At 44.5% G+C, this 64,276-nt stretch overlaps 1 protein-coding gene across 1 annotated transcript; it reads left to right on the plus strand.

Annotated features, from left to right (window-relative positions):
- The first annotated feature begins 23,128 nt into the window (after window positions 1-23,128).
- tshz3a (teashirt zinc finger homeobox 3a) lies at window positions 23,129-40,167 on the plus strand. Its single transcript, XM_047596809.1, has 2 exons — window positions 23,129-23,974; window positions 35,907-40,167. Exons 1-2 carry the CDS (start codon window positions 23,935-23,937, stop codon window positions 39,215-39,217), a joined length of 3,351 nt encoding a protein of 1,116 aa, XP_047452765.1. The 5' UTR covers window positions 23,129-23,934; the 3' UTR covers window positions 39,218-40,167.
- The last annotated feature ends 24,109 nt before the right edge of the window (window positions 40,168-64,276 follow it).

The raw sequence follows: 64,276 nt of genomic DNA on the forward strand, positions 1-64,276 counted from the left end.
TGATCCTGATTCAGAACGGGCGACCTACACAGCGTCTGAAACAGAATCAAACTCCAACACCCAGGTATACGCCACCTGCCCCAGAAGTCGTTTAAATGTCCTCCTGGGCGATCGTAACATCAGGAAAATTCAATCACCCTGTCTGCTGTTGGAAGGGGGACAACGTTCTCTGAGATTACTTGCAAAGAAACTTAATAGCTAAGAGCATTAAATGCTGGTTGTTGCTAGTCCCGCTGCCAATAGCGAATAAATGATTTTGGCAGTGTATACAGACAGGGAAATCAATACCAGAGGGTTTTCTGTGGCGTTGGGCTTCTGTATTCATGTAAACATGGGAAGTGGTTTTCTTCACACCTCAGAGCGAGATTACCTCTCTCCACTGGAGGCCTGCCCGGGTGCAGAGGAAGACGCAGCTCTCAGCTTGAGTCTGCCACTGGCAGGAGGATGATATTTGAACATCGCCCATTCTAATACGACGTATGCAAATATCAGGCTTTTTTTTTTTTTTTTTTTTTTTTTTTCGCCGGGTGCCCACGCTTCGTGTCGACGTAGGAGAAAAAAAATAAAATAAAAATCTCTGCTTTGATGAGTGAGTGTTCAGGCAGAATAACTGTTGCGCATTTAGTGGCAGCTGCCTAGAGGGCTTGAAATTGCGTGATCAGTGACGAGCCGAAGCTATATTTCATGAAGTGTCTCTGTCTGTTTTGCTCTTTTGCCGTCCCATCCCCTGTTGTGACCCCTCTCTCCGTGTCTCCATCCAGGCTTCAGTGAGAGGGCGAATGGAGGGACGGAGGGAGACAAGAGGCTGGGAGGAGGAAGAGGAGGAGGAGGAGGAGGTGGTGGTGGTGGTGTGAGGGGGGCTACTGCTCAGCCATAGTGACCGGGTGAAAAGGCAGTGCAGATGTAATTTGTCCTCAATGGCTGTTTGGGAAGAGTAATTGTGGTGACATTGGCGGGTCGATAGTATGGATTTTTTGTTTGGAGTGCCCTGTGTGTGTGGTGCTAAGGGGAGGCCAGGAAATATAACACTGCTGCTCAAATACAATAAAAATGGATCGAGGGTGTGGTGGTTGTTTGCAGAGCTGGTAGCCATCGTTTGGCTGTGGATGTCATACTGTAGCCGCTGTGGTTATCAAATATACCCCGCCGTTCTGCCCTATTAACACCAAATGTTCAAGGCTTCAAACGGGTCTTTCGAGCAGGTTTAAATGCTGGAACAAAACCATCACTTAGGAGGTGTTTCGCCGGAGCAAATATGTCTGAAAATGAACTGTACAAAGGAGTGGTAGCGAGCTGAGACTGATGTGTGGGGGGCCTTTTTCTTTTTCTTTTTTTTTTTTTTTAATGCTTATGCTAGAAAATGGTGACGTGCTGCTCACGATACGTAGCATGTAAACAGTCTGCTGCGGGATGTTGGTATTTTACGACAAAATGTCGAGCGTCTGGGAAAGTCGAATGGTTGGTTTGGCTGACCCTTGTTCCAGTGACTGTACAGTAACAGCAGGGGGAGGTTAGGAAGCCTCAGGGGAGGCTAGTGGACATGAGCTCTGGTGTTCCAGTCAACTCTAACATGATCAGGCAATGGTGTGTGACCACAATGTCTTTTGTCCACCCTAAGAAATGTAATGAGGGAGAAGGAAAGGGGTAATGACACAGTGAAGAGGCATATACTGTCCGTGTAGCATAACACGCACCCTCTTCGGCCCTTGCAAGGTCAGCACATGCAGTACGCCGCTCACATGAACTTGGAGATATCTTTTTAATGAATCTCCATTTGTACAGTTCCAAGTCTGTGTCTCTCTGGCTCACAAGGGATCTCTGGCTAGGGAGCACGTATGAATCCTCCCATGACCGGGCGGGGTTAGCGTGTGATCGTTCTGCTGTGTCTAAAATGACTCTCTGGAGCTCACTGTTGCCTCCTCAGTAACCTCGGCTACTCTCAAGGTGTCAAAAACACATAGGCACTTGTAGAGAAACATTATTTCCTTGGCATTCTTCCTGGAATCTGCTCTTCACCACGCCGCTAATGAACAGTGTGTTGTGTCTTAATAAGACGCCTCTCAACACGCCGGGGCCACCTCGTCGAACACAGCCATGCCAGCCATGTCTGTGTCACCCCTGTCATCTCACATCAGATCCCGTTTCACTCTGAAGCTGTGCTCTTTGGGTAAAACCATTAACAGAGTCAACAGACACATGCAGGACCGCATTTTGACACTCAGCCGCCGCCCTGACGTAACCGAGCGCGACACCTGACGTGGGGAAAAGGTCACACGACTCGTCAAAGAGACAGGGGTGCCTCAGATGGAAGACGCGAGGACTCAAAAATGGAGGCCTCCCAACGGTGATGATGGACACATGGCTGAAGCATGGCCTTCTGGGAGCGGTGGGAGGAGTGGACGTCCCGCCGGGAACTGTCCCTTCCGGTTCCTCCGGCCCGCTGACGAGTGGTGTCCTCGCTGATTTCCCATGATGAGGCTCGCACTAAGTAAGCAAATCAAACACGGTTAAGTGTGGACAGTTTCACAAGTAATCAGGGCAGCACATGCTTTATGTAAAATGTTAGATGACAACCAAAAAAAAAAAAATTATATAAACACTGTAGTTGCTTCTGCAAACTCCTTGGAGGACTTTAGCTATTTAGCATCAGGGATTTTGTATTTTTAAGATTATTTCTTTTGATTTCATTCAGATTCAGCACAATGAAGACACAGAACTATGAGAAAGAAGGCAGGGTAATAAAAGTAAAGCTGGCCGGTGGTTGAAACAGGCACTTTTTCAGTGCTAAAGTCAGTGGTGGCTTCCATTTTGTGTCTAAAGATCCTGAGCAGGAGTTGAACCCTGATGTCCTATGTGGTATCTAGTGTCACTAACCCCTGCACTATACGCTTGAAATCCTGAATCAGCATTTTCATAACATGGATAGTTTAACGCTGTTTCCGATGTGACTCCGTATGTGCCCGACAATTGTTTCAAATCCACGTTTATTTGTTGGGTCCTTGTATCTCCTCCAAAAAGCATTCACGTAAAACAGAAAAGATTTCTTGGCTACACTTGCCGTTAGCCAGTCCTTGACACAAGACGTACAATTTTGTCGTTTGTCCCTTTGAGTTATTTGAACATCGTTTGGCCGATGTGAGCCCGCTTCCAATGTTTTCCTCCAAAAATATTTAGGAAAATTTATTAGAAATCAAGTAATCCACCTTGTTTCATGCTGTCGCCGCCATATCTGAACTTTTCCCTCTTCCCACTCTGGAACCAGCAGCTTTTCAGTTTGTTGTCCCTAGCTAAGTGACATTTTAGTGCTCTAACCACTGGCTTTCATGTCATCATGTCAACCTTCTTCAATATTTTTTTGAAATTTCAAATACCTTTCACTTTATCAAAAACTAACACGTAGAAGGAATTATAGGACTGATATGTTTGCAACTGATCTCCCGTTTCTGTAAAGCTGTAATCCAACATGTAATCATCATTACACATTAAGGGGCAAAGGCAAATCTTTTCCTGTGTAAAGTTTCCATATGTTAAGCTAAGGGGTTGCTAATTATTTTTGTCTTCCACCAAATGTCACGCCGTACCTTTAAAACCTTTACTTTAAACTCGTGGCTGATGCGTTTGAGCGTACTTGACGGTCTTGATCTTTGCTTTGCATCGTGGGTCCGCGCCCTTTTCAATTTACACATGTTAACGGGGGCATCGCAACGTGTAACAGGAGCAGAACGCCAGTGGCACACAAAAATAGAGACCGGCTTTAGAGAGCTAGTGAGGCAGGGAGAGGGTGAAAGAGAGAGATAGAGATTCCCCGGGGCCCCATTAGAGGCAGTTCTGAGGGCCTGTGACATCTGACTGGATCAGTGTTCTTCAGTCCTCTTATCCACTCCTCTAGTGGAGTCAATAAACACATCACCTACGCACAAACACATACACACACACACACGCACGGCAACTGAGCCTCTAGGGTGAACACCAGATTAGTTCATTTAGAGCAGGCTTGATTCTTTCTCCTTGAAGGTACACACTGCTCACTAAAGACTTAATGAGAATGTCAGCGCTGTTGCATATATGTACCGCAGTTGGAATTGGACATCTTAAAGGCATGGTAGTTTTGGAAATACTTGCAATTTCCTGGCTTTTAATACAAATTTGTTTGTGTGAACTTTTATGTGCATGGAAAAAAAAACAAAAAAACAAAGGAGGCAGTTAGCAAAGACGCGCCGCTAACTTGACAGAAAAACCAAGTGACGAGCCGTAAACACTTTTCTCCCCGCGCTGACAGTGCGGTGGCACCAAGCAGGGTGAAACTTTGAAAGTCAAGCGGTCCTTTATCCATCCCTGCTCTGACCTTTCTGCTAGGCTGCCCTGTATTCACTGGCTGTCAGTGTGAGTTTGTCAGGAGCCATCCGTCTCTGTCCACCTCCACCCCCCTCCCCAAATCCCTGCCGACCCATTAGCCGATAGGATCCGGGGGAGCGGCGGCGTGGCCAGCCTATGGGGGCCTCTCCTCTTCCAACCCCCCCCCATCCCTCCTCCCCCTGCTCAGCCCTGGTATCCACGTAGCACACAGCTCATCCAGGTACCCCAGAGAGGCAGAGCTAGCCAGCTATATATATATATATATATATATATATACAGTATGTAGCAAAAGCATCAACACAGCACTACTGTCTGACATGAGGCCCCTGGGAGCTGCAGTGAGGCTGATAGCTGCTGGGACAGAGGGAGAGCTGGTGGCATCACTGCAGGGGTTGGGTAATGCTGCTGCTCCACACTGATCTGTAGTTTCTCAACTATAACAGTGTGCATGTTTATGGGCCAGCAGCAGGGATGCACCCGGGGTCTTCTAAGTTTAAGCTCACGGCCCATGACTTGGCATATAAGGAAAGGGGCCTTCAACATTTTTCAAACCAAGGACCCCCAAACTGATTAAGTAGAGACCCCCCTACCTATCATATGTGTTCTATAGTTAACTCGGTCTAGTCCCAAAAAATATACATTATTATCATTTTGCTAGTGAGTTATCCCTTGTCCCTTAGATAAAATGCATTGGATTCATGTTAATGTGTATTTTAACAAATCTGTGGGGGAAAATTAAGAAAAAAATATATAAAAAATGTCTAATCAACCAAAGACTTTGCGAACCAACTGGAGTGCCTCGGCGGTCCTCCTAGGGGTCGCGAAACCCCTGTTGAAGACCTATGATATAAAGCTTTCGATAAAGGGAAACACAAAGAATGCACATAATCTCACATTAAAAACAACAGCTATCACCAAAACACAAATAGCCACAAGGTGTAGGTGTCTGGTTGCACAAAGCTAACATAAACATTGTTGAAATGTTTCATCGCCAAAGAAGTTCAGTTTTAACCCTGAGATAAATTATATTTTCTGATATCAACACATCGGCTGTTTAACCCTCTGGAGTCCACAGTTTTTGATTATGTTTTACCTTTATATTTTATCTTAAAAATGGTTTACATTGCCTTGTTCGGTGTCATTCTTTTCAGCACAGCCTCACATGTGTCATTTCACAGTTAGTTTTCCATTCTGATAAACTGTATTAACACATTGGACCTGAAACTACACTAAAATTATCAAATCCGAGTAGGAAAAAGTTAGATTTTTCTCTGCAAAAACCATGTCCAACATGTTTAACAAACCATTTTTATAACTTAGAATGCAACGTGTAAGTGTAAATTTCAAAAGTTTATGTACAAATTTAGCAAACAACAAAGCTATTTAGAAATATTTCCATTATGTGTAGTGCAGGAAATGCGTCATGCATTTTTGTACAACCTTTTACAACCAATTACAAAATTATCAATGACACATAATTTCCTGATTGTTTGATGGGATGCATTTTTTTTTCTCACAGTTTTGCTCCAGATGCGCAAAAACATTATTTATAATAAGTCCAGTTTTACTTGGCCCATCAACACTATTAAAAAACTGGGCTATAGTTTGAAGTCTGTCCTTTCTATAAAAGTTGAAACGGAGATTCAGTGACGCTGCGTCCGGCTGCTACGTCGCGTTAAACTGGTCTTGTGATTAGGACTCCAGAGGGTTAATATATTCCCAGAACCCCTTAACCTAACGTTTTGCAACGTGTTTCTGATGCACTGTGAATTTTGCATATCTGCTCTCACCTGGACGGAGCTTCAACTATTGTGTACAATGTTCAACACATTTTCAAGTCTGCATGGAGCCTTGAGATTAGGGAGTCGATGGCGCACCAGAGACAGAACTTCCTGTAATGAATTGAGAGTTAATGTAAAGACGAGGGAAGTAAGCGAGGGTCCAGAAATAGTGATGCAGCTGTGAACGACGGAGGGATGGATGGATGGAAGAGGAGCAGAAAGGTGGAGGGAGGAGAAATAGACGGTGAAAGAGGGAGGGAGGAGGCAGTAACATGTGATTAATGGACGGGTGGTTGTGGGGAGGTTGAGGCAGAGTGGGAGAGAGCAGAGTGACAGTAATAAAGTGAACCTGCCTCCCATTCATCTCCCTCAACCCATCTCCCGTCTGACTGGTAGGGCTTTACACACTCTGACTAATGCCACGCTCCACATGCGGGCACAGACGGGAGTGCCACACGCCGCCTTTTTGGCTGCCCGAACACCGCCACATAAATGAACGCGCGCCTTCACCCGGCCTCCCGTCGCCGAGCCTCAATCATTCATCAGCGGTGATAGCTGTCTGAGACGTCAACACTACCTCATCGCTTTTTATGGCATCTAAATCACACTGTGTATCAGACTCATCCGGCGTAAAACAATCGCCGCCGCCGCTTTAACTGCGGGTCAAACACGGCGGTCGTGTTCGCCGCGTGACTCCCTCATGACCCTCGTGAGCTTCGGGCCTTTTTTTTTTGTGCGTGAGTCATGGCACGTTGCTGATGATGATGATGATGATGATGGTGGTGATGCTGGTGGTGGTGGTGCGTTGGTGCGTGGTTCTACTCTGAAGCGGCAGGCTAAGGTAAACACTGATGTTTTCGTGACCTTCCCTCTGGCTGTCATAATGAGATGCATATCCCAAATGTAGCCTCATTAACCTGTCCTGAGCTGTTTCAGGTCACATGTTTTACATAGATTCTGCACGGGAGGGGAAACATCACCCCTTCCATAATAGGGTTACGTTAGGGTTGTTACCTCGGCTCATAACACGCCGCCTTCACTTTAGACTTTCTGTAATTATAATAAATTAAACATGGCTCACAGTGGTGAAGATGAACCTAAATATTCATCCTTCCGGGACTGTGCATAGCATTTAAAATGAACCTGTCCTGACCTTGCTAGCGAGGAGTCAAAAGCCTCATCCACGTCCCCCTGCTCTCCCGAATGAATGCATTATTAGAGTAGCATATGCGCAGGTGAATGCGATGCTGAAATAACTTCGCAGCCGAGCTCTCATTTATCTTTCAGTCAGAAAAGTGGCTAAATCACCGCGCTTGAAACCCCGCTAAGCCTCCAGCAAAAATAAAATGTATGACCAAATTGGCTTAAATTACTTTGGCACTGACTTGATAAAAGACTCTCCGTGTTATTTCAATCATTAGCGCTTTTAATTGCTCCAAGGTATAATGAACACATTACTAATTGATAAGGAAACCGGTAACAGTAAAAATCCCTCTTCAACGGGCCCCACCTGCATGGGGTAAATCTGTCTTCATATCAGCCACATGACTTTTGCCCGGGCAGACAATAGATTAAACAATGAATGAATGATTTATTAGCTGTCGTTGTCACGCTATTTAGATGGATGGATGTACACGCGGCATGACCTCACTTCCTTGTTCTGCGCCTTGTATTTGAGGGTATGAGGGGAGGAGGGGGGCGGACGGGGAGAGTGTTGGCAGGGCGGGGCGGGTCAGGCACACCACTGGCCACTGACAGGACCCAGCCACTTGATCAATGATCCCTGGATTGGATATTGTGCTGGGGTGTGAGGCAGCTGCGTCTGAACATCAAATACATATGGAGGGACAAAAGGTGTGTGTCTTTAAACTGTATCTGTCTTTGTGTGTGTGTGTGTGTGTGTGTGTGTGTGTGTGTGTGTGTGTGTGTGTGTGTGTGTGTGTGTGTGTGTGTGTGTACGTGGGATGGAGTGCAGCGCCAGAAAAGTAACTACCTTTACTCTCTCCAACCTCACCTCCCCTCTCTTCCTCTTTCTCCCTCTCTCTCAAATGGGTTATTCTGGCGATGGCCCTGACAGGCCATGGTTTGGATTTTGATTTATGTTCCTGTGAAGCTCAAATCAAAGATTCCATCTACTGCTGCTTTATGGCAGCTGGGATGATGAATGGTGCAGTCTCTCGGTCAAACCAAGCCTCTGTGTCTTTGCCCCACATTTTAATTGCTAAAGTAGCCAGTCATCGCTCAGCCCTCCTACCCTCTCCCTACCTCCCAACCTTCTCCTTTCTCTTGCTTTTCAACCCATTGTCTCTCTCATTCGCGCTCAATAATGTACCTTTATCTCCTCAAAATGTCCGGACTGTCGGAACTTTCCTCGACGAAACTTCAAGCTGGCACCTAAAGTGTAGATGTTGGACTAAAATAAATTACAATCCACCCGCCGGTAAGCAGTGAAGCCGAACAGATATCCCTTAATATTTGGAAACTGAATCTGTCTTTTCAGCTGGCCTACATTATTTTACACATCCAGCATTAGCGCATGATATACAGCAAACAAGTCTGATGAAGGGGAAAATTCATTCCTGCATCAACATAAAAAGCCACTTTATTTGGAGGAAGAATGCGTAGATGTCAAGCTCTGATAGAGTTTATGTTTTCTCACTATTTTTCAAAAGTAAACACATTCTGCGGTACATGACATTACTAAGTAGGTTAAGTATAGCCCCGGGCCGTCATCCATCAGTACAGAATGAAGCGAGCATATTCTGCTCGATGAGAGGTGAAAGTTTTCCACTGTGCCACGATGACATTTAATTTTTCACATCTCCTGCGTGTTCCTGGGATGAATTTTGGCAGACCTGGTGCAATTTAGCTGCTTGGCAGTTTGAAATTGGGCGATGAATCACAACGTGGATTCAATGGGAGCCAGTCAGTGTACAATATTTTCTCTGTGTCAGACTGGAAAGATAGAGAGAGCGAAAAAAGAGGGCGATACAGACAAAAACAGAATGAGAGAGGCAAAGAGAGAGAGAGAGAGAGATGCAGAGGGTTTAGATTGTGTTCTCCAATCATCTTCCTCTCAGCCTATCATCCCCTTCCACCCCCCCTGGAAAAATAAAAAAAATAAAAAAACAAAACAAAGTGCCGGAGGAGTCGAGCGTTGCAGGAGAAGCCGTGTGTGGCTGCAGATGTCGAGCAATGGCGGAGGTCTTTAAGGTCCGCGGTTGGATATTTTGACAAAGAGCAGCGAGGGGAGAAATCAATAAAGTCAGGACTTTCTTTGCCAGTCACCGAGCGGCAGAGCAGCAGAGAATGCAAAGCTCCCCTCCGACCGCTAGACAAACTCAAAACGAGCAACCAATAGACTGACACCGCCTCTGACACAAGCCATTTATTAGCCCGCCAGAAGAATATGGTGGATTGAACAGCTGATGGTCTGTAACTGGGAGGACCACACGTGAGGAGGAGTCGTGCTCTGCAGAGGGCAGAGGATGTGGAGCGGCACCGGGGTTTTAGCTAAACGCTACGTACGTTGAGGGAAATTTCAACGTTATAATCCATGTTACAAGACATAATGCACAATGCACTACAGTCTCACTCAAAGCACCGCGCTCAAGCCCCGTGTTTGCATCATCTGCTCCACCGAGCGCTGAAAAATGATCACCTCCAGTGCTGTGTGTGTGTGTGTGTTGTGTGTGTGTGTGTGTGTGTGTGTGTGTGTGTTAACTCTGCACTTTGACCTCGGGGAGGAAAAGGGCAAGAGAAAGAAAAAAAAAAAGCAGGGGGCTTTTTCTTTACCGGTCACATCTATCTGAGAGCTTTTCTGTGTGAAGGTAGTCGAGTGGAGACAAAAAAAAAAAAACATAATGGTAAGCGAAGAAGTAAGAGAGCGGTGCGTAATTTAAGAAAATGATTTGCACACGTTCACACGAGGCTGAAATGAATGTTTTAATTTGTGACCTTAAATTGCTCAACCTCCGCTATAACAAAGCCCGCGTGAAGACTTTTCTTGTGCGATTCATTGTACTCACACAAGAAAAGGAAAAAAAAATAAACAGTAATACCTTTTACTGCCAGCTGAAGAATAAATACGTCTGCGTAATTTCATTTCTACTAATTATGTTGCTCATTTTGTCCAACATTCTTGTGTTTCTCTATAAACTATACATATAAATGGTATTTGAATTATTAAAATATATCTTTTCGTATTATTATAAGCAGAATTTTTGTGCCACTTTTTAGGTGACAAACTAAACTTTTGTGAAAAGACATAATGTTTATGACATAATGTAAAAAAGAATGATACGTATATTATTGGTCAGCTATTAAAAACATTTATTTTCCTATGGGAAAACTAATATAGAACTATGATGACAGTATTCAGTGTGTTTCACACAGATAAATCCTGTTTGCTGTGCTCCTGTCTGATTAAGTGTTATTCTTTTAGAAAACAACTTTCAGCTAAACCTTGGAAATTTTAACTTGGCTTGTTTCTTATTTATCTGAAAATGTTTTACTAATTAAATATACAGTATACATTTGAGACTAACTTCTCACTTTAAGCTGCAGAAGTTTCTGTGGGACTACAATAAATGTAAACCTCTACATCATACGCTATGTGAGCCAGGGAGCTTGGTTTGCACTGAGGCTGTTTATTGTACTTGCTCATATTCCTTATAAAAGTGTGTTTTGTTTTTTACGATGCTTCTAAAAACGTATTCACCCCCTTTGACATTTTCCTCATTTTGTCACTTTTATGCATTAAACCAGGAGTCTTAAACGTTCTTCAGGCCAACGACCCCCAGACTGATGGAGAGATTAAGTAGGGACCCCCTACCTACTATATATGTTCATTACTAAACTTGACCTACTATTATCATCATTTTGCATTCATTATTATGCTAGTCAAATAATACAGAGGTTCAAATATTCTTTTTTTTTTTTTTTTAACTTTAAATGTGCAACTGCCCAGAAACATAAACATACCTACATAACATAGCTAAACATAGCTAAATCATTTAAACACAGTTAAATGTAGTAGTGACACCAGTCATTTAGGCCTCAGTAGTTGGCTGATGGGAGTTAGCTGCCCCGTTAGCTTCTCTCCTGCTAATATTTCACCTGGGGGCTGAACAGGCTCTCGACCAATTGTGGGAAACCTGACAGAGTCGGCGTGTAATACGCGGCTTCGTGATTGGCTCAGCAGCGATAGGGGCGGGGCCTCCAGTGCACAGGAAGCTTAGATTGACAGGTCTTGGCTAGTGTGGCGCTCTGAGTGAGACAGCTCCTGTATCACTGACTGAAAGGTAACATCTTCTGCTTCCATTTATCCCTTTACTGAAATATGTTGGAGTCATGTTAATGAGTATTTAAAGAAATGTAAATGTGTGGGGGGAAGTGAAATAAATAATGTCTAATCAACCAAAGATTTTGGGACCAACCTCCATAGTACCTGTGCGGACAACAAAGTTAATCAGTGTAAAATAAGTGTTTGCGTTATAATGCCCCCTCCCCTCATGGCCTAATTTACCTAACTGATGCCAACTGTGTCACAATTAGTGAAACGGAGCTCACCTGAGTGCAGCTGATGTCAAGTGACTGTAGTGTGTGTGTGTGTGTGTGTGGGCGGTCACGTCCAGACAGGGAGGGAGACAAAATTATATAAAATCCAAAAAAAAAAAAAAGTATTTGACATAGTAAGATGTGATCTATGACTCAGATGTTTTAAGGAAATGTGCACATTTTAGGAAACAAGGGGGGAATTACATTTTTTTTAGTTTTTTTACACATCTGCAAAAACAGACCCCACTTGTGGAGTGTGTTGGCCTGTGTGTGCAGCTCACTGATCCTCTGGTCCTGGACGTACGAGAGCCTCCACTTCCACTGCGTAAAATCACATTACCCTAAAGGGGAGAAGGCGAATGAAAGGATGGCGCTGTGGAATGGCCATAGACCAGTGAGCTGTCAAAGCCATTTACGTGTGTGTGTGTGTGTGTGTGTGTGTGTGTGTGGGAGGGGGGAGAAAATGGAGAGGGGCGAGTGTGCAGAGTTAGTTTGAAACCACGTAGCAGTTCTCTTCCACCTGCATTCATTCCTCACCTTTCGCTACTTGTATATTGATTGACAAACAACACGTATTCCCTCCCCCCTTTTTACAAAGTGACCCCGTGTCTCCTCCCCACCTCCCGCAGTTACTCACTTTATATGACATCAAGCTGGAAAATGTGAAGTGAAATCTCCCCGTGTGAGCGCGTTTTGGATGTGTTTGCGCGTGTCATTGTGCGTCCGCGCCGTGAGGATGATTCAAAGTGCCATTTGGTTGTGTGAGGACGGCCTTCACAAACACACTCGTCATGCAGAAGATGTTGTCATCCTCCGCCTCATTGTTTGTATAAGTGATGTCTCCAATCACCATCAAACACGCGGAGGTTTCACCCTCCCTCCGTCACTCCTTCTCTGCCTTCTCCTTCGATCGCACAAATTGTCCCGTCGTCCTTCTGCTCCTGCAGCCTCACGTCTGTCGTTCACCACTCGAAAGGTTTTTGCTTTAAAGGGGAACTCGCACATTTCAACATATATACGCAGTTAAGGTCACGGACTGTAGAGTGTAAGGGTTAAAACGGCCCCGGTTTATCTTGCCTCTACTTTTATTGAACATCTGAAATTCCTTCGAGGCCTGTAGCGAATATTTTGAAATGAAAGAATTTTTTAAGACTAGCTTGGCCTTGATGGATGAGTCAAGCTATGAAAGAGAAGAACATTTATACACAGGATGAAGTCCAGCTGACCAAAGACCAGGAGCCAGAATCAGGCCTTCTGTACGTAACACAATAACCACACAGATCAGGCATAACATTATGACCACCTTCCTAATATCGTGTAGGCGTCTCTAGTGTCTCCAAAGCGGTTGTGACTCATCAGAGTGGACATGGGTCTTCTGAGGGCGTCGTGTGGTGTCTCTTAACAAGATGCTGTTAATGGGGGGGCCTCTGGGTCCTATGGGTTGAGGGGAGGGGCCTCATTCCACAGTTTCTCCATCAGTTTTTCGTTTTATATTTCCCCGTCTAATTCAATTTTTCTTTCCTACTCTTCTTCCTCCTAACACTGGTCATTGTACGGAGCTGGAAACAAAATCTTGTTCCATTGTTCATCTTGTGTTCTGCAATGACAATAGACACTTATTCTTATTCTCATCACTTTGTTCTTGTGTAGTGTTTTTCGTTGACTGTTGTGTTTGTCCTATTTAATGTCTTTTGGCCGCCTGCTCTCTGTGTCCTATTTAATTCTTTTTTTTTTTTTTTTGGTCACTGTTGTATTTCTTCTTGACTTGTGCTGCTGCAGTATTTCAATCCCCCCAATGATGATCAATAAAGTATTATCTTATGTCTGAAAATTATTTAGAATTTGTATATATTTGTGTTCTAATCGTTATTTCTAGAGGCTACTATTTGACACCATCTCCTGATTGGAGAATACAGAACAAAGGGCTGGTTCATCAACTATAAAGCATTGGAACGTTTGAAACTTTGCCCTCTTTTTAAAGCTTGGACCAAGGGCCGTGCAGCTACACAAATTATTTTCTGTGTCTCAGTAAATGTTTTATAGATAGCAGGAAACCGTCGTCTTTTTTGAAGAATAAACAAACGCAGATCAGATTCTAACATGATTCATTATACATCTGAGTAGAACAATAGACCACAAAATAACATAATAGCAAAACTTGGTCACTCAGCACATTTTGTATGGTCCTAACGCTGGAGCCGCGTTTGTCCAAATGTGGAAATGTCCAATTTTTCACATTAACCGCATAAAAAAATGGAACCACCACAGATTTTATCCATCAAAATGTTAATGGAAGTACAATCTCCATAAAAGTTCCAGAGGGAGCAGAAAGCCTGATTAACTAGTCAGGGCGATATCACTTGACTCCGCGGAGGTTTGGTCTCGAGACTTGGAAGTAAAAGGATGCAGACCGCTGTAACCCACTCCACACTGCTGCATGAGGCTAGCGGCTAAAAGGAGCGACGTGAAATCATCGTGAATGATGTGGGCAATGCTTTTTGGCAAGAATGACAAATACTCTTTAAGCTTCTTATTTAGAATTTGAGAAAACACACTGAGCAATCCAGGAAATGTCTGAACACTGAAAAGAAGGAGGATCTTCTGCTTCGCTCAAGAAGACTTTCACTTTGGGCGCGACAGGCAAAGTCACATCATTATGATATGTTGGTATATACGGTGTATCAGAGATATTTAGACACATTTTATGTTAATAATAATGCAAATTTGTCTTTCTGTTGTGTATGAAAACCCAGATTTTTCACAATGCTTGGATACGTTGTTGTTATGTAACTTCAGACATTTGATTTCCGTGTGATTTGGTAAAGGTTTCAGCTCACGAGAGCGGATTTAAACACGCTTGTGGCATCTTAATGCGGTCTGCGAAATTCTGAGCGTGGAAAGAAAACTATCAACGCCTTCATAATGTATCTGTGCCGGTGAGGGTGTGGCGTTTGATGATAAGAGATAGGACTTTGCTGAATTGGCACCGCACATACAAAACATTCCACGCTGCTGATTTCACTGTATTTGTTTGGTATCTGTGTACACTTGAGCACTATATTAGCGCTGTCTCTCGCCGTTATAATGGAGCCGGTGAAGGCTTTTGGCAGCCCCATTACAGCGCCCTTCTTACCCCCGACCCACCCCCACAAATATCTCTTCTCATTACCTGATCGACCTGTTAACATTCGTTACCAAAAGCCGTAGCCGCTCCCCGCAGAGTGCTTCAGATAGATTTCCCATTTTAGATCTGAGGCGAAGCCGAGTCGGCTTCGATTGGAGCCGACATCGGAGGAGTTCTTCAGGGCAAACCAGCTGTGACTGGGCTGATGTGTAGCTGTCACTGTGTCGTGACATGATATAATATGAAATGATATTGAACAACGTCGGTTTGGCACTAAATTGTTAGCAGGGCTTCAGGTCTGACAGCAGCCAGTTTATGGCTTTAATCCCAAGGTCCTTTAAACCTTGTTTGACATAAATTGAGTTTGGCTTCTTGACAGGGGAAAAAGAGCAATGACAGAGAAAACACTTTCCGTTCTTCTGTCTTGTTTGGTTCAAATGGAAAGTTTTTCAGTCTGCGAGTTTCATTTACTCTCGAGCCGCAGTAAAAGTAGATGTTAATGTCAGTGGTGGCGCTGCAGGGAATTCACCCTCCATTCACCCTCCCTCCCTGTGTGTACGTTTTTACATATGCCTCACATTAAACTGGCACCTCCTCGTAGGTCACACGCCTGCCGTTTATCCACATTCTCCATCAACCAGATCTTAAATTCCAACACTGAAGCCGAGCAGCTTTTGACGGTCATTTCATCTCCTTGTCGGGACGTCGACATCAGCCCCTGATCTGTGATAAATCTGCTATGTAAAGCTCAATGAAAACCCCGAACACAGGTCTGAGGGACCCGTTACCATGACTAATGCCTCGAATGACAGCGAAAGATAAGACTCATCCTTCACCTCAGCCCGGCCCATTCCTCAGCAATAATGTTCGTAATGGACTGCTCCGGTGTCGTTATTGTGTGAATAATTTAAATAGTGATTTAGGTTATTGGGCGCCGAGGTCACGGCTACAGCATGTACAGTACCTAGCATGATCCAGACGAGATAAGGCTGTAAAAAATGTACAAAATATACATCTCTAAGAGGAACTACAGAAGCGAAATGCCTAGAGATGGCCGAGCCGCGGCGGTTTGGTGTGTTGCTTAATTAGATGTTCCAGCGACATCTGTTTTTAAGGGAAAACTGCAACTCTGGCATATTAATTCACTTTGTAATGAATGACTGAATGTCAGCGCAGGCCATGAAATCACCAAGAGAGAAGCATGTGTGTCTGTGTGTGTGCAACACAGTGACGCTTTTCCATCTGTTTGGCAAAAACACTCTCCCTCCAACATTGGCACCGTCGGTGCGCGGTAGCCAGAACGAGGAGGGACTCAAGATGGCCTAAAGCTGATTGGAATTCCTTTTGAATGGGGAAAAATGAAACAAAGATGGAGTGGACATTATGCCGCTGAATCTTAGTTAAGGGCGCTTCACGAGTGTGTGACAGTGTCATTAATCTCTTGGAATTACAGACAGAGAAACCAATACAACAGAATCACAGGCTGCTAACAGATAATAACCGCAGAAGGACTGGCTATTTGGTGTACGGAAATCCTGCAAATATACACAAGCAGAAAAAAGTGCTTATATAACATCACTGGAGACACATGAAATAACAATTGCTAATGTATGTGCAAAGCATTGACTAAAAACCTGTCTTTTAAATGGCTGTAGTGCAATTAAACATGTTTTCGTTTTGGGAAAAAAAAAAAAAAAGGAAATGTGAGGCAGCATTGACTGACTGCAGTCCAAAGAGGCCACTTGGCACCTGGAGTGACAGGCTGCCATCAGCGTGTAAAGATGCTAATATGAATTCTGATCACTCGCTCATATAGGCAGGGGAATTACTGCCCATCACCACCATCTAGTGATTCTCCACACATGGCAAAGTCAAGGGGCACGCTGTAAAACCCAGGCAAATGGAGTTGGCACGACAGTCAAAGCCAGATTCTGCTTGACACTTCCTTCCGAAGTGATAGTGCCACAAGATGTGCTCTATAATGTAATAAATTGGGAGCTCTGCCCTCAAGATTTCAGACTGATGAGAAATTTCTACGACAAATCCATCGCTTAAACTAGCCCTGTCCTTCAGTCTTCACGCCTGCATGAGCCCGTGAGGGTCAAAGGCTAATTACCAAACAGGATAAGAGGCAGAGCAGGAGAGAGACAGAACATTCACATTTTTTAAAAAGGTGTAAATTTATGCAGATTATATCCACGAGTGGAATGCCTTTCAACTCTAATTCACCAGGAAGAATCTCCTCCTGTGCGTCCGCGGACGAGTGAGGTTGAGCAGCGCCTGTTTTTTGGCAGCTACCTTTGGTTTGTCTTGTGCGAGGAATTAATGCAAACACAAAATGTGACCGAAGAGGTGTTAGCGTTTCCAACCACCTGTTTTCAATAATAATCGTAAACATCTTAAAGGCCATAGACAGAAGGAAAACACCTACGGATGGGCATCGAAACCCGGTTCTTTTAACCTCCTGAGACCCTGCGTCCTCATATGGGGACATTAAGTTTAAGGTTTTATTGCAGTTTATTCTGCTTCATTTAAACCCGTTGTCCTCATTGGTGGACACTTTAGTCTGCCATCTAGTGGTACCAAAGGGTCAATACACTAGTCGGTAAAAACATGATAGCGGGCGGATTCGTTCTGCACGCGACCACAGGACAAAAGTGGACGAGGAACAAAACCCCATCAAATTCTACGGTTAAAACTTGTTTATTTTTGGTCATCAATGTTTCTAGTTTGATGTGATGCGCAAATTTAACAAAGTTTTATATTTTGTTACACATTGGTGACTTTATTATCATAGAAATAATGAAAAAATGCCAGTGTCCACAGATAAGGACATAGTTTTTAAAAAACAAACTACTACTTCCTGTTGAAAGATGATGCTTATTTTTTATAGGTCCTACTGATCCCAAATACCTTGGAGAAATTAAAAATACATAGCAAATAAAAGCCTCAGAAGGTTAAAGAAACGGTTCCGTCTGGTTCAAGTCATCGACATCATGAGCATTCATGCTTATCGATTCCAATTATCGATACTTTTCTAGACGAATCTTTACTTCCTGGTCCAGATGGTGGCGGTAATGTGATCTCCGGTCAATGAGTGCCGCTATCGCTATCGTGACCAGTTTCTTACACAAGCTCTTATCTTTTAATTTAGACTCAATAAAATTTCTGTTGTTTACACAAAACCATGAACTTTTTCCAGACCAAAAATTCACTGGAGGAAATGATACAAGAACTGGATCGATAAGTAGATCGATAATAGCATCAGTATCCATAAAATCTTACCGATGCCCATCCCTGGTCGTACCGCTCTAATGTCTAATGCATGTTGCTCTAAATGTAGAAACTAGAGCCCTCCTGAAGTTTTCACTGTAGTCTCAGAAAAACCAAAAGAGAGCGCTACCAATCATTTTATTCTTAGCAGCTGCTTCCAAAAGTGTTTAACTATGGGAAGCGTCAGTATCTATTTCCTCCCTTTTTTTTTACAGCTACAAACAGAGAGAACATGCAAAACTGCCATGCAAACTCCTGTTTCAAGAACAAATGAGCGAGGTAACATCGAATAAGCAAGAACTCGGGGGAGAAAAAAAAAGGCCAACCTGACACAAAATTCAGGCCACAGTTGCAGAGACGACGCCCGCTCTGCACCACTGTCCCTCCACTTCTCTCTTCCCCTTGCGAATTCTTGCTTCACTCCTGAGAGTGATGATACTGTCTACTCCGCTAAGACTCCCCCTGCTTGACACCTCGACACGGGGAGAAGGATGTTCCTGTCTGTCTCGTCACATCACAGACGTCCTGATTCGGATCCCTCCCATCCAACACCCCTGTGATGCTTCTCTTTAAAAAGCTGCCTGTCCATCATAAACATCCTCCCTTTTATGTTCCCCGCCTGAGAAGGAAGAGGAAAGAGAGAAATCAGCCCTCTCTCAAACACAAGCTGACAGCGCTAAGCAGACTGACGTGACATCAGAGGAGCGATGTGCCAGACATAGCTTTGAATTTCCATAACAAGGTAACACCACAATTATTAGTCACTCAGTGAGACCACAGCTCCTAAAACTTATTGAAATATTCTTGAATTTGTGCCGAGTGCTGCACACCAGCGAAAAAAACCCCCAGCAAATCCATATTAGAGTTACAACTGATTCTGTTTTAAACTTTTTTTTTCTTTTTTTTTTTTTTTAGACGAAAATGTTAATCATATACATCATCGTTCCATAATCAGTCTTTTTCTAAAATATTCTGGGCAAGGGTCTTAAATTAAATCCCTCACCTTGACTTCATATAAATGTAATACTGTCAATAAAGGAGATATAAATAGATTGGGGTGTAACCATTCATAATCTACCTGAATATTTTAAAAGGTTCTTTTGGGCAATGAGGCAGAGAAAGAGAAGAGAAGAGGGGAGAGAGACTTGATCAATCGCCTGAATTCTGCCTCTACAATCAGAAGTGTGCTAATTGAAACGGTGTAAATTATGATTTTTTTGCTCTCCCAACCCCCCCAATCCGTAATAATTTACAACAAAACTGCGAAATCTACTTTCGCCTCACACATGCCTCTCCCTTCCCTGTCTGGACAATGATTGAGAAAGATTTGCTTGTTGGCTGTCTGGGGAGACGCGCAGAGAAATGTTAAGGAGACCTTTTCAACGGCCGAGCCATTCAGTTTGTGAATGTTAATGTTTCTTAATGAAGACACGGGCTGAAAACTGAACTACACGGCTTAATAAGAGTGGCGAGGAGAGCGACAGCGGCGAGTGGTCCGTGCTTTAGGGCGCCAGCGGCCCCCGAAGAGAAATATGTCGCGTGTCAGAAGCTTAAAGAAAGATCATGTGTGTGTTTTAAGGTGGTCCGTAGGACGAGTTATATAAAAAAAAGCGCTCACTCTGAGCCTTCATCACGTCCACGTCCACCTTTTCCGTGAGCTTTTCTATTTTCAGTGTGAAGCTAATGAATTGGGATCTGGAAAAGGTTTTTTCTGCAGGCTTACAATGAGAAATGATAAGAGATTATTTTAGAATGAAGATCAATGACAAAGTCCAAACGATATGAGAAGGAGCAGCAGCAGCAGCAGGAGGAGGAGGAGGAGGAACAGGAGAAGCATGTGCTCTAATGTAAGATGAGTGTAATGTGCAACCCAAGGCCAAAGGCAAGATCCTCATCTCACCAATTCTCTTTACAGGAGTGGAAATTACTTGGCGCCGTACATAGCTGATTTATACAAATTAATGACCTGGGTTATTAATAGGCAGAGGTGCATATATTAAACACTATGAGTAAAGGTAGCTTTAATTATGCATCCTTTATAAAACCTGTTTGACTTTGGCTGCGTCGGTGCATTTTCAAAATTAATCAGATTCTTGAGAAATGATTTAATATACCAATTGTGCCTCCTTCTCCCTTTGAATCATCAGTCGCCTGTAATATTTATGTTCCGCACACTTTAGTGACAGTGAAGTAATTAAAACGTGCGCTCCAACAGATAATAGAAAGTTATTTATTCTGACGCCGTAACTTTGCTGCATTGTCAGCCAAAATCTTCGTAATGGTCTCATTTGTAGTGCAGATGTTTTTTGAGATTTGTCACGGACGCAGTGGTTTTTTTTTTTTACACCGGCGTTCGTTTCGGAGGACACTTTGGGGCCACCGCATGAGAGAGAGTTCCTGCCCTGCCCCTTCTGTTGTCCGGGGGGACCGCTGCACTGACAATGGTGTCACCTCTCCCCCGGGGGGACACCTTGGAGTGATTTGTGGTCGGGGAAGACTGATGAACTGCTATTGCCACCCTGTTTCTTTGCAAGATCAATTCTACATGTTGGAGTGTGCTTTATGAATGATGGAGACCTCCTCAAGCCATCCATACAGCTGCCCAAAGACACGGCCCTGGCCCCCATAGCACCTACAAGGCAGGAATAAAGCAATCACTCTTCTCAACAGGGCAATGCATTATGCACCCGCACTCACACATGAACATAGCCACATGAATACACGGATGAGCCAACAAACAAAGCGCATGCACAGACACACGCCGGTATCCGTTTGCAGGGAATGAATTGCGGCCCTATTGGGTGCAGTTTTGTGGCATTAATGTATTATTCAGAAGTATTTTTGAGGATAGCAGCAAAACTTTGCCACATTACAGAAGAGCGGTCTTCAGTGGACAAAGTGTTTGAGAACGAGACTCGGAGCAGAGAGAGGGAGAGACAGAGGCGTCACTTTGCACTCGGGCTTTGATGCCTCTCTGGACAAACCCACAACTGGGCGCAGACCAATAAGAACAATTTAACGGTATTGAGGGATCACTTGCAGCACACATCTGAAGGCTGAATAGCATCATGAATAGGAGCAGCATACATGGATGTCATGAGTCCTGCCTCCCGCAGAGAGCTTGAAAGCAAAAAGTAGAGCGCAATGAATACTTGAGTGTTCTGGAGGCAATGGAATTGAAATGGTCCTCTCTTTTTTTTTCTTTCTTTTTTTTCATGCCACAAGATTTTTAGCAGAAATATGGAAGCGGCTCATGCTTTTTAATCACAACTCTGAGATTGATTGAGCGAACTTGTGTGCGCAAATCAATGCGGGCTTGACAGATGTTCCTCTTTTATGATAATCCTGGTGTCAAGAGCGAGAAGAGAGGAATAAACGCGGCAAGGCTACCTGACCTAAGACACATAGTGAATAGTTTTCAACATACCAACTTCCTGCATGAAAATGCATCATTAAAAAAAAGGAATAATCCATCTGTGAGACTATTTTCTTTCTTAAATAAAGTTCTTCACATTGCATTGCATGCTTTTATCTGCACAACAGTGTAATAAAACACAAACACACATCGAAGATTTGCGTTAATCTAATTTTATGCTGGCTTCCTAGCGACGTGCTAAACATCCAGCCACGCTGCAGTCTCTTGATATCAGGGTTTTAACGGCTGAGATACCTTCCATTTACAGTGCGAGGCTGGGAGAGGCGCAGCGTGGAGGCCCATATACTATTTATGGGTTAATCGATACAGTAGCAGGATGACACCATGTCCCCTCTACTTTCTGTCATGATGATGGCTCACTAATTTTGGAATGGTTCCTTTCTCCTGCTGCCTTCAGCGGGCTGCGAGATGGTTTAATTTGGCTGTAAAAACGCCAATCACCGGGTTACTTCTTCTTCCTGGGGGGAGGTCATGATGGGGGCAAGTCCATAGGAGGAAATATATTCACGTAGTTCTCTTAGAGACACAGCTAACCCCTGACATCCCATTTGGGTTGTAATTTCATGTTGTTAAAGTGACAGGGACCCAGCCTCTGCGCTCTCTTAGAGAGACGGGGAGACGAGTCCTGATCAGAGAGGCCTTTAGTTGTCTGAGTGGGGTGTGCACAAGTATCTGTGTGTGGAGTGGGGGGGGGGGGGGGGGGGGGGGGAGGAGCGGAAAGAGAATATGTGAACGTTACGTGTGCAAAGCAGAAATTGTAAGCGCTGCATTTGTGTGTCTGCAAAAACATGCGTGTGGGCGCTCAATGCCACATGTTTTGGTATTTTGTGTGTGTGTTTTCTTGCTGGCGGAGGTCAGCACACATCAGAGGCACAGGGGCAAGACCCGGATGCCGTTGCACTCTGCAGAGACACTGCTGGCTCGAGAAAAAAGAGAGACAAGTGGTGGAAAAAAAAAATCTAAAAAAACTCATTACCTTGGCACTAAGACTTAACGCCGCTTCCTTGAACTGGCTTTGATCTCTGCCTAATGTGGATATATGGCAGAACTGATTCTTTTACTTTGATGAAAGCTAACATTTAACCGCTCACATTAAATTAGCAGGGAAGCGGTTTGCATTTTGGATGGGGAGGTGGGGGTGGGGGAGTTGCTTGACAAATTTTTGCACCATTTATAAAACTTATTGACTCTGGGAGAAACACGACTTACGCAGAGGCCACTGCCTCAGTATATCTCCCTGTGTGTTCGTATTTCACTGCTTTTAAAACACATTGTCTTTTTTTAACATCATATTTATATGTGATAAGCTATATTCTTAAGTGTTAATAAAAAACATATCACAGCTTTGTATCTGACTTTGCTTTAGATAGATGAATAGAGATAATAGTTTAAGGATCACAATAAAATGAAAAACAAAAAAGGAAGATGTTGAATTTAGTGTACACATGTACATATCATTAGAAACTTTGACAAAGTATACATAAATAAGTGGACGTGTTGAGTGTGTGTTGTGCACATTGGATAAAAAACACATGTCATGTTAAACTGTGTCGCAGTTTTAAGGTGTTTTATTGCGGCAAAACAAATAAAATGCAATTATTAATTATTACATGAACCCATATCAAAGGCAGATTAAATGTAGATGCTGCACAAACAATTAAAATTAAATGAGTCTCTATGACGAGATTTTGAACTGTAAAAAAAAAATAAATAAATAAAAATAGAATAAAATAAAAAAGTCAAAACTTCTGGATGGATTCAAACTAAAATGTGATTACGCGTGTTATTCCTTGACGATGGATTGTTATTCAGACAGTTCGTGGGTTTTATTTATTTATTTATTCATTTATGCGCCTTGGAATAATAATCAGCCTCCCGTGCGCAATAATCAGCTCCTGAGCAGTGATTCAGATGAAAATCAGAGGTAGGAGGACACTCGTGTTTGGTGTCCGCCCCTCTCTGAGAAGTAAAGAGTTAACGGAGCGGTGGGTTTGCCCATTCTCCTGCTGTGAGTGACGCGATCATCTCTCTTATCCCTCAACTTTGCCTGTTGCCAGACCAGGCAGCCGAGGTGGACGCTGGCTATCACCGCTGACATTCTGAACGCGATCACAAAAAAAAAAAAAAAAAAAAAAGCAAAGGGAAGGAAAAAAACAAATCACGTTCATCCCACCTTATTTATTCACTGTCCCGCCGACTTCCCGTTTGCAGGCTGCTAATCCGTAACGATGATTTTTAGTTTTTCTTTCCATCGGACTCCCCGTCTACTATACGAAGGCGTAAATCTTTTTTGAGTAGAGGTGGATCTTCCCGGATACGACGAAGGAGTAGCTACATGAAATAAAAAAAGACAGAGAAGACTTTCGCGGAAATCCTCACAAATAAAAGATTTTTTTTAAAAAAAAATGCCACGGAGGAAACAAGAAGCGCCCAAGCGCGCAGCAGGTACGTGTATCCAACCAGAATGTGCGTAAAATAAGGTTTAGCGTGCCAAAGCTGCGGCTGTTCCATTTGTTTTGTAAAGCTCACATCGCAGCCACTGCATTTCCGTTTCCACTTTGTGTCTTTTGCTCTCCCTGTAACGACGCGCTTTATCACTCTTGGCTACTCTTGCGAGGCCCCATAGAAACTGTCACCTTTTCCCTTTTCTTTAAAAGCGGATGTGCTGGTCGTGTTGTGTGGTTTTCGCTCTCCGCGCCGTGCGGTGCGGCTACTGTAGCGCCGTCGGACGAGTCGGCTACTGTAAACTTTCGCTTCCCATTGTTCCAAACTTGAATCCCGTATAGTTTACCGATCCTAACGCCGCCATAAATCCGATCTGTTGTGCGGGGCGGACCGTGTGAAGGTAGTCTGTGTTTTCTCCTTGATGGTGATTGCCCGAGGCGTGCCATAAGGGGAGCATAAGGGCTTTGTGCGCATTTGATCCGAGCGCATAACTTCTTTGCACAAGCGGAAAAAAGCCCTACCTCTGAGGGTTTTCTTTTCTTGGGATAAGATAAACAATTTGAGTACAGACAATGGGGGGTTCGTGGGCTGGAAGGAGCCATAATCGACAGTTGCCATGTCTGATTTGACGGTTGATTGATTGGCTGTCATGCGGCTTTGATCTGATCCTTCCCGATTTGCATCAGAAAATCACTTCCCACCATGTGCTGCAGGCCCCTGACGTCACGTTTAAACCACTTTGAAAGGCCCTGTGTACTTTTTACTCCCTCTTTCTCTGTCAGTCTCTCCCTCTCCCTCACTCACACACCACACACACACACGAACACTGTTTCTATCATCCCGTTGGTCAAGTGACTCACGAAAGAAAGTGAAAGAAAGGGGGGACAAAGTGGTTTCACAGTGAGACATCATACACACAAACGGACACGCACTTCCAGCAGAGAGCATCACACTCCCATGCTCACTTTTAAGCGCGCGCACACACACGTTCACACACATACAGTGGGTAGAGGAGGCGGGAGGAGTGGGTTAGGGGTTGTAAAAGGAGCCGTGTGCTATGTAATGGAGGGGAGGAATGGGTTTGCTCTGTCAGACCGGGCCGTCACAACGGCTTTGTTTCATGTTTGATTTAATTGTCTCTCCCCTGACAGGCCCATTCATCAATGGCTTTAATGGTCAATCAGAGACAGGCTGAGTGAGTGCTCCCATTCTGTTTAGCCATAAGCTGGCCTGGGCTTTTATTTCATCAAAATGCCCCAGCCTAATGTACATGCTCACTGGCTCTGAGTGGCCGCGGGGAGCACATAAAGAATGACTGAAAGCTTTCTGATTTCGGATCAGTGAGAAGGATGTTTTTTTTTTTTCTCTCCTTTCCTCTTCTTCTTCTTGTTCATCTCCTCCTCCTCCTCTACTCCTCTCCGCTCTCTCCTCCCTGCTACACTGCTGTTTCTCTGTTGACGAAAGGGAATAAAAGGCTGTAATATAGATCGTTTTGTGTTTTTAGAAAACAACTTTTTCTCCCTGAAACCACGCTTCTTTGTTCATTCATTCATCTATTCATTTCTTCATTTTTTTCACGCTCCCCTTCCACCCCTGTCAGTCAGCCCGTGCAGCTGCAAGTTATAAAGTTGTCAACTGTTCAGTGGCACACAAAGGGTGATGATGAATTGATTGCAGCACAGAGCATGGTGATAGAGAGAGCAAAGAAAAGGATGACAGATGATGGGCCTTGATTAGGGACTTAGGGGGAGAGTCAGCCCACTGCAACCTTGAGACTTGCATGAAAAATCTACCCCCCCACCACCACCACCCCACCATACACACACACACACACACACACAAACACGCATATACACACCCACCCACCCTGCTTTGCTCTCTCATTGTCTCTCAACCACACACTCCCTCAGCTTCTCCCTCTCGCTCTTTCCTGTCTGAGAGGGTTTCTCTCTCCGCAGTAGAAAACTTGTTTTGCCTGCTTCATTAGCGTTGGTCCAATTAGCCGTGAGGCTGATGGAGTCCTGACAGGCCCTGTGATTGGAGATGACAAGCTCGGGGTGCCCGGCCCAATGAGGTTTGCCACCACTTTGATGTAATCAACTTGATATTACACAGAGACGCTCGCCTTTGGTTGTGCTGTAACTCAATTTTCTGCTGCAGGTGACAAATGGGCCTGCGTACCTGGGTCAGGTCTGAGTGCTCTTAACAACCGAGGGCAGTTGGCCGCGTAAACAACCGAGCAAACAGGGAGAGTTTTTTCACCCGGCCTCCTCCCTTTCGTGGCCGGAGATTAGCTTCGCCGCGGGCACGAGGCCCCGGAGCTGTTGAAATGGCTTCAGGAAGTCGAAAAGACTCCATCGAGTTTAGCAGGAAGTCGACGCAGACTTTGCGACGTGCGCGCAAAGATGCGCAGCGCTTGCAGAATGGACGCAGTGTGTCCGCTGCGTCCGGAGAGCTGTAAATGTCAGCGAACTCTACTTTTTTCCTCCCTTATAACTTTCCCTTTGTTCGCTTGTGTGAGATGGGCTTTGAGGGTGAGCCCAGTGCAGACGTAGAGGGGCGGAGGAGTGGGTCCGGTTTGGACGGCGCTCTACAGCAACAGTTTCTTCTTTCTGCAGGGTCAGGATTACAGCTGCCAGACTGGCACCCATCACTCACGTCCATCTGCGTGTGCGCTCAAATCCGTGGGCATGCGCTTTCCGATTTGTTGGCTTTGAATGTGTGTGTGTGCGTGCGGTTTGGCTTGTGATACTAATGAAAGGAATGGTAACCGTAGAGCACCTGCTGGAGCCGGGCCATAATTCTCTGCACCCCGTAGGCCTAAGGTTTCTTCTTCCCCTTCCTTCAGCCTCTGAGCACGTGCATTCACCAATCTAGAGACTCAACACGCAGATATTCGGAGTGTTTACTCTAGTAAACGTACGATTGTTTACGGCACACGTTGCAGACACGCGCGCGCGCGTTGTGGCTGGCTTGTAAACGCGGCCAGTGAAGTAAGCTGCTTTTTTATCTGTCTGTCTTCCTGTTGTTTATGTGTGAAGAGCGTGCCCTTACGGAAGCAGCAGGGGAGCTCGAGTTAAGACTTAATTGTTCGGCCGACATACGCGCTCTGACAGCACTAGCGAGCTTTAACAACAATACGCCTCCGCTGGCGTTGTTTGCAGGTGTGAGCGAGGCAAATGTTTTGGCCTTGCAGGCCCCGTTGCTAATGAAAGTCCTGTGGCTGGATTCCGGCGAGGTTGAGTCACGTCTGTGATCTATGTGTCTGATAAGTGCATACCTAATGAGGCTGTGAGCACCAGTGGAAGCAGCAGCAGGAGGAGGAGGAGGAGGAGGAGGAGGCGGCGGAGGAAGGCTGACAGAGTGTTTCCCACAGGTATTGACAGACGCCTTTTTGTTTTTGCCATAGGCCTTTACTCCATAAATCCTGCCTGTGTAATGATAACAGTACCACCCTGCCAGCAAGTGACTGAAAGAGAGAGCATAAGAGAAGAGAGAAAGAGGGCAGAGGAGGAGGAGGAGGAGGAGGTGCCAGTGGTGGGGATGATGAGGAGAAGAAGAAGAGCGGGGGCGTTGAAATGGGCCTTGTCTCCTTTTTAACACACACTTGGCAGATGTCAAGCCATAGGGCTGGGCTTTGGGAGAGAAAAAGAAGTGGAAGTGCTGTAGTAGTGTCACAAATAGAAAACCTTTAGCCATCCGCTCTTCCTTTCAGCTTTCAGTGTGCTTTCAGCCGAGGTTTTCAGCCGAGACTGCTGTCTGGGCACTGAGTCTTAGGCTTTGTAAAAATAGTCCCACCGCTGTTGTGATAGATGCAGCTGCACTGTGGCGACAATTGGGACAGGCTGGATGCCTCCAACCCCACCACCCACCCACCCACCCATCCACCCAGCCTTCCCACCCAGCCTTCCCACCCACCCTCTCTCCGTCTCCCTCCCTCTCTCCCCGTCTCCCACCCCTCCCGGAGGTGGCGAGCAGCGTCAGAGCCTGGTGGGATGTGTGCTCTTTTTCGGGGAAACTGAGCTGCGCCGGTCTTCAGGGGTCCTGAAACCCAATCCAGAAGGAGAATAGCCCGGCCATGCCAGAGAGCCGATTTCCTTTTCAACAGAGTCATTTATCACTGACCCACCCTTCGCTTCTGACACGGTGACGTGTGTCATTTATCAAACAGGCTTTACCAGACACAGAGAAGGGAGGTGGATAGGGGCAGAGAGGAGGAGAAAGAGAGAGTGAGAGAGGGGAAAACAAGACAGAAAGTGGACTGAGAGAAACAAAGAGAAGGAGAATGAGGTGCAGAGACACACAAACGCCAGTTTTTTTTTGTGTGCGTGTCTGTGTGCGTGTCTGTGTGAGACAGAGTTTTTCCAGAGAAGAGTGAGTTTTCCTGAAACCCTTGAGGAGAAGCGCTTGGGAGGGGAGATTTTTTCGAGATGACAGGGAGGATTGAGTTACACTGAGTTGTGTTTTGATGAGTGACAGAATGTTCTTCCATGACACGTCCGTAGATGTCTGAATGAAGGGGAGAAATATGCTTTGAGTATACAAGTCCGACAAGTGTGTTGGTGTTGTTTACTCATCATAATATATGCAGAGCGAGTGCGGCGTAGAGGCGCTGTAGGGGTAGGGGCGCGCGTGTGCGTCTGTCTGTCTGTCTGTGTGGGTGTGTGCGCGCGCACGCACACACGCACACACGCACACGCGGCCATATGGCGTCAATGTTTAATGCCGGGTGTGTGCGTGCTGCTCCCTGATGAACGGAGCTGACAGGTATCACTCATGCAGCAGCCTGGCCTTTAAATGAACCCGAGCCGCTCTGCTCTCCCGTGGCCCTAACAGGCTCTCTCCAAGATGGATGCTTCTTTAAAAATCAGATTAATGATGGATACCAGGCTTATAGTGCCATTTATCATGAAGAATATTATTTAGGCCGGCCGTGTATGGCTGTAACTGGAGAGCCAGGACGAGAAGAAGCAGGGTGGAAAGCCTTAGACAGACACTCACTGTGTGATGGATGGCTGAGCGCTCTCTCTGAGTGTTACTAGACACCAGTGCCGCAGCAGTAAGCCATAATCAGATAGCCCAGGGATGTTTATCCCGCAACTACACTACCCAGATTGCCTTGCCTGGAGGGTTGCTTTATGAAAGGTATAGTCTGTCATTATTATCATCTTTAAAAAGTTAGTGGAATCACACACACACACACACACACAACTCTGTAAACACTGAAGGGCATATAGGAGCCTCTGAGCAGTTTATTGTTATCATACATTTCAAAATGACCTATTGGATCCAACTTAACAGACTGTGGCGATTACCCAGGAGTTTCCATTTTGCTTTTCCCAGAAGAGTCCCCAGACCCGAGCCGTCCCCCCAAAATCCATGAGTTAAAACTACAGTGAAAGGTCAAGGCAAGGCTGCTCCTACTATTGAAAAGTGGACAAAATGTTATTTGTTTTTTTTTTGTTTTTTTTTGTCCTCTCCTCGTTCCCTTCTATCTGTCTCCTGCCTCCTCCTCCTCCTCCTCCTCCTACACACCGCCGTGATTTATGGTAGCCATCCATCTTCAGGGTGCGTCCATCACCTCCTCGTTGCTAGGTGATCATGGCAGCAGCTGTGTGTTTTGTGAGTGGGGTTCAGTTGTGTGACTCCCCAGCCCCGATTTTATTTTTTAAAGTTTTTATTTTTTTAACTTTAAACACGCCCTTTGTTTTAGTTCCACCAATAAAGTGAAACCTTAAACCCAGAATTGATCCCTTACAGTCTAAACTTTAACCCCACAGTTCTTACTCTTTATTCCTATAGTAGCACCAAAGTCATGAATCTGTGTTAACCCTTAACTCGAACAACCGACCTTTTCAGTCGTCTGTTTTCTGTCCTACGTCCCATTTTGTGATGTTCGCCGCTTGTAGTTTAGGAAGGACGCAGTGACCAAAAGAATTATATAAGTGCATGTGCTGCTGTGAGATCCTCATGATATCACTTTCAGATTTTAAGCGGCTTCAGTTTAATCCAGTTGCGGAGCAAAACGTCGAGGGTGAAAACGTGCAAATTACCAACAGAGCTGGCTGTTGCAAATTGGTACCACTTTGATCTGCTGTTCTAACCATAGCTTGGTTGCATTCACTCTCATAATGAGATATGTAACGGAAAGTTCAGGGGCACTATGCTGAATCGCTGAATTTCCAAATAGCTGATGTTATCGGGTAAAAATAACCAGCGTTTGCTATGTGCTCAGCTGTAAATCTGCGCCACCTCGCTACGAAAAATACTGACAAGCAAAATAAAAATAAAAATAAAATACTCCCTATTTATAAAAATAAATAAGGAGTATCAAAAAGGTGTGGATCAGTCCTATTATTCAATTTTGTTTATTTTAATTTTTTTTTATTATTTTAATATGAGGCCTAAACAGTTCAGGAAATGGCTGAAACTGTAGTTTTTCTCGAAAACTTTAAGTGAGCTGTTGCGAAAAGATTGACGTAAAGCTGTGAGGAAGCTTAAGGAAGTTTGACTGACTACGTATCATCAGACGAGACAGGCTTGATGTGCATGTCGGGCTGGAACATCGGCTTCCTGAGGAGTCTCAGTCCTTGTTACTGCCCTTGGTTCTGCACCTGTGGAAGTAGTTAAAGTAGATTTTTTTTAGGGGGGTGTTTCCATTTTGTTTATCTCTTATTGTGGCTGTTTCACACTGAGACCTCCTGAGTCACCTTCCGTGTCGGGAGTAAGTAACGGGAGGCCTTCGTGTGTTTGCGGCTCATCTCGTGTCAGATAAACTAGTTGAATTTTCAGGTCTTGAAGGTCTGTGTGTGCAGCTGGCAGCTTTGAGGTCCAGTCATAACACAACAACCAGCTGAGGGTTGAATGTATTCCTTTTCTGTGTGTGTGTGTGTGTCTGTGTCTGTGTTTGTGTGTGTCTCTCCTCTCGCTAAGTGCATTGACAAGGTTCAGCCCTAAGCTTTGCCTGGGGCCAGAATGATCTCTCTGTTTTTCCCATCTCCCCTATCACACATCCTGCACTACAATCGGCGGACACAATGTATTCACAATGCCATCAGGGGGTAGAGAACACACACACACAAATAAAAACCGACAAAGACGTCCGCGATCGGCTGTGACACGACGTGCGAGCCCGCGCAAGCACAATGCGGTGGCAGAGCATTAAAAACCTAGAAAGTGGGCAGCGGCAGAGGAGGGGAGGGGGTGGGCCTTTTTTTTTTTTTTTTATCTGAAAAAGCGACTTATGTCAGGACTTGTTAATTTTTAAAATGGCCACAGATCACCTGTTACATTTTTTCTCGTGGGACTTTAGGCCAGCTTGTGAGGATCAAAGGGAGACGAGGGAGGGAACTAAGTTTGATTGAGTGTTTTACTTTGACAAATGTGTACAAGAGAAAGGCATTTTAGGTATGTTACTGATCTGCTGCTATTTTGACAGAATGGGGCTGTTTTGGACTAAATTATTCTAATCTATTTAAAGAGTTTCAGACAGCAGAGAAACTTGAGAGAGCAAAAGGCGGTGGTTTATGTTTTTTGTGTGTGTGTGTGTGTGTGTGTGTGATTGAGACTGGGGTGACTTCCTGTCCTGTAGTGTTCTGGAGCTGTTTCCTGTCAGTAAGAGCCCCCCTGCCGAGGGGCTGCTTTGGTCTAAGGTCATCTGGGTCTAAAGGCTAAAATACTGTACACATGTCAAGACTTTACCATCATGCGGTGATGCAGTTTAACTCCCTCTGATCTTTAAATATCCTAACCGACATTTAATTGAGGTCTCGGATGCCACGTTTATCCTCCCGTTTCTCTTCTTTTCATCTTTTCCGTGGAACAAAATCACAGTATCACTAGTCACAGTTGCCGAATTTAGGCTTTTTCCTGTTTTAATTTTTATTGTTGGCTTTGAACAATGCTGCAAGCGAGCTATGAGAGACCACCCATGTGGAGAACTTCCTCTTTCCCGCATCCCATTTGTACCTTTGTACATTGCACAGTTATTAAATGACAAAGATATAAATTAGTCAGGCTCGTGCAGTACAGCTGAACTGACGTTCTTTGTCTTTTCCATCTACATAAAACAAAATAACACACGCTTTGATTTTCTTATGGACAACGTTGGTTTTCCACACGTCAAAACATCTTGTTCTTGACCACATTTTTTACAATAATTTCCGGGGCAAAATGAAGAGAGATGCTGTATATTTTATATCTCTTATCCATGCAGCCCCTTTTTAACAGATAAAGTATGGTACTCATGATGGCCACACAAAAGGCCTAACCTTTTTTTTTTTTTTTTTTAGTGCCTCTGGCAAGGTTGTGTTTTAGACCAAGCAGTTATTTGAGTACAAGGGCGAGATGCAGGTAGAGCCTTTTTTTTTTTAATGACACATCCTGTTTACTCTGCTTCTGAGTTGGGTGTGATCTCTCTCCCAGAATGTTTCCCCAGCTGTGGGAGCCTGATCAGGAATATTCCCCTCGGTCATCAAGGAGGGTTTGGAAAAAAAAAAAAAAAATGTTGTGAGGTTGTGTCCTCACACGTTCACATTCGCTTAAAAAAAAAATGCAATTCTCTTTTTTTTTGTTCAAGCGCACAGTCGAAAGGTGCGAGGGATGTTTCAGACCGCGGCATCAAAAGCGGACGGCGTTTTTCTGCAGCACGTACAGTATAAAGAGGAATAACCACCAGGACCGAGGGGAGGAGATGGAGAATGAGAGTAGACGTAGAAAGCCTCTGCTTCTGAGGCAGCCACAGCACCTTCCTGCTTAATCACCCCCTGTCCCTGCCCTCTCTGTTGTTCCCGATCGTCAGAGCAGCACTGCAGTATTTCTATCAGATGATCTCTCCCTCCTCGTCTGCGGCCCTTATGTTTATGAAAATGATACTCCACAGGAATGCCTCCTGCATGCCAAGATGTCACTGTCTTTCCTCATCGCTTGCATCTACGTTTGTGTGCTTGTCTCCGCGCGTGTGCGTCACTTACAACTGCCTGACTAGCTTTATTTATAATTACGCTCGTGTGTGTGTGTGTGTGTGTTGGGGGGGGGGGTTGTATTTGAGGATGTGTACGTTAAGGTGAAATGCGCGCTCCGTGTGCACGGGAGACTTAACATTTTCTGCAGCTCGTGTGTTTCTGTGACTTTGTTGTTGCTATTTCTGCGTGAGCTGTGACTGAATGCTGATTGTGTGAAAGTGCACCTACTACCCCTCTTATCCACCACCACCCCGCCCCCCCTCATGCACCCACCTACCCACCCACCAACCCAAAGGAATCATTCATGGAACCTAATGATTCTTGTCTTTCCACGTGGCATTAGCTCAGTTTATCATTAGAAGAACACACACACAACTCACTCTTTCTTCATCATTTTTTTCACACCTACACACACACACACACACTAAGAAACCTCATGCATTGGTCCTGCACCATATGCTTAGTTATTAGTTAAGGCTTCATCCAAGAGTATTGTTGTATTCATAATATTCATAATTTATTCTAAGAGAGCCTCTATACTCCCATCACCTTTTATTAGCTTGATAAATCACCTCTGTTGTCAGTCAAGGCAGGGAGAATAATTGGATGTGGTTGTCGCCCTGTGTGATGGATTATCAGTCATTGGGGATTAAATTAACAGATAGTGCTCAGACATAATGGTTTTTGTTTTGCATTTTAAATTGCCTGGGAGCACGGTTTTACTCTATAGGTTTTTTTATAGCTGGCCCTTTTGGACTTCCCTCCCCTCCCCTTCTCTGTGTTATCTGCCCTTAATGACAAATGAACAATAACCCACAGGGCCGCAACTCTATTAGTATGAAATGTAAAACATTTACTACCAGGTTAAGGCACAGGCAGAGGCTCCGGAGTACAGGTGCACAAAATGGGATGTGGTTACATTCAAAGTGGATGTGAGCAATAGCGAGACAACTTGAAGAAATATGTGGAGTATTTTCTCATTGAGGAAGAGAAAGGTGATCTGACAAGTTGGTCAAGCGATGTGCAAGGCTCGTCTGATGCGAGCTGACATCTGTGACCAGCTAGTCTGGACACAAACACATTAACTACCTCATCCTGGCTGGGTTTCCTCTTTCAGATGAGGATCTGACGTGAATTACTTCCAGAGGAGAAAGTAAAGTGAAAAGAAAGAGGGTGTGAGTAGTCACTGCACTGGTCGCAGAGAGATATCTCCCTTGTATGTTTGCCCATGCTTGAGCGATTTACTTCCTCATCCCCTTCTCCATTCTCCAAAGCCCCTCCCTCTCCTCCACGTCCACATTATCATAATTGTGTCTAGAACATGAGGGGCCGGGGAAGTGATCATGTCATTTTATTTACACCCTGCTTGGCCCTCTTTACAAACGACATGCCACTGACTGCCAAGCGGACTGGGGCCCGACGACATCTTTTGATCAGGGCTGTCGGGGCCTATCAGCGGAGAATGGCAGGTAATGGATACCCAGTGACAAACCAAATCTCCGGGAGGACGGAGAGTGGGCCGCACCTGCCAGGTCTCCATTAGGCTGGCCTCTCAGTGGGGCTGCCTGCTGACTGTGCCCCCAGGGTCCAAATCAGACCAGCGCCAGCCGCATGCCTGCCTAGAGATTGGCTGTTAGCACTGGAAATGAGAGTTATTTCAGCTATGACATTTTTGTTTAGACTGGATGCGTGTGCGTGGGGTGGCTGGGGGAATCAAGGATTTAGTCACAGTGCTTGTGTACAACCTCTAACCATGTGAGTGCTCACAGCCATAGCTACGCGTCCTTTCTGCGGTATTTGTCTTCGCATACGATATTGTCCAAACGGCGTGCGACCCGTCCACAGGCCATCCCCTGTTCTCAGAGATTATTTGTTTTTCCCTCAAGTTGAGCTGTTTTGTGAGTGAAGTGGCCAGGAAATGAGAGAGCGGGGGCCTGATGACAGGGGTGAGTGGTGGGTGAGTTGGCGTTAACGTGGGTAGAGTCGTCGGCACAAAGGAGCCCAGTGAAACGCGTACACACACAAGCATATGCACACGCCCACAGTTCGCGTGTTGGCGCCCACTGTTAACTTTATAAATATGCTAAGTGACTTATCACTTATGCATCGCCATCATGTACAATCCAAACTCATCCTTTTTATCCCTTTTTTCCCATGATCACATTTCACTCCTTCATCTATTTTTATTTTTTTATGAAATATTATGTTTGACATTTAACACATATTTTGACTGAGACATGCCCTTAAGAAAATAGTTTGAAACAAGACCGTCTCATTCATAATAAGAAACTAATGTACTAACTTCAGTCCACATGACTCTGTTGCGTGTCTATTCAACATATCCAGACTTTCCACATTTTGACATGCCTGTCTTGAAATTGTTGGAGATACTGTATGCTTTTCTTCCTTTGTGTATGTGTATGTGTGTGTGTGTGTGTGTGCGTGTCAGTATGTATGTGTGTGTAATCAGAGAAGAGGCAGATGAAGAGGCGTCAGACATATTAACTGACAGATGGAGGTTGATCCAACTCATTTATTACCCCAGAGGAGAATGCCACAGTGAGATTGGGCTTCATTAATTTCAGATTTAGTTTTCATTTCAAGCTGTTGCGCCCTGAGATAAATAAAATGGTGCATTATGTTTTTGCCAAGATATTTCTTTTTTGTTTTCCTCCAATAGAAGGAGTGAAAGGAGGGGAGGCATAAGTTCCGTGTGGCTGGGGTAGTATATAAATACAGGCTCGCCTAGAGGAAAATAACACCTCAACGGTTGATGAGGTGAAATGGGATGACTGTAATTTCTCAGCTCAGCTTTAAAGGCTCCCACACAGATGGCTCATTTATCCCTGGGAGTCCTCGGGCACACATAGCAGGGAAACTTTTTCTCCAGTTATTCTAACATAGCGTGTTCACTCCCTGCAATTTAACTCATCTCTTTCCTTCTCTCTTTGTCTCCGTTCTCCTTGCAGCCTATTCTCCCGAGGAGCTGACAGAGCACACTGTGGAGGATGAAGAAGCAGAAGCAGATAAACGGCCCTCGGCACCCCAGGATGACCTTTCCATGAAAGATGAGTTTGTGGAGCAAAGCGTAGGGACTGCCAAAGAGCAGGCATGTGACCAGGAATCAGCTGAGGCCACAGAGCTCTCAGGACAAGAGATGGACAGTGAGTCACATGTGAGTGAAACTAGTGACCGCCTCTCGGACTTTGAGAGCCCCTCTAGAAAAGTCGAGGGCAATTTGGTCACAGCATCTCTGAATGCTGGCACTAAGACACCTCCCATAGGCATGGACACCTTAGAACAAATGAAGGCTATCTACTCCAGCTTCCTAACTAGCCCTTTGTGGTCACCTCTGAACTTTAATTCCGCACCTCTACAAACACAGTCTGCGGCTTCTTCTACAGAGAAGCCAGCTCGCAGCAACAGCACTAGTAGCAGTAGTAGCTGCAGCAGCGGTAGCTATGACTGGCACCAGTCTGCAGTGGCAAAGACACTACAACAGCATCCTACTCAGAGCCGTCACACTGCTCAGTCTGAGCCCAGCCTCTTTAGTACAGTCCAACTCCACAGGCAAAACCCAAAGCTGTTTGGATCAATCTTCACTGGGGCCAGTAAATTCCGCTGTAAGGGCTGTAGCGCAGCTTACGACACCCTAGTGGAGCTGACAGTTCACATGAATGATACAGGCCACTACCGTGATGACAACCAGGACAAGGCAGGCAGCGGTGCAAAGCGCTGGTCCAAACCACGAAAGCGGTCCCTGTTGGAGATGGAGGGGAAGGAGGACGCACAGAAAGTTTTGAAGTGCATGTATTGTGGCCACTCGTTTGAATCCCTCCAGGACCTCAGTGTCCACATGATCAAAACCAAACACTACCAGAAAGTGCCTCTGAAGGAGCCCATGGCCCCCGTGGCAGCCAAAATCATGTCTTCTAAGAAACGGGGACTTGTGGGGTTGGACCTCACTGCTGCTCCACGCTCTAGAGAAGGAACCCCAAAAGCTAAGCACCCACAGACCGACCTGAGCGAACACTCGCAGAAACCTTCCTCCAGCCCCTACAGCACCCCAAATAGCCGCTACAACCACCAGAATGGTGCAAGCTATGCCTGGCAGTTTGAATCCAACAAATTCCAGATCCTTAAGTGTATGGAGTGTGGGAGTTCCCATAACACACTCCAGGAGCTGAGGACCCACATGATGGTGACTGGACACTTCCTGAGAGTGACGAGCTCTGTAGGAAAGAGAATCAAGACGCTTCCTGAGGCCACCTCCCCCAATCCTGGCAGAGTTACCACACCTCCTGAACAGAGGGTCCAGTCTGTACCACTGGCACCGTCCGCGTTCTCTCCTCCACCTCCTCAAACTACCACAACTCCTCCTGCCAACTCCCCTCCTCTGAAAGAGATAAAGAAGGAGGAGGTGGAGGAGGAGTGCACTAAGCAAGAGACTTTTGGAAAAGAGAAGGAGGTTGCGGTTACCGTTAGTAAGGAGGAAGAAACAGAAAGGGAGGAAAAATATGACATTTCAAAGTATAGCTATCTTACTGAAGAGGATCTGAAGGAGAGTCCTAAAGGTGGGTTAGATATTCTGAAATCACTGGAAAACACTGTCACATCAGCCATTAATAAGGCCCAGAGCGGGAATCCGAGCTGGGGGGGCTACCCTAGCATCCATGCAGCCTACCAATTCCCCAGTGCCCTGAAGCTCCAGCAAGGCAGCATGGAGAAGAACTCCCAGATGAAGTACTTGTTCAATGGTGGGGACATGGCGCTGTCCTCCCTCGCCAAGAACCAGCCCCTCGTTTCCCCACCACTTAGTCAGTCATCCCCCTTTCCCAGCAACAACTTTCAAGCTATGGAGGATTTAGTGAAAAAAGTGACTGAAAAAGTAGCAAAGGTAGAGCAACGGGTTAAGCAACTGTCTCCAAAGAGGGAGAACCAGCTCTCACCCTGTAGTAGTGAGGCTGGAGATTCTCACAAGGGAGGAGAGGCTGATTCACCTCGGGAATGGCGGGAAGTCACCCCAGCCAATAGCGACAAGGGAAGCCATAGCGACAGAGCATCCCCGGCAACAGAGCCCAAGAGAGAAACGGCAGTCAAATCCCCACTTGCCTCCACACTGAGATGCAGTACTGCCATTATCACTGGTCATACTCCTCCTGAGCAGCCCTTTGTCAACCCTCTAAGTGCGCTTCAGTCAGTAATGAACATTCATTTGGGGAAAGCTGCCAAGCCGTCATTGCCAAACCAAGATCCCTTGAGTTTGCTCTCAAAGCTCAGCCAGAGCATGGCCGAGAAAGCCGCTGTGGCCACCCCTCCATCACAGACCAAAAGTGTAGCTGACAATAGCTTCTGCCAGCCCAGCGATGACCAACCTATGGACCTTACAAAAGGGAAAAGTGATAGAGGAGGTTCCGTGGGCCCAGCCCCCCTAACACCCTCATCGACGGGCTCCTCAATCTCCCCCATCTCTGTTGTTACGCCTGCAAAATTAACAGTGGTCTCTCCCTACACATCCACCAGCCCTCTACACGAAAATGCATTGTCGGATATCTCAGACATGCTGAGAAACTTGACACAGTCCCACCATGTCACAAAGCCTACTTCACGATCCCGGGTCACAGATAAAACTGAGGTGGTAGGCTCCACCCATGACGACGAGGACACATCCCTGCACGGGCACAAGCGCAAGGGCCGGCACTCCAACTGGAACCCACAGCACCTCCTCCTTCTGCAGGCCCAGTTTGCCTCAAGCCTGAGGCAGACGTCGGAGGGGAAGTACATCATCAATGACCTCAGCCCGCAGGAAAGAATGCACGTGTCTCGTTTCACGGGTCTCTCCATGACCACCATCAGCCACTGGCTGGCTAATGTCAAGTACCAACTTAGGAGAACAGGCAGAACCAAGTTCCTCAAGAACCTGGACTCCGGTCAGCCCACATTCTTCTGTAGTGACTGTTCCTCACAGATCAGAACTCCAGCAGCTTATGTATGCCACCTGGAAGCCCACCTGGGGTTCAGAATCAGGGATCTGGCCAAGCTGTCCTCCAAACAGACTGCCAGGGACTCCCACACTCTCACTGAGAAACTAGTGCCCATGGAGTCCTTCCTTACACCACAATCACAAGATGACTGCAGTAGTAATGGGACAGTGTACCGCTGCCAGCTCTGTGTCCGGAAGTTTGCCACAAAGCATGCCATCAAGCTCCACCTCAGCAAGAGCCATGGGAAGTCTCCGGAGGACCATTTGCTATACTTGTGTGAACTAGAGAAACATTAAATGGCTCTTTTACAGTAGATATACTGGAAAACATATGTAGAACTGACTGTTAAAAACAAAAGATAAAAACGGAATATTTGAAATATGTGTGTGACGATGCACAAAATGCCATAAACTACTGTTTAAAAAAAAAATGTCAGCACAAGGTGTTAGTACACCTGTACATCTATTCGGCCTATAAGCATTTCTGATTTCTCTGTATTTCAAAAGACATTTATTTCACATCAAAATATACTGTAGGTCAAAGATATTCAGTCTGCTTTCACTTTGGTGAGACAACACAAGACTAATGGAAGTACTTTTTTTGACTAGAAGTTTGGCTTTTAACTTGAAATGTATTAACTTTATTGTATTTATTTTATTTTTTATTTTTGTGAGTTTGGTTTGATTTGCTGGTAGACTGCATGTTTTACTGTTACGTTTGTACAGTCCTGTCCTGTCTTGTCCCGATTTTAAAATGCCCTCTTTCAAACTGGTCATTTTTTTTAACACCTTAAAACAGCCAAACGCCTGGTAACGCTCCTTAAAAGAGTCTGCCAGACAGCAGAACTTCATTGCTTGTTTTTTATAGTTTTCTCTGTACAGCCTATTGATTTCCTTGCTGATTGTAAAAGCTGCCTTGTTCTTTATCATTGAGTGAGGGGCACTTTAAATCCAGGTCTGTGTAAAAAAACAAAAAAAACAAAAAAGAAAAAGAAAAAAAGAAAAAGTGTACATACCGTGTGTAAGCTTACAATTTGCTGTTTAAATTATGCATACTTGTTATATTTCCTAATTTAAGAGGACTATGACTATCCACTGGTGCAGAGCCTTTGAAGAAGATTAAAAGGACACTGTTTTGCACAATAGTTTTATAAATGTTATTTGATAAAAAAAAAAAAAATAGAACAATACAGATATGTTAATGCCTTGTGCTTCTATGATTAAATTGAATTAACTGCTGCATAAAAGCATTGTTTTCTTTCGCATTCACTTACCAGAGATTTGCAGATCGGGGTGTACTTTGAATTTAAAATACTCAAAATATAATATTCGTGATGAAAATGCTCCAAATTTAAATTGCAACATAGCATGTAGTAAAAAAAAACAGTCCCATTCTGTTAAATAGTGTCAAACATTACCATGACTAAGCATTCACAATACTACAGCTGCAGTTAATACTATACGGAACGTTAAAAACATTTTCCTCGCAACCACAATTTGTCAAGTATTACTGATGATTTCTGCGTTGTCGCGTTTGTTGTCGGGGCGGACTCGAGAGGTGCGAGCGGTGCCACTGCCTGCAAGGCGTCTGGCAGGTGGTGTGTGCTGCATGTAAACCACCAGATGTTTCTGAAACGAGCCACTGGAGGAGGAGGAGGCAGGCGGACTACAACAGCAGGCAGAGTGGGCTGATTACCACGGGGGCTTGGATGCCATCAGGAGCCCTGGGCACAGACAGCAGATCTGGCACACACCTGGACTCGAAGACCGTCCCTTGGAAAAAATAAAGCGGATCCTATATATGCGTGCTGAGACAAGCTGACAGTGGTGCAGAATGCACAGACAGGTGCTATTCCCTCAAAGCAGGCTTTTGGATCTAACAATATTACTGGCAGGTGTTGATGCTATCAGAGTAGTCACAATTCAGGCTCAGCGCCATATAATGAGAATGTTTTTTTTTTAAATGTTTTTAGTATGCATGACATGGCGTGCGCACACATCCATACAAACACGCATTTACGTCTTAGCCTTTCAACCATCCACCTTAGTCTCATTTGAAGATGCCTGGGAACACCATGTTCTTTCTGTTTGATGTTCCCAGGCTTTGCTTGTCATGACTGACTGACTGAGTGACTTGGGGCCGTGGAAGTTATCTGGTTACTATGGTGACGGCCATTTGCCCAGCCTCTAACCCTGCTTGCTCACTCAACAGAGGACAGCTCGAGTGCAGCACACCCATTTACTCTCTTAAATCTCATCATCTCGCTTCAGTTCCTCCCACCCGGGAACAGATTAATTAACACACACACACTGTGTCCTGACCCCGTCTTCTCACACAAACTCATTACCGCCTCAGACTTGCTCCCGGCCCTCCGACGTTTAGGATACATTGGTGAAACGTTGTGGGAGAACCCGGTGATGACTCACATCTGACAAGCAGAATAAAGCCCTTAACAAAGGATGATAATTGAAAGATGGGATTCAGGCCGGTAGCCATTGATAATGCAAATGAAAGAGGCTCAGCGGCCTTATTGAATATCTTGCGAGTTTTCGGAGCTTACCAAGTCTTTGCAGATATAAAATTATCCTTCAGACATGATCAATTTTTTTCCCAGCCGGAACAGCGGATGTGTTGATAATGCTTTCGGCTTAGTGAAGGACTTCGGGTGAGGATGGTTGGGGGCGTTAATGAGATAGTTCACACTTTGGGGGTTAATGAGGGGCTGGAGGGAGAAGGCTAAATGATTGGACTTCTGCTTGAATGAGCTTTATAGTGGCTGCTGGAGAGCAATGAAGAAGCTGCAGATCCGCTGTAGCCAATTATTTAGCATGAAAAACACAAACCTCCTCTCAATTGTACTTTTCTGCGATAATAAAGAAGAGATTAGATGTGTTATCTATTGTTCTTTTGTCTTGACTATCCTTGAGGGTTGGGTAGTTATAGACGCCGATGCGCCTCAGTGCTCCTAAAACAAAGTCAGTAGTGAAGGGGGAAGAAAGGAGGCGGACAGGACAGAGATAGGATAGGAGGACAATGAGTCCCCCCACTCCTCCACTCCACAGATCTCCCATCAGCTCTTGTCATCCCTCTAATGAATATCAGTTAAATTGCTCTGTGGATCTGAGGAGTTTGGATGTCAATGTGATTTGTGTGAGTGTGGCGGATGGAGGGGCCCAGACTAATGAAAGGCGAGCCTAGCCTGACAGAGTGATGAGCATCAAGCCCATCAGACCAATCACACAAGAGTGGCTGACAGCGCCGACAGACAGACAGCTGAGGAGGAGAGACCATGTATTTAGGAAAACAAAATGGCTGCCAAAATAGTGGTGGATGTCTTCAGAGCGCATTGATATAAATCACAACTGTCTCGGTGCGCTCGTAAGAGTTGTGTGAACTGACGCAGGGCACCGCGTTGCACAGTACCACCGGTTTCTGTAAATCCATAAATTGAGATTCATAGATTTATTAATGGGACCTCCCTCACATCACTTTTAATGCTTCGTGCTAATCAGAGAAAGCCCTAAAATATCAGCAGGTTCAGAAGATAAACAAAAAATCAACGTCTTTTAAGGAAGAACAACAAATCAAAACTTTCCCCAAGTCTTTTTTTTGGCTTTTTTGACAGTGTCGCTGTGCAGATAAGCTGACGTCTCTGAAAATACTCGCGTGCCAAGATGGAAGACAATGGAGAAAGTGTTGCTCATTCAAGCAGCCTCCATAACAGAGGTGACGTGACGCCTTCTGACAGCAGTGCAGGAGTCATGGGCAGCGCCAACTTGGCTTCACCTCAGACCTCTGACCTCTGTCTCTAATGTACACTGATAAAAACACGGTGCTCCATCTACTTAAAAAAAAAAAAAAAAGTAAGTTAAGTCAATTTATTTTTGCAGATGATGTCAGTTTACTTTAACAGGGTGATTTTACTTGCAAAAGCAGGTTTTTCAATTCACTTTTGTGAACAAAGTCAACTTTAGCCAACAAGTAAAAAAAAAGTAAATTGACTTTACTTACAGAATTAATGTTGTACCAGTATAGGCTACTCTTTGTTTTATCTAAGAGATAAAATGATGCAAAAAGTTGCCTCTCTTTTTGTTAAGTAGATGGAGCACTGTATTTTTATCAGTGCATGGCCGACTTACAGGTAAAACCCCTTGCTAACGGTGTTAGGTAACCTGCGTTAGCTCCACAAGCTAACATTACGTAGAGGAAGAAACACATCTCTGCTTACTTTAATTTACAGTCAATTGCAAACACTAGCTTGAAATTAAATTTAAATTAAGTATTTTAAAACAACTTGCTAACATTAGTTTCACATAAAAGGTCTTTTGAAGCCACTTGCTATTGTTAATTCCAAATTCAAGAATCAAGAGTCTCCAGTTATTTTACTTATTCGTTTCTACAACAATATAAAACCAGAAAGACTGCAGTAATTAACCAACTATATCATTAACTTAATTCTTACCTTAAAGTCCAGTCTCCCACTTTTTCCAATTTCTTCTTTTGTGGAGCTGGTTGGTTGGTGAGATTTACCCAGAATACAACAAGCAATATAGCTTATATAGTTACATATAGCTGGTTAATGAAAATATCAAAATTATTTGTATTTTGTACAAATGTAGACGAATTCAAAACATAATATATTCATGTCAAGAGACAAACGTTTTTTATTGTTATTATCACAGGATTAATTATGTTAAAATTACATATTCTTAGATTGAATTTTTTCAGTGTATGGGCTGAGTCCCACGCAGCCATAACACCCACTTATTCTTTTTTGCCTTGTCAACATCTGTGCGAGGCAGGAACTTACATCAAAGAAAATACATGATGTACATAATCTATATAACAGCAGAAAAAAAAAGTAAAAGGAGGTTAACAGTGATTTATGAGGGAGTAAGTGGTAAAGAGATGCAAACACAATACACCGAGACAAAGAGGTGAGTCTGTGATGATGTGATTTCCAAATGTGCCTCCTCTAGCTCCAGTGTTGCAGTGCTCTGCCTCTGCCGCTGCCTGAGATAGCTGTCAGAGGTATTTTGGTGTGATATCTGACAGATTTGCTAAAGACACTCGTCTCAGGGCAGTACTCTATATATCGTTAGTTTAATGCACAATGACATGACCAATTATAGCGAGCTCCATGCTCAAATAGCATGTCAAAACCTGTGTATCAATCCATTAGATCCTGTCTCCCATCACATTAAGTGGTACCTTTAGCTATCTGTTCGGCACGTAAAGAAAAATGCTGACGGAATGGAAAGTCTGCCAGTGCTGTTTCGCAGAACTGATGTCTTTTGGAGCAGGAGCCTCTTCTCTCTCCTTCCTTCTCTCTCTTATTTTTTTTTTTGCTTCTCTTTCACTCACTTGCTCATCCAAGCCACGGAGCACAAAATGCATAAACAATACATCTAGATAATGGCCTGGATTGTTTACTTAGCTCTGAAAATGTATTTGTGCAAAACTCTAAAATGCATTTAGGAGGAATCATTCACTCCGTGTAAAGCCTTGTTGACATTGGGGTGCTCTCAAAAGCAGGGGAAGTGTCACAACAACATCATATTTCACTGTATCAATTGGAATAAGAGGACATGATGTGCATTACTTGTAACAAAACCAGTGGAGTCCCCCAGTAGCTGCGCTGCCTCTCCCAGCGTTTTTGCATCAACCTGCTTTGTTGGCCACGACAGTGGGTGGGAGGAGGTATGTGATTTAGTGCAGTTGGTCCTAACGACCTCTCTGTCCTTGTGACGAGGACACACAGCCTCAGGGCTCTGGCATGGAGGATGTGCCTTGGACCGCCTGGCACCTCGCCTGGCACCACGCGTGGCAACACGTCCACACTCTGCCACCCTTCTGATGGATTGGCCTGTCTCTAGTGCCACCTTCATGAAATCACTTTTTGATTTGTTGTCATGTTTTTCTCCCCTTTTTTTTTTTTCCCGCTTCTTGGGTTTTTCACGGGTAAGAACACCCTCTGGTCAGGTATTACAAGAGTGATTAAATTAACCTTCAATAAATCAGCATAATAGAGCATTACCTGAGAGTGTGTGTGCGTGCCTGCCTGCCTGCCCGATGATACGAAGGTGTGCGATCAAGAGGTCAGCATCAAATGTCCATCCCGGACGACTATATGAAACACAGTTGCCCCGTGGCTGAAACTGCTCTTTGCCGATGTGCCATTTCACAGGAAACACATCAATAAGGCGCGATTACAAGGCTGACAAAATTAATCTCGGCTGTCATTTCACAGGGCTCGGGGTTTGAGAGTGCTCTGATCAAGTTACATTAGTGGGGAGCTACTGAGTGATTTGGACTGGAATCAAAATCCATTTGACTTCCTTTCTGTTCGAGGAAGGCACCGCGAATCCTTTCTTATCCATTGACATTTATGAGTGTATTTTAATCTATGTTCCTGAATTTAATACATGTAATGGTATGAATATGAAGCTTTGCATCGGCAACTAGTCTACGAGCTGACTCTTCTGGTGTTCATTTAACCTCCCAAGACCCTACGTCCTCGTATTTAAGTGTTAGGTTTGTGGCAGATTACTCTGCTTCATTTAAACTTTCCTCCTCATAAAAGTAATTTCAGTGGATTCATTCTGTGGCTGATCACTGAACAAAAGTGGACAAGGTTCAAAACCAAATTCTATCAACAGTAATGAGCTATAACTTGCTAAATTGGCAAGTCTTCGGTTGAGGACGTTGGGACTTAATTGTTGGCACGGCAATGTTCAGACATGAAAATTAACAGTTTTATATTTTGTTGCATGTTTGTGACGTTATTATTATTAATATCGAGTGAAATAAAGGACAAAGAAAGGTTTTTCCAAAGACTGCTTCCTGTTCGAAGACGATGCTTAGTTTTTATAGATCTTAGGTTCTATTGATCCCAAATAAAGAGAAGTGGAGAAGTTAAAAATGCAAACCAAGCTAAAGCTCAGGTCTCAGGAGGTTAAGTAAAAGTAACAATCCTAAATTATAGATTAAGGTTATTATTAAGGTTGCCATTAACTGACTTTATTTTAAGACTCAAGATTCAGTTGTGTTCTTCTAAGATCCATAAATTCTCCAATAGAAAAGTTTGAAACAGAGACTTTACTGTTTGTCATCATAAACTTCATTACAGACAGCAAGACAGCTAAACCTCATATAACTCTTTATTTCATCTGTGCTGTCTCCAGCGTCCTTCACCAGCAAATCTTGACAGCTCTGTCCAGAATAGGAAGGCAAACTCGGGACATCTGCTTCTCTGCTTCACATGGAGACACACGGCAGTGATTTTGACACAGGGTGTCAGGGTAATCTGACAAGACAAGCCTCATGTTTTATCGGAGCGTTCAGGAAAAAATAAAAAAAAAAATGTGCCGCCGTCGCCCTGGCTCGTGTCTTCCGTACATCATTCTGTCTTCTTGACTGTTATGCTTTGCGTAGGTGGCATTGGATTGGAATGTCCTGTAAAGCAGACGAAAGAGGGGAGAAGAGGGAGAGACAGAAAGAGGGAGAAGTCAGACCCGTGACCTCTTCGGCCGAGCGATGTGTCTGGAGCTGGCAGGGGACGCAATTGAGAGTGACACTCCTGGTTGGAGCTGCCAAACTGCCACTTCCTGTCCTCTTTATTCACACATAGCAGGAGTTTAAACTGGACATTTGAAGAGCGGAGAACAGACATGTGTCTTCTTGCACGGCCGTCGCTTCTGACTGTCATTATTGCCGTTCACAACCACTCCGTCAAAAAACCACAGTCTGATATCCATCTGTCAAACACGGGTGGTAAAATATGGAAAGAAAATGTCAGAGAAGCAGTACGACGTCACTGTTACGTCACCACGTTAGCTGGAGGCAAAACAAACGGAAGCTTGAGGCGTCACTTTCAACCATGAAAATGTCACCTCGCTGTATTTTTTGGTGCAAAAAACTAAAAATTTGGTGCAACAATGCGCACACTTTGCATCAGAAAAGATTAATATGTAATGCGTCATCATTTTCAGCCTGGATAACATTATGGGTTAGAATAAATTGTGACTGAAATTACGTTAAGTTTATCATTATTTTGGGGATTCTTTTTTACAGGTTAATGCTAATGCTAACTGCTAGTTACTGTATGTGTGTCAGGGGTGTCCAAGGTTAAGTTTCTTTGTGTTACCCTCCACAGTGGTTCAACTTACTTCTTGTAATATCTTTATTAGAGAGACTTCACTTGATAAAGACAGACCAGAATTCGTCCCCTCTGTGTCCTCCTTTGGTCAAATCGTCTGTCTAGTGAGTGACAGTGCAGTGGTCGCTGTATATAGTCCCAATTTTTTAAAATAACACTCACGGTTACACTCGGAGAGTGAGTGTACTAGTATATTCCTCAAAATATGCATTTTCCTTGTCTATTCTTGCCAAAACAGTTCGTTGAAATATGCTAACAGGTGTTTACAGCCTATAGTGTTTGAGATATTTTGCCTCCAGTTAAGCCCCGCCCCCCCAAAAAACATCACACTGTTTACAAACCGGAGACTGTGTGTGTGTGTTTTTTCTTATAAACTGACTGAAATATGAAACTTTCTTCGTTCAACTCTTAATGCCTCCTCTGCTGCATCATTGGATTTGGGAATCCTCGGTGGCTCCGCGCGATCAAATTGCGGTTGAATTGGAGAAATTGGACTCATAATTTTGATGTTTTGTGTTGAATAACCCTTTAACTTTGTTAGGATCAAGTTGGTCAGTCTTCCTCTTCTGCTTTCTCCTTTAATGGCTTTGTTTTTCTCCTTCCTAGCATCCCTAATAACGCCTGCGCCTCGGATGGGTCACTTTCACCAATACAAATAAGATTCAAAGTCATGTGTCCAGCTGCAGGTTTTCATTGAATTCTGTCCCCTTAGGTCAAATTTGTTTTATTTCTCTGATATTCTTTCCTGCCTTTGTCTTACCACTATATCCATCTCTGTTTCTGTTCTTTTCTCTTTTTTCCCCCTCTCTCACCGCACAGACACACACTCTCAGTCGCATACACGCACACATTATCCTTGGGCTATTACCAGGATAAGTCAATTTGATCCATCCAAGGCAGTGGATGTCATTTTATTCATATATTTTCAAGCCTGGTGACTTTATTAAAGGCTACTGCTTCAATCTATCCTGAATGGATGAATGCACCCACTGATGAAACACAGAGAGAGGAAAAAAAAAAAAAATGAGGCCCACACAGCCTGAAATGACCACAGCCAATCAGCCTGTCATTTTCAAACATGTTCTCAAATTCTGTGTTTTAAATGCAATCGAAAACATCTTGCCGATTTTCAAGCTTTTTGGCACAATGTTTTCTATTCATCTGTGGGTGAAGAGACAGAGAGCTGCCTGCCCGCCCGCCCGCCTGCCTTCGAAATGACAAGAGAATGGCTGTTGAGACTTCCAGCTTGGGGGGAAAAAAATGAGATGTTACAGTCAGTGGAGGCACAGAGCAGAGAAAGTTGGAGACGAGACAAAAATGTGTCTATTCATGCCAACTGGTGTCCTGACCCTCCTCCAGGCTGCCATTGCCTTCTGTCAGGAGAGGGAATTAAAGGGCCATTCACTAGAAGACGCGAAGACTTCCACTCCTTTTCCGACCAGGCCTCCTAACTTCTTTCTTAGGCTGCGCTTGGTCCTTTTTAGATCAGCAACGCCTGGTGTGTGCTGAAAGAGGAACCGTCTCATTAAGGACAATTCAGAAACTAGAAAAAAAAAAAAGCAGGTCCTGTCTCTTTAAGGTGAATATGGAAATGCCAGAGTCTACACAGCCAACCAGTCTTCCAGAGTAGAGGGGGAAGGTCATATGGAGTTCAGAGCGAGAGCGTTGACTGATGGCTGGAGAGGGACACTGGTGTCCGCCGCTGCACCTCAAAGACCGGGCTTTGAACGGGCCAGGTCGAGCTGGGACCGGACCAGGGCCGGCCAGGGCGGAACTTAAGTCACAGTTTGTGGAGGTCACCGTTTACTAGATCAACAACTTATGGAAAGTCTGTTCTTTCTCTGCTAAAACCTAAAACAAACTCTGTTGATATTCTAGCAATCAGTCAGCTTGTCAGCTGCAAAAAAAAATGTGACCAAAGCTGAATGCCTGAGAGCCTTAGAGTAAGACCATGACATCAATTATACTTAGCACAATTACTGTGGTTACTGTAACAATCACTGCTGTGCAATTACTGTTATTTTTTTAAAGAAGAAAACTCTGATATTTGTCCATAACGTTAGTATTAGTTTAGTTTATTTCATTTATATAGCATTAAAAGCAAAAAGCCTTTGCACCAAAGTTTTTCCTATATGGTGTGATATATTGTACAAACCAGTCCTGTTGCATGAAAATGAGAAGGAGCAGAAGCCCCCTAGAGTTTCTCAAAACACTTCATTTCAACAAACATCTCCCTGTATAACTCAAAGTAAACACAGTAAATAGTCCTCTTTGTTGTCCTCTTTAAATCAGTTCACTTGTTGTTGTGTGGCTGCAAAGAAAACTGAATCTTTCATTTCACGAAACTAACAATAATACCGTTTAATTTGACAAAAACAACCTTCAAATCTTAAAGAATGTCATCAGCATTGAGGATTTTGTTTTGAATTCTTCAACCAAAATTGTATTGTATTATAGAGGGTATGCAATGACGTCACTGCCGCCTGGGGCCACGCCCCCCTGAGTGGCAAAAACATGGTGAATGTAGCAGCAAATACATCAAACTAGACTTGACAATGATCCATACGAACTCGTATAGATTTTGAAAAGTGGATTAGTCTTAGTTGCAGTTAGTTTTAGGTAATTTCAGTTATGATAAATGTAGCTAAATAAAAGATGCTAACACTAAGAGCTTTGCTGAGAAATAACATTAGCCATACAATACGCTAGCGTTAAAAGGATGATGAGGAGTGATTACAAAGCAAACATGGCGCCGTCTCGCGTATCCAGGCAACACATGTCGAAAAGGCGCATTTCAAGCGTCAAACTAAAAGTATTAATTCTGCAACAGTTTCCTCCTTTAATGTCATATTCTGCTTATTATTCAGTTTAAGTAGCAAATTGTGGTAAATTGATTCCAAGACATGACTCAGGGGTCAAAGGTCAGAATACAAACGCAACCAACAAACCACTCAGGTGTTTGTAACAAACAGTTTCAGGGGACTAATCTAAATAACTGAAGCGATTTGGAATAAATAGGTAACACTCATGTCTAGATGTGAGTATGATTACTAGGGAAGCCATCCACAAAAACACGAGCACTTGGACAGGAAGTTATAGTGGGGGAGACAGCGCAGAGATTTTTGCATCCACAAGGTGACCCAGATCACATCGAGCTTTGACAACATCCCGTGGCCTCCTCGATGCTTTCTGTTTGACTTAACCACGCCAGGCAATAAACCCGAGGCTCCCACGGCTACGGAGAAGGGAGATGTGTGCGAGTGCATATGTGTGACAGTTACAGAATCTAAATTCATCCCCTCTTGCCTCCGAAAAAAAAAAAAGCCTCCCGCATCCCTCCGCCGCCCCCTATCCACCCTCCTCGACTATCAGAGCTGTATCGTTTTGCAAACCTCTGCGGTGATGTTGTCAGGCTTCTTTCTGTGAAGTGGCCCCAGCCATAAAACAACAGTGACGTGAGTGATTGATCCAGCAATGAGGATGGCAATACTCCTCTGCATCAATATGAAGGCAGCCTGCGGGACTGGAGCCCTTTCAGACAGCTCTCTGTTTCTCCTCAGAGGAAAAATCCATACACAATTGATGGCAGTTCAAAGAGAGGCTTTATTGTGGGATATCAAATAAAACATCAGAGAACACAGAGAGAGGGAGAGGGAGAGATAGAATGAAAGAGTGCATGTGAGTGACTGAGAGAGCACAGGCGTGAAAGAGGGGAGACAGAAAGAGCGATCTGCATTTTGCTTTATCTCCTTTTTGCACCTGAATGGTAATGAACTGGCTTAGATGAAACAGAAAGACTTCATCGCTTCCAGAGGACTCGCAAACAGCATGTGGATGTCAGCAGTATCTATGGCACAATTACATTATATGATCCTGCACAAAAATGGTATGCAGATACGGGGAACAGGTGACTGTGCGGAGACAATCTAGATAGACCGGTGGAGGTGTTAAGTATTTATAGGGTTATTTCAGGGTATAACGGAGAAGTGTTAGCGTGAGAGAGAGAGATATCACTCGTTTCCTGTCTGTTCTCTGCAGCCTGGCCTCCAGCAAACCCTGTTATGATTTCATCAGCACTGCTTCTAATCCACTTACTTAATGAAATACATAATTAACACGGCTTAATTGTGGTAGGGACAGCTTTGACTGAAATCATTTCCTGTGGCCACTGTTGCTGTAATTGAATGTGTTCTTCACGCCCGATCGAGACCTTTTGATTGAACCAGAAGAGGTTTGTTGGTTTTCCTTTAATTAGTTCTTTTGTTCGGTTTAAATAAGACGCCTCGTGGTTTTCGATAAGATTTTTGACGGATATTCTGGTTATCCGGCGTACGATTGCGCCCGTTAATAAAGACAGAGACCGGTGATTCCTCTGTAATCAACTTATTGGATTTTGATAGGATTTAGCTCAATTGTGCTTTTCGCCGTTCGAGACGCAACCCATTTTAATTATGCTAAATAGCCCAGACGAGGTGCCAAATTCTCATGTCAAAACAAGGTAATATATCTAATCATAATTGACTGTGTTTCATTTGCTGTTGCACTGATTTCTTTTCTCTCCGTCTTCTCCCTCTTTCTTCCTCGCTCTCTGGCTCTTTGGTCGTGATTGATCGATGTGTCAGGTATGATGGGGCATCATGGTGTTAGAGCGGGTTTTGCAGCTCGGTCATGTGACCGCAGCAGATGGCACAGCTGAGTATTAGAGTGGGTTCACCTGCTGTTTGCTCTCCTGCTTCCTGCTTTACTGCTATCAAATACCACCAAGGGAGAGCGAAGGAGTCGGGAGGAGGGAGTGCAGCTTTTTCGGAAAGAGCGACGGGAGAAAATTGGAGGGACGGGTACGGCGAGATGAGATGAAGAGATCAGGAGCTGGGATGAGGAAAAAGGATGTGTGCAAAAGAAGAAGAGCAGTGCATTAAACAAATGACGCTCTGTGTTCTCTCCATGATGTCTTCCTCTTAATTCCCCCCTCTGCGCTGTTCTCCCTCTCAGTCTCTCCCAGTCATAAGGCTGAAATCATAAGCTCGTAATGATGGGATGTGGTCTAGGATCCATTTAACACTCGTTCTAGACCAGCGGATGAGTACAGATAGAGGGGCTTAAGAGACACACACAAAGTAACTATGACTGATTGCTGAGCCCGGTGACTCCAAGGGACATCCTCTATGTAATTCTCTTAGTGTAGCATAATATCATTTATCCTACAAATAGACATATGACCCTGCACTCCTCGTGTCACTCAGAGTTCAAGACTCGGCGAGTGCACTCAAAGGACAGGACACACGCTAATAATTACACACAATGTGGTTAGCGCGCGCGCACATAAACATACGTTATATTTTATACGCTCCACACTAGGAAACACACGCACGTACGCACAGACGGGGATAAGAAACATCATTCACACTTACACACACATGCTCATTACCGATGCATAACCAGCATACAGCGTCGAGGGCATCGCTGACTAATAGAAGCACTCTATGCGGCCTGCAAACATAAGCGCGTTATCAGTGATGAATTCCACCACACCTACCCACCTTGACAGCAGTCCAACCGACAGCCTCCTCGGCTGCTATCTGCCCTCTACAGCCCTGCTCCTGGGCTGTTAGGGAATGAGTGGCAGGTGTGTGTAAATGCTGGTGCCGATATGTCACCGGCACCAATCTGCAGTCCCCGGGGATTCTACTGGGAGTTCAGCCTGAGTATCACACCGCGGAGAAAACAATTTCTGCTGCCAATACTCCCGCGCAGATGAGAAATGTTTTAATATTTGCTGCTGCTTTATGGCCGCCGCTGTGACAGTGATGGAGAAAATGTCAGCTTTTTCCACCCTTAAATGCCACTCTTTGTCTCAGTCTGTTTCTTTTCATTGATCTCTGCCTCAGCCGCGGAATCAATACGGTCCACCAAACAGTCGCTTGTCTGAGAATGCATTGCCGTTTTCCCCCCTTCTCGAACCTTTCAGCGATACAGAATTTCGTGCTTTACTTTCTTTGCCTAATTAGTTATCCGATATGAGTCCGGCCTGTGCGAGGCGACGTGTACAAAAGGGAGAAATAGCGTTGCAATTCCACAGCTGATTTAGCTGTCAGTCACTGGAAAGATGTGCGGCCCCCAACGCCACCACCACTGCTACCACCAGAGAACAGACAATGGGTTTACTTTCTCCAGCTCTGAGTTGTAGCCTCGCGTGTTTTGTTTAACTGCAGAAACATTAGGGCGCGCAATAATAGCAGCACAAAATAGACAACAATACCCCGTCTCTCCCCTCCAGCTACTCCACAGCTCAGTGGAGGCTTGTCGATAGTAACTGACCCAAACTTGCACCCTCACGGGGTGAAGGGTAATTCAGTCAGTGTTGTCACTCAGCTGCAGTCCCTCTTCAGCTCTCCCCTCTAGCGCTGCCACAAGGAGGGAGGAACAAAAGAGAAAGGACGGCAGCGGCTTAAGGCTCGACCAGGACGGTGCATGAACGTTCCCCATCGACCGACCGACCGACCGACCGACCGAGGCCCTCAGGAGCAGACGGTCGCCGGGGCCAGCGTCGATCCCCATCAGAAATCCGAGACGTCAAAAAAAACAGACACAGGAAAGGATTTAAAGGTTAAGATTAAAATGTGAGCAACAATAGGCCTGTTTAGCCCAATACTTGATTCTGGGGTCATGCGGGGGACGTCAGGGAGAATGATGATATAATATAACGCATCGCTTCCTTTACACGTCGACAGCGCAGACAATTAAAGGTTTGTTCTCGCAAGAAATATCTTCCATTCCTGAGGGCTGGAGACGGAGGAAGAGGAGGAGGAGGGGGTGGGTGGGGGCGAGGGGGGGGGGGTTCAGCTTGAAACTGATTCCTCCTGAGATTTACAGGACAATGTGTTGTGTTTGTGGACACATGTTGAAAAAGACACACACAATCAGTGGCGTACGAAAACACGCGGAGAATTCAAATGCTCATAAAAGCGCAACAATAGATACCCCGTAAATCATGCAATTCATCATTCACGAAGAAAGGAAACAGATGCACAATACCTGGAAGCACCAAACTCCATGTAAGCTGCAGGCAGTTACAGGTTAATGTTTAGAGCAAACACACCACTTAGACGGGTTTACAGCTCACTTTAACAATTCGCATGTTTTCCCTGTGGTCCACTACAGTTCAATCAATATTTACAGCGCGAGCAGCTGTCTCCCAAATCCTGTTTCTGACCTTTCATGTTATCCTAACACTCGGCGTACTAGCAAACAAGTTGTTCACCTGCCATAGGACGCGCAGCAAAAAGCTTTTAAAAAATAATAAATGGCCGCCTCGTTTCAGGCCAAGTTGCAGAGAGGTTTAAGACCAAATAAGATTTATGTATCATAGTGAATAGTTCCACATTACAAAAAAAACAAACCAAGCACCAAAGTCTCTTTTTGGCTTTCTTATCTGTCTGTAAAATACACAGTGACGTCGCAACCAGAAAACAGTTAAACTGGTGAGGAGAAACAGAGAAACCGCCTCTGCATTTTCTTTTCTAACTCTCGAAAAGTTAACTATTTTGCAATAGTCTGTTGCATATATCACTTTTTTCCTTTCAGAAAGTGACGACAAAGATAATTAGGTCCCTAATGTATTAAGAGACATGTCTTTTCGTAGCAGGCAAAAATAAATTTAAATTGTAAAATTGAGCTTTTTGTGTAAGATTTACTGTCTTCAGCGTTTTCAGGCCCAGGACCCCAAACTGATGCAGAGATTAAGTAGGACAAGTATGTTAAACTCGGCCTAGTGCTATTTATAAATAGACATTGTTATTATCATTTTGCATTCAGTATTAAGCTATTCAAATAATAAACAGGTCCAAATATTCATTTTTCTTTTAATTTCAGACATGTGCAACAGTAGGGTGGCCACGCTGGAAAATTGTGGGGGAAAATTAAAAAAGAAAAAAAAAATGTATAAAATGTCTAGTCAACCAAAGATTTTGCGACCCCCCTGCAGTACCTCTGCAGACCCCCTAGGCACTATGGAGAAATGAACTGGAAATATTCTTTAATCTAACAAGTCGTTACTGATCCGGCATAACATTATGGCCACTTAAACGAAAAGTGAATAACATAGATAGATAGATGCTTTATTAATCCCAAACTGGGAAATTTCACAATTCCACATTTCCTTCAATAGAAACGACTGTTATCTAGCTTGTGAGTATAGGCAAGGATTTTTTTTTTTTTTTTTTAACCTTTGCCCTAATATCACTCATTTGGCATCACAACTTCAGCTTCTATCTCTGCATGATGTAGTCAGACATAAACTACTCTCCAGTTATCAGTAATATAAAACTAAGCTTATCTTAACAGCCACCGATATCCTCCTCTGGAACTCTATCATTTAAAGAAAGTGCAACCTCACATGGCACACAAACACACCCAGACGAGTCCTCGAGAAACATGAGTAAAAGAAACTGATGGCGCGTGCACACGAGGTCTTCAGAACACTTCAGCGAAGGTGCTACAGCTTGTCAAAGCAGCCCAGTGTCAGGTGACAACGCATCACGGCGCCTCAGACAGAAATGGCCCAGTAATGTCTCAGGCAATGAACCACGGGCCACAGCTTTGTCCCTCCATCACAGCTGAGTCCAAACAGCAGCCTGCCGCTGTCACTGTTAATGTGTCTCCACATAAACACTCGCCTTAATGGCATCACTGCTTCACTTTCGTGCGACCTGTTATCATTATCACTTTGTTTTCTGCTCGCTTTGGGTTCTGACTTGGGATGTGCTGCGGTCAGCGCTAATTTTCAAGCCGACGGAGATCTGTGTTTCCTCAGTTTATCGATCTGTACAGCGGGTTTGTTGCTCAGACCACGGTTTCTATGAGTGATAATGTTTTACTCACCCTGCTCATTGATGGGGTCAGGATATGAAGCAGCACCAGTCACAGCAGCAGTTTAACACCTGGTTGCATCACTGTTGCAGCATTTCCCTTCAGTTAAACCTTTTTCACTCCAGTTTACATTTGCACTTTATTCACTTTACTCTCACAGTCATGTTTACACCTTCTACGGACGGTTTGGAAAGTTTGTGACATTTATGACATAGTTGTTTTTTATATACTGTGTATAGTTCTATTTTTCCTTAAAAGTGCCCCCCACAGTTTTATAGAGGGTATGCATCGAATACCTGACGGGAATATGTCCTCCTCCTCCACACTAGGGGGCGATATGTGTCTTTTCAGCCGGATAATACCATGTTAATACGGTCTGTTTTCCGGTTGACCTGTTACCTCATATAATAAACAAGAGTTGTTCATGCGACAGACCGACATTTCAAACAACAACCAGGCGGATAATTCTGCAACCGGCTTTCTTCAACATTTTTATTCCGGGGTCACGCGGCAGTACAGCGGTTGTGGAGCATGCGCACACGCGTTATCCGATTGTAGTCCGATTAAGGTGTAAACATGGCGGAGAAAAACGAATTCTAATAAAGAAAACTCAGATTTTAGTCAGAGTAATGTGTTTACATGCACTTACGTTGTCCGGTTAGAGTCAGATTAAGGCAATAATTTGTTTTGTTTTCTTTCATGTGCATGTAAACGCACTGAATGATGCATATGAACTAGTATGGATTTGGAAAAGTTAGACGCTATTAAAGCCCATGATTTCATGATTTTGCCACTCAGTGGCTGTAACCATGGAGGCGTCCGCTAGCTCTGACATCATGTGCTTACTCTCTGTTGGCCAAATGAATTACACCTGGTGTATCAGCGCCACATAGCATTAAATAAAAGTTAACTTAGCAAGAAAAAATAATATTTAGAAAGATAAAAAAGTAAACCGGAATAAGCACAGACAAGAAATGGCTGTTGTCGTGGATGGTGCGTGCAGAAATGGTTGGTGTGTGCTACTGTTTTAAGTGTCTTATAGAGTATGGTGGGGGGTGGGGGGTGGGGGTCTGGAGAGAGATGGCCTGGGGGAAAAAACTGTTCAGGTGTCTGGTGGTTTTGTTCCTGCTGGACCTGAACCTGCGACCTGATGGGAGTGATGTAAACATACTGTATATGTGGCTGCTAAAATGAGCTGGTACGTGACGCAACATCCCAGTATAAATAAAGGGGGGCAAGAATCTTGAACTATCAGAAAATGATTTTAAATAAACACCCTAGAAACTTTTATTAAAGTTTGATTGAAATTTAATTGTAACCTTATCAACCAAACTGTCCACTGCAAACATCCATGAGAAAAAGGTGTTTTAGAAAACCGCGTTAAAGCGCAGGCTGCTTCCAGTTTGTCTGTCATGTTTCTCTCCTTATCTGATTTCTTTATAGAGGTGTTGACATGTTTCAGTATCTTAGTGATTATTGCGGCGAGGCTCAGAGATGCTGTAGTATTGCGTTTTCTTGTCAACTAAAACACATGCAGTGAGCAATAATATGACTATAAATAGTCCAGGTCTTTGGCTCTTGATAGTCTCTGACTCTTGCTTTTAATTGACTGTGTATTGCAGTATTTCTCTTTGATTTCTCTTTACATTTATACCTAAAAAAAAAAACAATAGTCGGCTATAGCTGGATGTTACCGAGCAGTCACACAAATCATCTTTTGTCTAAAATATGATTTAGGCAAAAAAAAAAAAAAAAAATCATCTTTTGTCTAAACGATGATTTGTTTGACTCAATAGCGTTTGAATGCTGGTATTGTGCGACATGTTTCCCTCCGCCACACGTTTCATAGTTTTCTGCCTAATCCTCTTTTCCACAGTCTAGTCTGAAAAAGGCCTTTCACTCTGTGGCCTAAGGGACATGAATAATGTTGATACAGAGGCTGTTTCATAAACTCCTAACACAGTAATCACACTCTGACAGATGTAGGCCCACTGCATACTCCACGCACACACACACACACACACACACACATGGATTTAACCCCCTCCTTCTTCTCCGTGTGACTCACTGCTCATATCAGCATAATGACCGCAGACTGATCCTGCCCACAGGGTCTGAGGGTTGGAGCAACACTGGATTCTGAATAAACAATGAATGACGTACGAGGAGAAGCTGCATGTGGTCGTAAAAACCAGCCTGTATTTCACAACATGGACGGACACTCGTAGTACGCAAACAGGCCCGATTCCGAGGAAACTGCTCACATGAAGGCTCTTTCGGGCTCTTGACAGCTGCAGCTCATACCTTAACAAATATACCAAATGACCAAATTTGGTGACCAAATGCAGAACAATAGTTTGCAATCTAACCTTTTGTCCCCTCGCTTAAGTGGCAGCATCCTGGTATAGATCCTGCGCCGACGATGAAGCTTGAATAGTAATTGTTTACCTGCAGTTGGTACAATGTCAACAGACTAATCCATCACGTGGACACTGTCAACTTATTTATAGACAAGGGGAATAAATCAGGAGAGTGGATGAAAGTTGAAAAGACAAACACAAGGACACAAATGGGAGCCCCGTAGATAATCCTTTAAACATTTTTAATCAGGACGTCAGTAACAGGAAAGACGAATGGAGCATCCATCTATGTGTAATTAAACTTGTGCATCATCATAATGTAGATGTAATGTGATGAACGGCTCAGTGGTGATATACCGATACTAATAGTGGAGCGAGTGATTTAAACTTCCTCATCAGTTGGAGTTTGCATTGTAATTCTGAAGGTAAATGATTTGAGCTATATTGCCATTATGGGTTTACATTGTCAAATTTCTGTGCTGAATGATATGAACAACCGTATATTTTCCACTAGGACATAATTCAGGCTTTTCGTTGTTGTTAATAGAGAATGAACAACCCAGAGGAGAAATCTCCTAGAACATAGGTCTTCAACACGGGGTCCGTGACCTCTAGGGAGGTAGTACTGCAGAAGTGGGGGGGTCGCAAAATCTTTGGTTGATTAGACATTTTTTATATATTTTTATAAATGTTCCCCCACAGATTTAAATTTCTCCAGGTCGGGCCTTTCTGGGCAGAGTTTGCGTGTTCTCCCTGTGTCTGCGTAGGTTTTCTCCAGGTGCTCCGGTTTCCTCCCACCTCCAAAGACATGCTAGTTAGGCTAATTGGTGATGCTAATAGTCGTCATCTCCAACCAGTCTGCCCATTTTCCTCTGACCTCTCACATCAACAAGGCATTGTTGGCACTCACTGGATATTTTCTCATTTTTGAACACTAGAGATGGTTGTGAGTTAAAACCCCAGTAGATCAACAGTTTCAACAACCATACCAAGTTCACTTAATCCCCTTTCTTCCCCATTCTGATGCTCAGTTTGAACTTCAGCAAGTTGTCTTGATCACCTCTACATGAATAAATGCATTGAATTGCAGCTATGTGATTGGGTAATTAGCTATTTGGATTCAAAAGCTGTTGGGAGGATATTAGTTAAACATCTGGTTTCTGGTAAACATCTTTCTTTTTGTAGTATAGTTAATAATCCCCTCAACTCTTTGTGGAAGCCTGAACGGAAGTGGATTTTGGCAGCCGCTGTCATCTCCTGGAAAATCTGTTTTCAGCACTTTATCTCGCGATTCCTCCTTCAACTGTATTCCTTTCAGCGCCGACAAAACCGGACGCCTCTCCATCACTTACTGCCAAAAATTCCCCCTCGTTTGTTCACACGCGGGAGATAAGAAAGCACCGCGTGTACTTATGAGGAAATTGAGCATGCATCAATATTTCCCACACGAGTCTCATTTTGGAATTTCAGAGAAGTGCTCTGTGTCACTCCACTCGCGTCTCCCACACACTCACAGATGTGTTGTCAGGAGGTGTTCTCTCTCTCTCTTCTCCCCGGCGTCTTTTTCAGCGGTTTCAGGGAAGGGGGGGTGGAGGGAGGGAGACGGCAGAACACCTTCAGACGTTCAGACGTACGGCGTGATGGCTGGAGGAGGAATGCGAAGAGACAGGAAAACAAAACAGGAAAAAAAAAAGACATAAGAAATCCCGCTTTTAATCTGTGCCAAGCGTGTTTTTCTTCACGACGAGGAAGCGCAGATTTAAGTCGATGGGCCTGATTCTATCTGATCCAAAAATTAAAAAAAAAAAAAAATTAAAAAATCCTGGTGCAACACTAACTTTCAATGTCACTGAATATGTGTGTGTGTGTGTGTGTGTGTGTGTTAGGAGAAGGGCGGGGCATGGGGTGCGTGGGTGAGATTACAGTGAATGTCACCCTACCTCCTCTCTCAATCATCCACTTTCAATCCATCGCTGTCCCGGGGTTTGTGAGACAGCTTGGCGATGATGCCAGTAAAATGGGATCAATAGCATAGGGAAAAACGGACCAGACAATCTCTTACCCCCTTGAACTTCTGTACCCATGATTGATTTGTCCCCTGCCACAGCAGAGGAGACATTAGACACAAGAAACATGTGTGCATGTGTGTGTGTGTGTGAGACCACGGACACGTGTGCACCTGCGTACGTGTGTTGAAAGCATGTTTCGTAGCAAAAAAGTGTGGCGTCTGCTCGTGTGTGTGTGTGTGTGTGTGTGTGTGTGTGTGTGTGTGTGTGTGCTCGGTGATTGATGATCTGAAGCGCACACACATCATCAGCGAGGCATTTGCGAGGTGTGTGAGTCAGGAGCTGTCATCCCCCTCAGTCTCCCCAAGCAGAGGCCTCGGCTGCTGATTTATAGTAAATCATTAAAATCTGCTTATTATTGCAGCAGCTCATCACCCTCCCCCTCCCTCAGTCCCCGTTACCACCCCCCCCCCCCCCCCCCCCCCCCCCCCCACACCACCTCCTCCATCCGCCCCACCCTCCCTCCCTCCCCCCACACCACCACCACCACCACCACCACCACCCAAAACTTACCACTCCAATGCAGACACATTGAGATAAAACTACACACACACAGACGCAGACATAGAGAGAGAGAGAGAGAGTGATGGTCAGCAGATTCTGGCACATTAAATCCATTTCTGACGCGTGTTTGAAAATAAATATCCCAGATGTCTTGTTTCATAAACATCGGCTGAAAGAGCCAATGAAAGAATCTGGCTGCGTTCCTGCTCAGCAGCTGGAGCCGAGTGGACGTATCTATCTAGAAAAAAAAAAAAAAAAAAAAAATGAAAAGAGAGAAGAGAAGGGAGAGATGAAGAAACTTTTCTTATGGGCGCTCATGCTCACATGTGCATAAACACACACACACACAGTCCGCGCGCTGACACACACACACACACACACACACACACACACACACCTGCACACCTTCACCGTCTTCTGTCTTTGAAACTGAAAATGTGATGTGACTTGAACAATGACAGGTGTGTTTGTCAAGGATGTGGCTGTCACTTCAAATCAGCGGACGGGAGCGTCTTCCCGCGGAGACTTGCCTCTTCTTAGGGTTTCGACTGGCTACACCGCGCCTCGGTGCAGGTTTGAGAACAGCGAGTTGTCAGCGTGGCATTCAGGGAGGCCCGCTTTGGTGTCGCGCAACATAAAAATAAATAAATAAATAAATAAATAAAAATTAATCAGGGAAAGCTAATTTTAGCTTTTATTTCATCTATACGTTCCAGTGGCCGTTATATAACGACTCGCCAAGTGAAAAAAAAAAAAAGAAAAATCATTAACCGGGCTCCTATCCATCTGATGATCGTTAGCATGAACAAACCCGAGAATAACTGCTTTAGAGACGCACTCTTCAAGCACGCAAGTTGTGTAGGACACCGAATAAAATGATGATAATCATTTCCACTGAATAACTCAAGAGAGAATCACAGCTTGTCTATTGTCGCTTTGCGGTGCGTGGTTTGTCAAATGCGTTTCAATTACAGCCTTTAACTTGAGGCAGTATCGCATCCCCATGAAGTGATTTTAATGGAGTTTGGTGCAATTGTTTGTTATGCGAGACGGGGCTCTTCAGCAGAACGTGAAGACGGAGAAAGGGAGAAGAGAGAAGAGAGGGGAGGCTCGAAACTCAAATGAACTTTAGGTGATAACGTGACACGAGCGGCTGAGCACGGGAGGAGCTACGGGCTCAAATCTTGTCACTTCCTGTCAGTGGTATTTAACAGAACGTGCGCATTGTGCTATGTGAGGAAGGTTACTCTCAGATGCCTAAAACTCAAAACACGGCGCATTCTGGAGCCTCATTGCCGTCTCAAACGCCACCCAATCAGCCTGTCCTGTCCCACTTTTCCCTGTTTTTGTTTTTTTCTGTCTCCCACAGAGTGTAACAGCCTCCTTTCCATTCTGTCTTTAAAGCTCCTGGATCCTCCGAGCACAGGTGCAGGACTGCGGGGCTACAGCCCACAGGCCCTGGATGCTGTAACAGGAGAGGCGAGCCGGCACACATGCAGAAATACAACGCCTCCATTTCTCACACTGACATAATCCCCATGTTTTATTTGTCCCCTTGTAATTCTTTTTATATCTTGGGCTTATGTTCTTTGGCATCCATTCAATCCCAGCCTCGGGACACAGGGCTCTACCCGGCCCATATGTGTGCCTTGCTCCACTTAACGCATATTAGTTCCTTTGTAACTGTGACTAAACTGGCACGTCTCAGCTGGGAAATGTGCCGGATTTGACTGACAGCCCATGTCTGGATCCTGTACTTTGAGTCTCACGCAGACTTGTCAAACACGGGCTCTGTCAAAGCATCCTCTCACTCCGCTGTCAGACACGGGGAGCCACGGAGAGCAGCGGAGGGTTTTTTTTTCGCAGCTCCGGCCACGTGTCTCCGAATCACCTTCCATTCCATAAGTGAAGCGGAACATGAATATTACCTCTCACTTCACCGTTCGGCAAGTGTTGCTTTTACCGGATCTCGAGAAGCATGTTGCTGGCGTGTTCCCTCGTAGGAGAAAAAATAATAATCCACAAGGAAGGAAACATTTTTCATGCTTGCGTTTTGGTGAGATTGCCTGAGAGAAAGAGTGAAAAAAAAAGAGAAGAAAAAAGGCGAGACTTGTGTACCCCGATCAGATCAGTCACTAAAATTACATTGAGAAAGCTTTTCCAATAACAGCTTGATATTAGGATTTTAGCGCCGTGTTGATGTATGTTATTGGCGGAGAAAATCTGTTAAGTCTGTGCCATGTGATGCCAACAGTCTTAAATATTGTTTTCACAACTGTGCAAGCTAATTACCTTTAATTTTTCATCTGTGCTCCGAGGGTTGTAAGAGACTGTGATTAGTGATTCATTACTTCTCATTACCTGGCCTGTCAAACTGTTTCCTTTACTTATTCAAGCTGATTAGCCGTACATGGCCCGCCTCTCTCAACGAGGCTGAGAAAGAGACCTCAAAGATGTTACGCAGATAAGCAGCAGTAAACACGAGAGGGGATAACGGTGAGGAAACAAGCAAGGAAAAAAAGATGTTTGTGATCGCAGTCCTGGTGGGAAAACAGATTGGCTTATATGTGTTTAGCCCACGTTTGTCATGTCTCAGAAGTAAACTTCCATATCAACATTTCACTTAACAATTAAAAACGTCACGATCCTGATCTCGGGTCCCCCCTCCCCTCTTGCGTTGACAGTCTGCGAGATGGCATGTCTGCTTTTTCTCCAGAGACGGGTTATTTATAGGTGTCAGAGAATGAGGATTGATTCACCGCAGGTAAACAGGATGTCATTCTCAGCAAAAGGTCAAGGTGAGCCAAAGCTTAGGTGGATGAAATACAAGAATTTGGCATCTCCTTATTTCACTTGTCTGTCACGCCGTGAAGGCACGTCAGGCCAAAACCCCGGCTCTGGAGATTCAAATGTAAAACAATACCATGAAAGGGTCGCACCCCACGTAGACGAGACTTCCATCAAAGACGCGCAAAGATGACATTATGGTAGCGAGACGTTCACTAAAGCATTCATCACCGTTAGGAGTGATTAACAAACTTCGCCGGCGTTAATTAAGGAGCTCTGCTTTAAGGGAAATTGTGCTTAATTAGGAGCTCTGACGCGACGAGGCTTTAGGGATGATCCATATCCAGAGGGCTGTTGGATTGGGTACAAGACGCAGAATTCCCAGAGCTTTTTTTTCCCTCCGCTCGTCACAAAAAACTCCGTGCCCTTGGTCAAACTCCGAAGACGGTCTGGCCCAGTCTGATCTGGCTCGGCACCGGCTGTGGGAAAAAGTATTGACAAGTATGACAGGCCTCCGATTAGCCAGTCAGCTGGAGGCCCCAGACCTTGTCACCTGTCAGGTAGAGAGATGAAGGGTGAATGAGCAGAAGAAGAGGAGGAGGAGGACGGAGG

The sequence above is a fragment of the Mugil cephalus genome, chromosome 10, assembly GCF_022458985.1.
Source record: "Mugil cephalus isolate CIBA_MC_2020 chromosome 10, CIBA_Mcephalus_1.1, whole genome shotgun sequence".
Classification (NCBI taxonomy): domain Eukaryota; kingdom Metazoa; phylum Chordata; class Actinopteri; order Mugiliformes; family Mugilidae; genus Mugil; species Mugil cephalus.

Excerpts from the sequence above, each read along its gene's own strand:
- tshz3a (XM_047596809.1), top strand. The coding sequence starts at position 23,935 with ATGCCACGGAGGAAACAAGAAGCGCCCAAGCGCGCAGCAG. Across the intron at positions 23,975-35,906 it reads AGCGCCCAAGCGCGCAGCAG|CCTATTCTCCCGAGGAGCTG; the intron begins GTACGTGTATCC and ends TTCTCCTTGCAG.